The following is a 72,089-nucleotide window of genomic DNA, read 5'->3' on the forward strand; positions in this document are numbered from 1 at the left end:
TGTTGTCACCTTTTTTTTTTTCAAGACCAGCAAACTCAGCATTGTTGGTAGGACAGTAGACACATACCCATGATTTTTTGCATGAAGATTGCCTTACATGTCATTAAACATTCAATTTATTTTGTTTCAGTTAAACACAGTGCGCCAGTTTTGCCTTACTCTGCTTTCATCTTCATCTTTTGTGACGCTTCAGTTCCTTTCCTTTACTCTCAAAAACCTCCCTTAAAGAGACTTGCTGCTTTTCAAGCATCACCCAAGAGCCTGTGTTTTTCTGTCTAAAAGATGTTAGAAATTGTGTAAATCAGGGATTGACTTGCAAATTAAATTGTTTGGTTCTCGCAGCGAAAGCTGAGTTTACAATTACAAGACTCCAAAGTAGCAGAAGCTTTCTTCCTCCCAAAATGGATGTGTTTTCCAGTTGTGAACAGACTGCAGCTCTACTACAAAACTTACCCATTTTTCACAAGCCAGGCAAAGAACCTCAAGTTTTTGCTTTCTCTTCAAACCTACACATTTTAATAATAGCTTTTGCCTTTATAATTAATTACAGCCTTTGATCAATAATGCTTAAACTGAAGTATAGCCACTGATGCATTCTTCAATGCTTCTCTTCCACTTCACAAATCTGTCATGTGGAGGCACTGTGATTGTGTGACTGGTGAAAGCAAGACCTTTCCTTCAACATGTGTTTTTTTTTTTGCTTCCTCTGGTGGGCAACCCAGTGCTGCTATTCCCAGTGTCACGTAACGTGGCTTCAGCCTTCTTTGTTATTCCCCGGGGAAGAAACTGTACTCTTACCCAGATAAGAAACCTTACACAGGTAGAAGTCTTGCAAGTAAGATACCCTCCAGGCTTGTCTATATTATGTGTAACCTGTATCTTTCTGCTTTAAGAAGGGATAAAACTGTGGCTGAAGTTGGGAGAAAGAGAACCAGAACTAGAGAACAGCTAGCTAGGAGCAGCATATGAAGAGAAAGAAGTTCAAGCACAAGCATTTAATTAATGTTTCAGAAAAGGCAAGAAATAAAGGCATCTATAGCTTTATGTTTAAGCCCTGAAACTTCTACAGTGTATCCATCTTGGTGTAAGAGAAAGTTATAAGAAAGGAGAAATAAGGTAAACTGCTGAGTCACAGCAACAGGTTATTTAGTTGGTTACTCTAATCATTGAATGGGACTATTGCAAAACTTGAAAACCAGTGTGGCCCGTTCTCAACAGTTGATCAGCCAATTGTCCTTGGAAGTAACAGCAGCAGCTCATCTAGACTATGGAGTCATTTGTGCCTATGCCTTCATTGTTTTCTTGATACTTGAGTTCTCCCAGTAATATTTTAAGTAATGAGTGACCCTAATGTGGGTATAAACTGCGGGGTATCTATGTGTAAGTTGTGTTTGAAGGTAATATGAACTTGAGGTTTCCTTGAAGCAGATCATTAAAAATAAACTGTGTGTTTGCCGGAAGAAATACTTTCAAGGATGTGGATAGCCTGAGAAATGTTTAATAGATGTAACACCTATGTATCTTGTACCTATTAAGCTTCTGAAACCACCAGAGATGGGATTGAAGAGGGATATTGACAGAAGTTAATTTTAGCCTAGGGAAACCCATCTTTCTTGGGTCCTTTCTCAGCCTGTTAAATAGCACTTACTTTTTAGGGTGTAATTCCCAGTGAAAGCCTGACTTTAGTTGCCCTCATTTGTCATTTGAAGCTCCTCTTAACGCTCTCTGAAAGGAACCTAGGAGAGCTAATCATGTGAGGTTAACTTTGATTTTCTGAATATGCACACATGCACGAATAAAATTTGGTTTTGGCAGGAGGAGGAAGAGTACAAGTCATTTTCTTATAAGCTAAGTCTTGAACCACTGTAATGTATATATCTGATTTGTTTATGAGTGGGAGCACTATGCCTTCTACTGATTGCATCCAGGTTTGATTTCAGTTGTTAACATTAAAGGGTAAGCAGGACATAAAAGAGAAAACTTCCTACCTGCATAAACATGTTAAAGTGTTCTCAAAGTTGTGATGAAACTGGAAAAAGCGGGTCTGCATGTTTCCAGTACAGTGTTTACTTGAGTCAATGTGAATTCTTGTAATTGGAATCATTAGTGAAAGACCTGATTTTTTTCTGGCCAAAAATTCTTGAATTAGCTTTTCTTTCTTCATTTTTTTTTTTGTTCCCTCCCTGTCTTAGTTGTGCCTTAGGCTTTAAGTAGAATTTTTCCATATATAGGACTTTTTTTGGGGGTTGCTACGTGGATAAGGTATAAACATCATTAAAGTTTTCCTATACTAACAAGCTATGTAGACAAACTTGCAGTTGTGCTGATGAAAGTCACAAGTCATAAACAGAACAGGATTTGCAAATGAAAAATTGTTTTTTGCTGGTTGTGTTCTTACACAGGGGCCTGTACTAGAATACCTGCGTGTCCTTGAAGAGCAGAATTCTTTTGTACACTTCTGGCTATCATGGTACAGTTCAGTTTTGTAATAAAAAAACCTTTACGTTATGCATAATAAAAGGAGGAGTGTGTTGTTCAAAATTGGGCAGACCAAGAAGAAAGTTTACCTTTGAAAAAAGGCACAATATATGAACCGTACTTTCTTAAAAAGGCAGTGTCATATACTTCTGCTTTGGACTTTTTTTGTAGGCATCTTCTTGTAAGATAATTACATGTAAAAGCCTTAAGTTCCTTTGGGTTATGATGACTCATTCGCCATGAATGTAATGACTAATATGACATTTCAGTTTATTTTAAAGAAAACAGAACAAATCCTGCACAAAGATATTTACGGCTTTTCTTCTGTGAGGCTCAGATTCAGTATATGCACTGTAAATCTGAAAACCTCTCCTTCTTAGTCTTTTTATACTGATTCTGCTAGGGAAAAAAACATCTTAATTTAGTAAGTAACTTTTCTAATTTTAAACTGTTTTCCTAGCTATATTAATATCCACAAATCTGAGAAGGGAAACTGCTTAGAGTCTCAAGTACTTAGTTAGCTTTTGTACATTTGTAAAAACCTCATCATTAACTTGTAAGCTTGCTGGAACATCTGAGTTGAAATACTTCACATTTGCGTTGTCCAGATTGATAAGTGCAGAATTGTCTTCCGTTTGTATCCCTACTTTTTTGGTCTATATGGACTATTGATGCTGCCTTAGGCCTGTTAAAAAAAACAGAGAAAGAAGGAGGGAAGGAAAAAAGAAAAAAAATAGTGTAAAGCATTAAAACTGTCTTACAGACGGCTGTGTGGTGCTCTTTGTTTTGATCAGGGACTGAGGTGCTGGTAACCTACCTCTTTGGTGGTTACTCCTCTGACATACCTCTTCCTAGAGCCGATAATATGTTAAAGGGTACAATGGAGCAGTATCAGTGATGGAGAATGAGGATGTTCCACTACCATGTACTTAGGAGCAGACTGTGAGAGCTGTCATAATTTTTTTGCGAAGTGAGAAATGGTGAATTCCACTCTACCCTGTGCAGAGCAATAAGCATAGGGGGCTCAAATCTTTTGTGCATGTCACAGCAACTGAGTGTTGGGTTGAGTGACAGGACTGTGTTGTTGTGTAAGTTGTGTGGAAATAAATCTTGGGAAAGGATGTCTTTGAAATTTGGAAAAAAGCTGAGATCAGCCCTCTAAGTAAAAGGAATTAATCTTAATCTATTTATAGGTGCTTAAACTGAAAATAGGAATACTAAAAATTGTGAATTATATCAATAATGGGTCAAAGCCTGCTTTAGGAAAACAGATTTTTAATCTATTATAACATCAATAAAAACATAGAATCACAGAAGAGTTAGGGTTGGAAAGGACCCTAAGATCATCTAATTCCAGACCCCATGCCTTGGGCAGGGACACCTCACACTAAACCATGTCACCCAAGACTCTCTCCAACCTGGCCTGGAACACTGCCAGGAATGGAGCATTCACAGCTTCCTTGGGCAACTACTTCAGTGCCTCACCACCCTTACAGTAAAGAACTTCTTCCTTATATCCAATCTAAACTTCCCCTGTTTAAGTTTTAACCCATTACCCCTTGTCCTATCACTACAGTCCCTAGTTAAGAGTCCATCCCCAGCATCCTTGTAGGCCCCCTTCAGATACTGGAAGGCTGCTATGAGGTCTCCACGCAGCCTTCTCTTCTCCAGGCTGAACAGCCCCAACTTTCTCAGCCTATCTTCATACAGGAGATGCTCCAGTCCCCTGATCATCCTCATGGCCGTCCTCTGGACTTGTTCCAACAGTTCCATGTCCTTTTTATGCTGAGGACACCAGAACTGCACACAATACTCCAAGTGAGGTCTCATGAGAGCAGAGTAGAGGGGCAGGATCACCTACTAACAATTATGTATCCTAAACATTATGTATCAGAGCATTATGTATCAAAAAATACAGAAAAGCATGTATGAAGAGTACTTTAAATAGGAAGATAAGTGCATTAGTAAAATTATGACAGAAATGAATGTTGCAAATAATAAAGGGTAATAACAAGAAAAACACAGCAATGTAAACCAGTAAATCAGTATTTCTTTTTGCATTGCTTTCTCTTTGCACAAAAGAGGATATGACTTAATACTTAATTTTGCTTTTAGAATCCTACCACAGGTAAGTTTTAGGCTTTCTGAAAGGGTATTTCTCAAGATTTTTAGAAAGTATGTTGGAGGCTGCTAGTAATTTTGGCTGAAATTTTATAAAAGATAACCTTTTATAAAGGATAACCCTTCTCTCTGTATTGTAACTACGCAGATATGCTCTTAGAAATGATCTGTCTTAAGCACTTCTTTTACTGTTTAAAATCTGTGTAGTTCATCCTTGAATATCAAGGTTCCCTTAAGTGTTTTGTCTAAGAACTCCACCAGTGTGTTGAGTAATGCCGTATAGATACTTTGAGTGTTAGATAAAGATACTATGAGAAAGATCAAAATATGTGTAATGTCGACCTTCACATTTACTTGCCATCTGGTGAGTGATAAGGCTTCATGACAGGGAATCTCAGGCTTTCTATCCTTCGATGACTTTTTTTTTAGTGTTTGGGGAAAATACCTGTTGATACATTTGTCTAAGTAGTACCTTTCTAATATCTTCTGTAATTATTTTCTTCAGAAGTTCATGTAATCCACATCATTTTAATATTCTAATGATCTCACATTTGACATACATCCAGACGACTGAAATATGGGCTTTAATGGATTCAGCTTTTCTGAATATACATATTCAGGATTATAAGTCAGCACAGCAAGAAGCAAGGGTTGATAACCAAGGGCTTTTAAGGGATAGAAAAATAAGTTTTTTCATAGATATTGAGAATTCAGAGGGGGAGAAAGGGTTTCCTGGTTTTGTAATGAGTTTCTGAGTAAAAAAACAAATGTTCTGGTCGTCTCAGAAGTGACTGAAAGTTTTAACAGAAATTTTAAAAGAAATAAGAAAAATACAGATCAGGTTTTCCACAGAATGACAAAATTTTCTTGTCTGTGGATAAAAAAAAAACTTTGTCAGTACGAGCTTAAACAATATTTTGATGTTTATTTTGGAGCAATAGTTGTAGTCATAATAAAGAATGTGAATCGCTTTACATATATGCTTTTGCAGATACACAGTCCCGTTGATTACTTTTATTTGTGAATACTTTTCCATTTCCGTACTTCTGCTATTAAGATAGCTTTATTATCCTATAGGTGGATTTGGTCCATTTTGGTCTGGCGTTTTGGAGTTACAACCTCTGGAATGTGGTTGCATTTGTCCTTTTGTGATTATTCTTTAAAATAAACAAGAAGATACACAGGAGGCTATCGTTGACAGTTACTGCACTTTTTTATATTGCTGTCATCTATTTCAGTATTTACCTAGAAATGGGAAGAGTAGCTTAGTTTCTAAGCAAAGAGCTTGTCTAGAAAGTTTTGTGAAAACATTTGACAACACAGATAATACTTAAGAATGCTGAGGGTCCAAGTTTTCAGGAACCATACTCTTTCCTAAGTTGTTTACATGTAATTTATGTTTGCAGTAACTTCATTGAGAGGCAGCCTGCAAAGTGGGTGATGTAGAGGATTTACCTGGAGGCTTAACCTACGCTCTTTCCACATTTGCTGCAGATGTGGTAATGCAAACCCTAGCTGCAAAAATATGCTACAAATTAATATTGTGGTATGCCTGGTGCAGGATAAAAATAAAAAACAGTTCCTTCCGTAAGAGCCTTACTGCTGCAACGTAAGACCGAAAGCATGAATATTCTAACTGCTGTTAAGCATGTGGTTTGGACCTTTTTAAGCCATCTTGGCAAAAGAGAGTTTCTTAATGAGGACTTGGCAAGAAGATTAAAAGACAGACTTCTAAGTGTTAATAAGCTCCTGCCAAGCTTGAAAAGCAGCCGAGAAAGAATGAAAATGCTGACATGAAATTGAGTTATTTGAGGCCAGTGTCATAGGCCAACCAGAAATGGCAATTATCCTCTTGACAGCCAGGAAAGGTGTTCAGTGGAGCAGGGATAGGCTGTGAGGTTCTGAAAATGTTGATGAAGCAGCCTGTGCTTGATGTGATGAAGTTGTCAGTGAAGAGACCTGCAGAGAAGAATGATGTCTTCTTGCAGTGTTTTTGGTTTTGGTTGTTTTTTTTTGGGGGGGGGGGGGGGGGGGGGGGGGGATGTTTGATTGGTTGATTTGTTTGTTTTTTTTTTTTTCCCTCCACTAGAAAAGTAAGAATGGGGAAAATCATGTTCCTCAAAAACAGTGAATGGGTTTTCCACTCTGGATTTGTGGAGCCCTTAGGGCATGATTTCAAGAGCAGTATGGCTAACGGTATTGTAGGTAGCTAACAAAAATGAAATCAAAGCACGTTTCTGTAATCTGGCAAATCAGTGCAACAGGAAAGAAAGTATCTTAAACCCTTACAGCTTACTTTGAGTAATGCCTTAGGTGGATTTGAGAGAACATCTCTCCTTTGACCTCTTAAAACCAAAACGTAGTATGGCCTCACATCGACTGAGAAAGGACCTTTACAAAAAAAGGTCCTTTACAAAAAGTCATCTAAGAGATTTGGTCTCCCAAAAAAGACTTAACCAGTTGTCTCTTGACTTTTTCTCTGTTTTATTTTTGTTTCAGGCTACTATATCTGGCATTGTTCCAATGGAGTTTCCAATTACGGAAAGAGTTCTCTAACAAAGAATGTTTCCAGGGCTGCAGATGTTTCACTCATTACATAATATTGAGCATGGCTAACCTTTAAAGCTTGCAACTTTGGCAGAAAGTGCACTTAATAATGTACTTCCCTTGCTCTGAGAACTATTATTGTTAATTTTTTTCTCTTGGACTATTTTCTTTGCGGCCTCTGGAGTAGTTACTGTCTTCTGTTATGTGAAATAATAGTTTGGGTACAACACCGGCAAAACAAGATTAAGTTCGTTTACTATAGGAGTGTGCCTGGACTGCTGGCTGATTATCATTCTTCCCTTTTCACATCTTTTCCATTTCTGGCTCTCCTTGGCAATAGAGCTTAACTTACTGGTACCAAACTTGCCTCCGTTGATTCCAGCTGCTTCTTCTCTGGACTCTGTAGGTCACATCAGAATTTGTTTTTTTGGCCTTGCGTGTCTGTAACCTCTCCAGTTTTTATACCATTGGACAACTTGAAATTGCTGTACAATAGGAAAACTTGAACTGGTGAGTATGGTAGAGGTAGTCTGCATAGTCTGGAGTCAGGGTTTCTAGGGTTTTGTTTCTGAGTTTGTGTTTTGTTTTTTTTTTTCCCCCACTTTTTTCTTTTCTTTATTTTGCTCCATGTAAGATTTTTCTGAGGGGCATTTTCAAACTCCTGAGCATCCTGGATTACAGGGTCCATTAACTTGGTGATGCTTTCAGTCATCTATAATTCGGAAGTAGCTGCTCAAATTTGCTGTTGCAAAACTTTGCTTCTCAAAGCTTTGTTGTGTTTGACACAGGCATTTATATCATGACCTTGTTGTCCCACTGTTTTGCAGCAATGGAAACCGTTTTTGCTGACAACCAAAAAAATCAGAGTAAAAGCACAGTTCTGCTTCCTAAGACAGAATCTTAGTTGTTAGTAGTTTGCTTTTGTGTCTTTTCGGAATAATTCCAGTTTATTAAATAAAAAGCTGAAAATCTGTGACTAATTTCCTCCTTTCTTTGACAATTTTTCCTCCAGCAATCCAAGGAATTGCATACAGGACAGAAAAACATCTAAAATGCAGAGAAAATTCAGGGTAATGGAGAACTGCTATATAATTTATTCTAGGCTTGGTGCCTTTGCTTCCATAGGAAATTCTTTCCTCAGGTGATTTGATGTGGTGTTTCTGCTAGTTTCCTACTGTAGTGTCCTGATCTGTTTGGAATGATTTAGAAAACTTTTGCCCCAAGTTGATTGCATTCAATTTATGCCTGATTTTTGTGTTTGTATACTGTCAGAAAACAGTCTGGTACACAAACAGTACAGAGTCAACACTTTGAATATGTACAAATTTCCAGCAATTTAGCTGTCTGACACAAAAAAAGCAGTTTGCAACTTGTTTTTGGGATGAGGTTCAATTAGCAGATAAAAGCCACCTTATAGGAATACTTCAGTAAATAATTGTCAAGCCTTTTATCTTTCACCTTGTCCTTAAGTTTATTTTCATGATGTTATAGACCTCTATAAGATAACTAGCTTGTAGCTTGGAACCTATTTGAATTATGCAACCATTACATTCTCAAATGTTTATTTGAAAACTGCTATGAAGGAATGGTCCTGTATTTGCATACATGCATGTTCAGACCCAGGCACGAGTGACACCCAACTATTCTTGTTCCGCAGCTGGTTGTGTTCAGAGAGGTAGAAGGCCATTGCAGGTCTTTGAAGTTATTTTTGCAAATCCTGTTTTCCTAATGCTCATGAGATTTAGTCAAGTGACTGTAACTGTTATTTCATTTCATAATTTGTGACACTGATATACATTCCAAAAAAGAAAGTATTTAAATGCATGTTTAGGAATTCTTTTTTCTCTTGTTGTTTGCTGTTTGTGGCTATTAATCTGTGGACTACTTTTTTTTTTTTTTTTTTCTTTTCTTTTGGCTTTAATCCTCTTCAGTGCTAATGGTATGCTTGGAAGTAATGTTGCCTTACCTTGTGTTTTGTTGTGGTATGTATATATATATGTGTGTGTGTATATATTCATGGTATATTCTTATACATAGCATAATAGAAATGTCCATGTAACCTCTCTGTGTGTTGCTAATAACATGTTAAGTGTTTGGTAACCTCCTTGGTTCATCTGAACTCGTATAACTTTGTTGACTAGTCTAGTATATAATTTTCCATTCTGTAGTAATTTTAAATCCTTTGTGATGCATACACAAAGTCTGATTTCTGCTGTCCTACACTGCACCAAACTGACATGCATAGGCTGAGTTGCACACTTATCTGGGTAGAAATGGGCTTGCTTGAAAGTGGCTGGTATGGACAAGCGTACTGATGGAAGCAATAATATGCTGAAATGGACAAGCAGTTGGAGTGCAAGCTCTTTGGGAACCCTGTGGTATATACCAGTGTGTTCTGGTTGTTAAGTCATAGTACTGGTGACTGTCTTTGCATAGATGCTTAGATATAAGCCAGTATTATATATATGTAGAATCATATAGGCAGGTTATATATATGTAGAATCACATCTGTATTTTGTGTTTAAAAAAGTCTAAAGTTTCCATTGCCAAGTATAGTCTGTGACTCATTGATCATTCTTTTTCAGAGTGACTTCAAGTGTTAGCTTCCATGTCTTGAAATCCAGTTAAGCAAAGACAAAATTTTAGGCAATTGGAACAAAAACAATCATTCTGATATAGTGAATAGAAGTAATGCTGAGAACCACCTTCACTGTGTTCTTTTTTGTTGCTATGGACTACAACTAAGAAATAGTTTAAAAAAACAGTAGATTAAGGAAGCATGACTGCTGATGCATTTCCACTAATGTGAAATTTTTAAAAAATAGTATTCATAGTATTAGTACTAACCATGATTTCCAATAGTAGTTTCAGTCCTTTAGCATTTCTATTTAGATTTGATTTTTATAAGCAGTCCTAGAAGCATAACTCTTAAATATTCAAATCCTTACTGTTGGTTAAATTCACCAAGTTCAGGCCTTCAGGTTCTACCTTCTCCTGTCGCGTGTGACTAAACTTTATTGTTCTGATTCAAGATCACCTGTTTCTGGTGGGGAAAAAAAAAAGTATAAAATCAGTGTCATAGGTCTCTTCACACCAGCTTTATCCTGCCTTTATCTTTACCACTGTTGCAAAATACAACATAAAGATTTGTTGTTGGTGTTTTTTTGTTGTTGTTGGTTTTTTGTTGTGTTTTTTTTTTTTTACCAGGGCCAGTAGTGACAGGTCGAGGAGCAACAGTTTCATACTGAAAGAGGCTATGTGTATGCTGGACATCAGGAAAACGTTTATTACAGTGAGGTTGGTGAGGCGGTAGCACAGGTTGCCCAGAGAAGTTGTAGCAGCCCCATCCCTGGCGGTGTTCAAAGCCAGGCTGGAGCTTTTAGCAACCTGGTCTAGTAAAAGGTGGCCCTGCCTGTGGCAGGGAGGTTGGAATCAGACCATTCTGTGATTCTGAAATTTGAAATGAATGCAGAAAGAAGAGGGGCAAGCTGAAGGCTTAATGAGACCTAGCTGTATCTCTTTGCTGTTTGTAACAGTGATTTAGCTTCTCCAAACATACCTTTAAAGGCATTTACAAATCCTGTTTTAGTTTCTTTCTGGTTTCAGTTTCAATGAATAGGTGATACTGCTTTGTCTCAAGAAGTATGCTGTCTTGCTGGCTACTTATTTCATCTAATGGGTATGCATGTTATGTAACACTTTTAATGTGAATAAGGGACATTTCAGAATTCACTCATTAAAACAAATTCTGCACTGTTTGCTGTGGTATAAAACTAAGTTTTAACAAGCATCAATGAAAATTCTTTTAGACAAAGGGGAAACAAATTGTTCTTTCCATCCCTCAATAACATTATTTAATCCCTAATCAGTTTTCTAACATTTAATAGTATCAGGAAATAAATGAAAATTTCTAGGATATTAAGGTTTTAGCGTGCTGTTTTTTGCTGGTGTTTATATCTGCTCCACCTGCGTCTTTACTTTAGATGAGCAGACAGCTTGAAAGATGAAATACTGTTCACCATATGGAGAATTCTAAGCAAACATTACTTACAGCAAACAGCCAGTGTAGTGGTAAAGCAAAAGATGTCATTAGTGAATTTAAATGGAAGAATCCTGGGAAAACAGTAGTCAATCTAGCAATATTAAGATGAATTTTTGTTATTACTCGGGTTATGACAGGAAGCAGACTTCCACAAATTGATATGTCTTAGAGAAATCACTTTTTTCTGTGTTTTATATGTAATGCAGAATAATACTTTTATATATATGTATGTATGTATGTATATGTAAAGAATAGGATTCTTCAGCTGTGGCAGTGTCTGTAAATGAAGACTGAGAACTTTAAATTAGTGATCTCCATTTTGGAACTGAAAACTTATAACTATGTGATAAAAGCGATATAGCTATGAAATAAACTACAAATACAGTGTATACTTATATTGTTATCTCTGCTTCATTGCTTGAAACTTGGTCTCACAGATTTTTCTGTATTTGCAAAACAACTTTATTGTGGTGCAGCTTACTATAAACAGAGGAAATTGCAGCCTAGCTGTATTGAAAGAAAAATCTTGTGTTTTAGACAGCAGTCAATAAACTGAAGCAGTTCCTAATGATGTAGGATTTTTTTCATAATTGTTCAAAATTTAAAAATGATCTTTAGAATGGAAACCTTTTCTCCAAGGCAATTTCACTATGGAATCTCCCCTTAAGGGCTATGGTCTGTATCATAGAATCATAGAATAGTTAGGGTTGGAAAAGACCTTAAGATGAAGTATGAAGCTAATAGTTGAGTTGCTACATTTTTTATAGGACATTATGAAAGAATTGTAAAATTGCATTTTAGTTGTGAGAAAGTCTGTTGTCTTTTTACAGAGGTGAACCTAAAATGAACAGTAGGATGAACATGTCTTGTGTCCCACATGACATCCTTGTCTCTAGATTGGAGCCACATCAATTTGATGGATGGACCACTTGGTGGATAAAGAACTGGCTGGATGGCCACACACAAAGAGTCGTGGTCAATGGCTCAGTGTCCGTCTGGAGACCAGTAACGAGTGGCATCCCTCAGGGATCGGTGTTGGGACCGGTCTTGTTTAACATCTTTTGTCGCTGACATGGACAGTGGGATTGAGTGCGCCCTCAGCAAGTTTGCTGATGATACCAAGCTGTGTGGTTCGGTTGATACCCTGGAGGGAAGGAATGCCATCCAGAGGGACCTTGACATGCTTGTGAAGTGGGCTGATGCCAGCCTCGTGAAGTTTAACCATGCCAAGTGCAAGGTCCTACACCTGGGTTGGAGCAATCCCAGGCACAGCTACAGGTTGGGCAGAGGAGAGATTCAGAGCAGCCCTGCAGAGAAGGACTTGGGGGTGTTGGTTGTTGAGAAAATGAGCATGAGCCAGCTTCAGTGTGTGCTTGCAGCCCAGAAAGCCAACTGTATCCTGGGCTGCATCAAAAGGAGCGTGGCCAGCAGGTCGAAGGAGCTGATCCTGCCCGTCTACTCTGCTCTTGTGAGACCTCACCTGGAGTATTGTGTGCAGTTCTGGTGTCCTCAACATAAAAAGGACATGGAACTGTTGGAACAAGTCCAGAGGAGGGCCATGAGGAGGATCAAGGGACTGGAGCACCTCCTGCATGAAGACAGGATGAGAAATTTGGGGGTTTTCAGCCTGGAGAAGAGAAGGCTGCATGGAGACCTCATAGGGTCAAGAGGGCCTATAGAGATGCTGGAGAGGGACTCTTCATTAGAGACTGTAGTGGTAGGACAAGGGGTAACGGGTTAAAACTTAAACAGGGGAAGTTTAGATTGGATATAAGAAGGAAATTCTTTCCTGTTAGGGTGGTGAGGCACTGGAATAGGTTGCCCAGGGAGGTTGTGAATGCTCCATCCCTGGCAGTGTTCAAGGCCAGGTTGGACGAGGCCTTGGGTGATATGATTTAGCGTAAGGTGTCCCTGCCCACGGCAGGGGGGTTGGAACTAGATGATCTTAAGGTCCTTTCCAACCCTAACTATTCTATGGTTCTATTCTATGATGAGGAAATGTTGCTGTGATAAAACTTACGATAGAAGGTCTCAGAAGACTGTTCCCTTTTCTGTTCAGATGAACAGTATGCATATTTACTCTTGTGTGAGGTATCCCAAAAATAGTGGAAAATGGCAGTGGATTCATCTTGTTCCCCCAAGAATTACATGCTTAATTTTTAACTTTACTTTTTGAAGGAAATACCCTTGGGTTAACTGGATTGTGCTGGTTTTGTTTGGTTTGGTGGCTATGTGCTAATTCAGTTCATTGTCTTATTTATAAAGTTGTTGCATTAAAGAAGATAGCTATGGCTTAATTAAGAGCCCTTACTTTAAGGTCTCTTGTAAGAAATCCTGTTGCTTTAAATCTTTCTGAAATTAAAGAATAAATTCTTGAAGAACTGAGTTGCAGTGCTTATTTGAAACCTTACTTCTCTTATCCTTGTGGAAAAGGAAGAGAGCTGATTTGAGAGACTCGGAACATTTTTAAAAGCTTTTAAATGTTGTGCTGATATTTAAAGCTTGATATACCAGGTTTCTCAGCTGAATTGTCTGGTGCTCTGACTTTTGCTTGCCACATGTCACACAGAGTTTCTGTGGAGTAAAATGTGGCATAGCTAAAAGAAAAATATAAAATCGTGGATCTAAGTGTATGTACCTCTTGCAACCAATTGCAACTGGAACAAAAAATTGCTATAGTTTTTTGGTAAAAAATTGGGGATGGATTCTTTTCATTGGCATTCTAACCTTACAAATTTCTTTCCTTGTTTTTTTTTTTTTTTTTTTTTTACACATCCTTTTAAATCTCTTCCCTCAGTTTATCCAGGAAGGTAAATTTTCACTTAATACACAGTTGAGGACAACATTAATGCAATTCCAGGAACTACAGCTGTGATAAAAATTACAAACTGTTGTAAGATTTTTGATGTATACTGTTATCATTACTGTTTTATTTCCTGCTCTGTGTGCTAAAAGTAATGTGGGCAATGATTTTGTGTTGCATTGAGAGAATATGATACTGAGCTATGTGAACATGTAGCAGGTAATAAAAACCTGGATCAAAGAGGTTTTGTTTAAAAAAGCAAAACAACATTTATATGATGCCAGCCATTCTGCTATTTTTAGCAGCTTGTTCCAGTAACTAGGTTTCACATATATCAAGTGCAAACTACTTTCCAGATAACAAGATATTCTGGCTCAGGACTTTTTCTTTCTTCTAAGAGGAGCAGGGAGAGGTTGGTTTCTTTATTTTTATAGTTCTGTGAACAAGTCCAAGCATCTAAGAGGCAAACTGAAACATTTTAGGCTTCACAGTTCTATGATTAGTCAGGAGCAAGTCAGTGCTGCTGCTGAAAGGGGCATACTGCTGTTGCTTTTGTGCTGACACAGTGAATTGTTGGAAGACTGCTCTGATTGAACACTTAACGGTCTCTGCCAGGTTAGCTTTCAGCCAGAGCAATTTCTTGTTCCAGTTCATCACGCTGCACAAACTATATAGTTCTGGACAAAGCGAAGGTGGGAATGAACAGTGGCCCGGAGAGCAGGTCTTTTAACAGAAGCACCAGTTTCTGTGAGATTAAGTTGAAGCCGTTCTCCCTGCATTTCATGCTGGCTAGCTTATCTGTAAAGGGCTTTATCACTAATTTCATGTTATTTATAACAGTAGGAAGGGGTAAACTACTGTAGGTTCTGTAGCTGCAAGTGATTCAGCAAGCTTCGCAAGCAGCTGTGGCTTTGGAGTCATTTGCTTGTTCTTCAGGAGACATAGGCACATTTTCCTGACGCCTGACAAATTGAATGTAACTTTTATTGTTCCTGGTGATATGACATCCATATATTTTAGGCCTGAAGACTCAGTCATGTGAGTAGCTGTTCCTTGGCTTTCTCCTTTTCAGGGAAGCCAAACACTTCTGTGTCTCTTCCCAGAATCCCTGCTTGTGGATTGACCTACAAAAGCCGTTAGCTGAAGTGTTTAGAGAACACTGATGTTGCAAAAAGCACTGTGGAAAAGTACTGCAGAAATTAAGAGTCTTTAAAGGGTGTAGATACTATCGGGTTTGAGGGTTTTGAAAGGCTGTCGTTTCAGTTTTGGAAAACAAAAAATGGATTTAGTTGGAGTACGGAGGTACTACAAATCAGTGTGAAGTCATTTCTCTGACTTCCCACTTCCATCTCATGCCACAGTACCTTGAAATATAGTGGTTGGCCCCCTGAATTGCATAATCTTATGCTAAGATTTCTTAGTAAGCATGCAGGAAGAATAACTGAGTTTTCCTTCAGCTGAGTACTTGGAACACTTTTAATAACAAGTTTTAGAAGTCTTGTAAAATGTGCAGATGGAAAATACATTTTCAGTATAATTTCAGTAAGAAAGAGCAGGGTAAGAACAGGAGAAAGCAGGTTGCAGGGAACAGGTTTGTACTGTCCTCACCAGACCACCTTTCTGTTAGCAGACGTCAGTGTTTCTTCAGTTACCAGAGTAGGACATTCTGAGTAGAAGAAACTTTTCAATATTGGTGCACTTACTATTTGTTAATTCCTAGGGAGACCCACTCCTTGGTAGGTGGTGACTTTTGCAGCTGTGGCAGTCTTGTTTTCAAAGATGGTAACCAGACTTCCATTCCTGCTTAGCTTTCTAGATGGGATCCCCAGTAATCTGTTGATGGAAACATAGGAATCTAAAAGAAGGTGATCCCTAGCTCCGTGAAGGGAGATAACAGTATTCAGGTTTATTGCTGGCAACTACTGTTTAAATATTTCTCACTCAACTTCTAAAAAGGTAGGTATTCCATAAGATTGGGTACTTAAATTTGTAGTTGTGGGCTTTGAGCATAGTCTGTCAGCTAGTTTTGCTCTTAATGGAAACTTGTGTTTCACCACCTTAAAATCATATGCTTAGTGAACATCGCTGGTGTTAGGAAAAACAACTCTTTCCAAATCTGGAATGTGCAGCTGAGCAGTGATGTGTACTGCCTGATCAGCTGATGACATATGGGTTTGGATGTGTGATTTTTGTAAATGACTTCCAGATGTTACAGTTGCCAGCTGAATGTCTCAGGACTGCACTGTTAGGTCTAGATTGTGAAACAAAATGGATGAAATATGCAGAAGATAAACTAATGAGCCTATAATTGTAACGGACCCTTGCCCTCCTTCTTTGCTATGTCAGATTACTCACTAAGCAATGACAGAATGCTGTAATTAAAGGGTAAATAATACTGTAAATAAAGGGTACCTGCATTAATTCATAGCCTGCAAAGCACTTGAATGGCCTAACAGCTAACATCAATCGTCTGTGTACCTGCTATGTAAGAATCTTTGGATTCTTCTTTATTTCACTTAAACTTCTTTGTGCTAAAACATTACTTTATGGTATTAGAACTGAAATCCAGTTACTGACAATATTGCCTTTTTAAGCAGTAAAAACAAAAGTTTGTTTTGGATTTGTCTTAGAATTTTCATGGAATCTCTAAATGGGAATTTTTTATTTGAAAAAAATTCTTTATAGGTTTCAGATCCTCATACTTGCTGAGGGAATGGGTTCAGCTTGAAAGCAGTGTTTGATTTATCTCTCTTTATTTTCCCCAGGAAGTACTGACATAACCATGACAGAAGACAAAGGTCCACGGGTGGCTGACTATTTTGTGGTGGCAGGACTCACTGATACAGATACTGCAACCCTCCTGGACCAAGAAATAAGCCGTCATGAAACAAAATCTGCTGGTCCAAAAGCTCCAATTACTGATATTGCTGTGATAATTAAATCAGCAGGTGAAACTGTCCCAGAGGGATACACCTGTGTTGAAGCCACCCCTACAGCCCTTCAAGCCAACTTAAACTATGGAAGTCTAAAGAGTCCTGAACTTTTTCTTTGCTACAAGAGAGGACGAGACAAACCACCTCTTACTGACATTGGGTGAGATTCCTATAACAATTCAGTTCCTCCTTCAATAATGATTAAGTCTTATTGTTCACAGATGATGAAAACAGATGTGGGAAGCTTTTAAAAACATGTCTCTGAATCTATATTGCATCTTGTGTGAATCTGTAGTATTTTCTTTATGAAATACGTCGAAAAAAGTGTCATTCTTCTGGAGAACTTGTCATTTTAAAATTAATGATAATATTTTACTTAAAAATATATGATCTATATTTATAGAAAGAAATACAGGGAGCAAATTAAGTTCTCTGCTGCAGTTTGATGAAAGGTGAAAGAATAAAAAATTAATTTATAGAGATGGTAGAGCAAAAATCCAGAAATATAATGTGTTTAATCTGAAAGTGATGACTACAGAAGACAAAAATTATCACTTTCCGGAATTCACTTCAGTGCTCAAGATAAAAGGCATTACTTAAAGATGGTAGGACACTATAACAAAGTTCTCAAAATGGTGCGCCTACCTGGAATCTTGTAGCCTGCCTTACTGTCACATCAGAGTATTTGCAGGGTTGCTTGCAAGTTCTGACATGCTGCAAACACTGGATTATGTAGTCTCTTGGTAACTCTAGTCATGCTTGTATTTCACAAACAGTGTTTTTTGATGCCTGAGGCATAAATTCCTAAAGAGTTACTAGTACTGTGTTTGAAAACTGTAGATATAGTCAAGCTTCAAGTTCAGTGCTTAAAAGCAGGGGGCAACGGGCAGGGAAGATCTGAAGTAATTTCGTTACTTACAGGGTACTGTAATGTAAGTGTTGGGTGAAGATCACAAAATCCCCCAAGATCTTGAGGTAGTGAATATTATAGTCTGTGCTACTAGCATATAGATGTAATGCTCAATCTGTAATAAGGCATGCAGCACTATAGTGTTGTTTAAATTGCTCTATATAGCACTTCTGTCATTTGACTGAAGACATTGTAGAATTACTGGGGATGCTATGAGAAACAGAAAATGGAGCATGGGTGAGGGGAGCTGTTACAATGGTGGCAAAATAATGAATGTGTGTGTTTTCCTTACTTAATTATTAAATAAGTAAAGTTCATCCTGAGGAAGAGAATGCTCCAAGAAGACATTAGAGCAAGCAGCCTTCTAGTACCTAAAGGGAACCTACAACAAAGCTAGAAAAGGGTCCTTTCACAAGGGCACGTAGAGATTGGACAAGGGGGAATGGTTTTAAACTGACAGAGGGGAGATTTAGATTAGACGTTAGGAAGCAATTGTTTGCTGTGAGGATGAGGATTGGAACCAGATTATCTTTAAGGTCCTTTCTGACCCAAACTATTCTGTGGTTCTGTTATTACTAAGTAATGTACCTTATACTTGCATTGTCTAAGTAAAGAAATGCTTTGCTTTTTTTTTCTTTTTTTCTTTTTTTAAGCTACAATGTGGAGCTTTCGCTTGGTTAGTGGTTCTTTGCTAAGGACCCATCTCTTCTCATTTTTGTCCTTTTTACGAAGAAAGGACCTAACATCTGGATGAAACCGCAGGTTGCATTTTGCTTAAAATGAAGCTTCATTGAAGTTGATAGAATAATGTAGCAAATGAGGTGTATGTAGGATCTAGGCCAAAGTATTAGCTTGAGAAGAAGGAAACAATTCTTACCCTGATCAGTATTAATTAATAGTTAGGCAAAGGCAGGCATTGGGAAGTTAAAACCAGTAGGAGTAAACTTACCCTTTCATGGTGAACTTTGTGTATACATGTTATATATATATGTCATGTTAAATATTTCATTAATCACTTCTGAACTTTTTGTCTGAATCATTAAAATAATTGTCTAATTTGAGTTATCCATGGATGTTGGTTTTCATCTGCTTGCTTGCTTCCTTAAATTTAATACTATGCATGAGGTCAGGATATGGTATGGTTTTAATAATACCTCTGGTGGTATATATGTAGGGATGAGAGTTACTTTCATTTTCTTTTTGCTTTTGATGGGAAGTGACCTCACTGGTACCAGTCTTGAACACTGGTCAGCCCTTCACCTCTTAGAAGTACTTGTATGACTGAGAAATTCTTCAGTCTCTTAAGTATCCTCCTGAGAATACTTTTAAACCTATTACATTGAAATGCTGGAATTGTGGGATTAATATGATTTTCTTTCTCAAAAGATGTCAGCTGACAAATGTTTCAGGAATAACTTTAAATTCATGGATTTTATTTAAAATACATGAAATTGGAATAAAGCTGAGCTGAAATGTCCATTGGAGACTGCTTTGTTAATAATCTTTCATGATTAATTTCTTTCTTCAGTTCATTGGCTAGTTTTGTGGGCATTTGTTTGTGATGATTAGACTCTCTACAGCCAAACCCATTACTGAAGACAAGAATGTTGTCCTCCATGAACTAACTGAATAAATTTATGTGGCAGCTTGGTAGCTACATCAGTATACTCTCAAATAATCTATTTTCCTTTATTAGAGTATTCTAGGACTGAAGTTCATGTATATCCTCAATACTATGACAAGATACACATATTCAATACTACAACATACTACTACTACAAGATACACATTCAGCCTGGAGAAGAGAAGGCTCTGGAGAAACCTTATAGCAGCCTTCCAGTACCTAAAGGGAACCTACAATAAATCTGGAGAGAGGCGTTTTGCAAGGGCATGTAGTGACAGGACAAGCAGGAATGGCTTTAAACTGATGGAGGGGAGATTTAGATTAGATATTAGAAAAAAATTCTTCACTGTGAGGATGGTGAGACGCTGGCACAGGTTGCCTAGAGAAATTGTGGGTGCCCCACCCCTGGCAGTGTTCAAGGAGAGGTTGGATAGGGCTTGGAGCAACCTTGTTTGGTGGAAGGTGTCCCTGCCACAGGCAGGGACATCGGAACTGAATGATCTTTAAGGTCTCTTCCAACTCAAACCATGCTGATTCTATGATTTGTTCAGTGGAATCAGAATAAACAGTAATATTTGCATATTCCAGTTTAAATATAGATAGTAAGGAACGTTATTTAACTATAAATGTAAATGATTACTGTTTTCTTTTTTTTTTTGAGGTTTTTGTTTGGTTGTGTATTTTTCTATACAAATTAATCTGGGAAGCAGACGTCTGTCTTCTATTGGTCTTTTCTTATAGTATTCCTTAAAAAAAAGAAAAAGAAAAGCTTGAAATTACTTTCCAGACATTCTAGTGATGGAAATAATTTCTAAGAAATTATCAGTCATCATGTTTACAAACAGTTCAAGGCTTAAATATTTTCATTGATAGTGCAGCATTCTTACTAATTCTATTACAAAATCCTTTTCAGTATGGCTTGATTTTATTTTCCCATAACTGTGATTTGTTCCCACAGAGATTTCTTACAATATTTAAATACATTCTTTGCCTCAAATCATGCGTCATAAAAGGCAAGATACAAAATGCTCATTAGAATGTTGCAGTGATGACGTAGATTGTTAATGGATGGACAATTTGTGTGAATTTCTCCAAGTAACTTCACATGTCTTTGTGCATAATATTCTGTTTCCTTCCTGTCTTCAGAGTTCTGTATGAAGGGAAAGAACGCATCATTGCAGGCTGCGAGGTGATTCAAGCTACTCCTTATGGTCGTTGCGCTAATGTTAACAACAGTTCGGCTTCTTCTCAACGGATCTTTATCACATATCGAAGGGCTCCTCCAGTACGACCTCAGAATTCATTGGCAGTGACAGATATTTGTGTTATTGTTACAAGCAAAGGAGAAACACCTCCTCATACATTCTGCAAAGTTGATAAGAATTTAAATTGTGGTATGGTGAGTATTTAAAAGCTTGAGTCTTATTTTTTTTTTTTTTTCTTTAAACCCAAAGGAGTAGCTCCGTGAACTCTTTTTAACACCTTCATAGTTGTGCTCTATCACTGCCTATATTGTAATTCTTTCATTATATTTAGTATGTGTGAGACTTCAGTTTTGTAGGCTTTGTTGCTCTTATTTCCTTTCATATTAGGAATTACTCCTCCATACTGATTACTCACTACTTCAGTTTGCATATTCATGTCTAGGTGCTATTTAGGAGTAGTGTGATGGATTTATTAATTATTACTCTTATTGTTGTTCCCCCAGTCACCCCTCCTTTAGTGATGCTGACATTCAGGATGAATCACAAATGCTTTTTTCTTAGTTATTAATAATGCTTGTGTTACTAAGATGTGTGATAATCATAATTACTGCCTACAGTTTCTTTTTTTTTTTTGTCAATCAGTTCACTTTATTTAGTCTGTTTAACATTTAGTTTACTCATACTGAATTAAGTGATTTTTTTTGAATGGTAGCGTGTATTCAAACAAACTGCAAATGCCCACCCTGTAAATAACCAGTTTATTAATAAAAGCTTAAAGTGCTGATGTTTAGAATTTCACTTCCACTGATGGTGTTCACAAGAGTCTCTTTTTAAATAATGAGAAAATGAAGCTGCAAATTAAAAAAAGCGTCACTTTTCCCTATTCTGTTGGAATAAGTCAGAGGGTAGTTTAGTGGTGTGATTATTTTATATAAATCTTGTAATCCGTAAAAAATGTAGAAAGAGTGAATGCTTGATTTCATGATTTACATGCACTCAGCAGCTAACCAGTCATTTTATTCTGTAATGCTCTTTATTTAAATGTCTGCTTAGTTTGTAAATGGGAATATATTCAAATGCTTATACTTGATTTCTCTGCCGCCTATGTCATCTTTGCTGGTTTTGAAATGAAATCTGTGTCTTCCAGTGGGGTTCCAGTGTATACCTTTGTTACAAGAAGTCGGTGCCAGCTTCTAATTCTTTAGCATATAAAGCTGGTAAGTAACTTTACAGGCATACTGTCTAAACATGCTAACAGAAGGATTCAAATGCCTTGTTGAAATAAAATAATTTTAAAGGTTTAAATGCTGTCTGTCAGAACTCTGTTCCTAGAGCATGTCAGTTGAAATCAACTCCCATAATTGCCATCCTTGATTACCTCACTTTTCCCCAGGAAAAGATATTAATTAAAAAAAAACCAAAAAACTGACTAGGAATACATTATTTTGTATTAATTTAGTTCTTATCATGAAGCATTTCAGATGTAACAAAAGACTTCATATTTCTTGTGTTTGTGTGATGGAGAAAGAGTAATTAAAAATTCTATTCAACCTTACTCATATTTCTGTTTATGTCTCACAGCTAATGCAACATCTTTCATTTAATTTGAAAGTTAAATATGTTTCTTCCCTTCAGTTCCACAGCTATTCAGTTATTTTTTTATTTGAGAAGAGTAGGAAATATTCTGAACAATATAATACAAAAGGTCTTTTCTTTTAAGTCTGGCTTGTATAATTTTTTAATGCATTGCCACAGATTTTTTTATCTTTTTTTTTTTCTCCAAAAAAGTCCAAAAAATCTTTCAAAAGAGATTTTACTGAGCATTAAATGCTCCAAAATTCTTTGAAAGAAGTAAACTACTAAGTAGAAGTGGAAAGCATAGATAATGAAGTCAATGTGCCATAAAATAAGCTAGATGAACTACAATAGTAAACCAGTGCTTGTGTGCCTATTTTCTACCAGCAAGCATTAGGTCTATTTCTGAAAACTAAATAAACATTTTGTTTAAACTGAACATGTTGACTGGTTGGAACTAGATGATCTTAAGGTCCTTTCCAACCCTAACTGTTCTATGATTCTATGATTAGAAGAAAATGTGGGCAGTCAGCTAGTCATCCTATTTTCAGTGAGGTATTGCTGTTGTTTTTACAGTAGATAAATTTACGGTTTCTTCATAGGAATTTTTTTGGTAATAAAATCCATTCCAATAGCACATATAAATAGCACAGATAATTCCCAACTGGTTTAAAGTAAAAATCTTCACTAGTTAGTTTTTACTATGTATTGTTTTTTAAGCAGTTACCAAAAGGAATTGTTTCAATGTTCATACACAATTTTAAAATTATTACTTGGATGACTTAGTTTTACTGTCAAATGATATATTACATCTGCAGAAAAGAAAGTCTTCAGTTATTAAGTGCAGATAACCAGCAGACTTTGCTGTATATTATGGAAAATACATTGCTTACGTTATTTAGGACTTGCAGAGCAAATATGCTTACTTTTCATTCTCCCATTCTGAAGGCTTAATTTTCAGATATCCGCAAGAGAACTATGAGTCATTCCCACTGTCAGAATCTGTACCTCTCTTCTGCCTTCCTATGGGAGCTACTATTGAGTGCTGGGACTCTCAAACCAAATATCCATTACCAGTATTCTCAACATTTGTACTGACCTGCTCTTCTGCAGAAAAGGTATGGTTCTATGCTGTGACTAGTTTTTGCTTTTAGTTCAAATGGCTGCTAAGGAGATAAATAGATGTCATTTCTGTGATATTTGGGAAATACTACAGAATAAATTGTTAAATACTTACCTTATGAAATTGTATTTCTTAAGCCTTCATAAAAGATGGAAGTAAACCAGAACAGGAAATAGCTAGAAATACCTTAAAAGCCACCTCCGTGTGAATTTGTGTAATTGGACTCTAGGTATCTATGTAGGTATCTATGTGTGTGCATAGGAAAATAGTTACCAGAAAACAGCAGGGTGGAGAAGGGAAAAGTATGTGCTCAGAGGCAGCATGTGAGGGTCTCTGAAGAACTGATGATGTCCTGAGACCAGTGATCCTGTTTAATTGCCGTGTCTGCTGAATCTGTATAAGGTCACCAGCACACACAGGTACCAAAAATGTGTTGCTTGACTCAGCCCACATGTGAGAAGGCAGTGTCTGCTCTACATGGGCAGAGACTACAGGATTATAGGTACACCTGATAAAGCAGGGGAGCCCTTGTTTGGGCTCCCAGCTGCTGCTTCAGCTGGCCAACTGTGTGCATCTCTGTGTGTGAACCACATGAGGGAATAAGTGACTGTAATTCGTGATTTGCTCTCTGTGACTAATAAACAGCAGTTTGGCTCTATTAGTAATAACAGCTCAGCTTCCACTCTGCCTCAGTCCCCTATCAGGGAAATTTATGCACTTTTTTATTTCTGAACAATAAGAAAAGTATTTCTCTGATACAGTAATACGTCTTTTGCAAGGAAGAGTGCAGTAGCTGGCAGTATTTTTCTCAGAGAGAATGCTTACTGTGATATCCATCTTTCCCTGTTTTCCTTTTGCTAAGCTTGTCACAATAATTCAGTTATTTATGAAACTCTGACAAATAGGAAAGGAATATTAGAAAAGGTCGGTTGCTATTTAGCATGATAAAATGAGTGAAGTCAAAACTTAAATAGTGCTTGCTATCATTTGGTGTTGTAATGATAGAGGAGTTCACTGAACTCAAGCATTTCATGAGGGTTGTTTTCTTGGTTTGTTTTACCATAACAGTTAATGGACCGAGTTCTGTCACAGCATGCAGTTTGGTTCCTTCCCTTTCAATTTACTGAGTATGAATACTCTTTCAAGGAAAGCGCAACGTAAAAGAGGAAGAGAGGCACAAGAATCCAAAGTATTTGTTTATAAGCATACTTGGTGGTTTTACATAAATGAAATGTGTGTGTACAAACACCAAAGATTCAGTGATGCTTCAAAAGTTCTAACCCAACCTCCTGTTAAATACTGGGTCTGCTCAGCTGGTTTTCTTCATTTTTTAGGTTTATGGTGCTGCTATTCAGTTTTATGAACCTTATCCCCGAGAGCTGCTAACAGAAAAACAACAATTGCAGCTGGGTCTCCTGACAACTGTAGAGAGGAAAGTGATTACTTCCAAGTCCATCAATTCCAACAAATGCATCTGCCTTCTCTCACACTGGCCTTTCTTTGAAGCATTTCGAAAATTTCTTATGTTCATCTACAAACTGTCTGTCTCTGGACCTCATCCTCTTCCCATTGAAAAGTACGTAAAACATTTTTCAAGTTAAAGTGGGAAGACAGTTATATGAGCTCAAGAAATCAGGTGATTTATGCATGTCACACTTACGTAGTTGGTATATTTGCTCCATCCCCTTACTTGCACTGGGTGGCTTATGTTGTAGTGATAGAAATTTTTGCCACTTCTGTTCAATAGTAGTGGCTTTGTAGTGCCAGGAAGTTGAACTGGGTTTTACTGTAGGTTTTCTGTTAGAATATGTTAAGCCTGTTTACATTTCTCTTAGCTATGTCAAACACAGAAAATGTCTGAGATGTGAGACACATGCCTACATTTGCATTCTTGCATTTTAGATTAATAAACAAAAACTTAGGGACTGTGTGCATTAGCCATGAGTATTTGTTCCTAAGTACTGCAACTAATGCAGACCTTTTTTGTGTGTGTGTGAACTGCTTTTCATAATCCTGAAAGTTTGCTGAAATATGGTGTTACCTTCGAAACTGTACTGCATGTCTGGCAGTGAAGTATATAGTTTCTCTTAGCTAAGCCTCGTTAGAAACTCAGTAGAATTGGGTTAGGCTTCCTGGAATTTTAAATGGGTTGCCTAACTGCTAGTGTGTTCTTATCTTTTGCATACATATCTGAAGCTGCCAGTATTAATTTTCATGTATGAAATGTGAGTGGATGGAGGTTCTTTGTTTCAGTTTGCATAAATAGGCTCTTCAGTTTATCAAAACAGTAAAAAAATCTTAACAGCCTTTCAAAGACGTGATACCACAGTAATTCCAAAATGTGATTAACATTGTTGTCATTCCCTGATTAGTCCCCGGTGCTGGTTTTCTAATATCTTGTCTTCTCTTCAGGCACATATCCCATTTTATGCACAATATACCTTTCCCTTCACCACAAAGACCAAGAATTCTTGTGCAGGTAAGCAAAATATTTGCTTCCATTTTTAGTTACAATAATGGCAAGACCTCTTTCTTGCTTTTGCAAACCTGTATTCTTCCTTTACGATTTTTGTTCAGCTTTGTATACCCATCTGCTGGAAGGGAGAGGGGAGAAGATGGATGGGTTGGCCTTCTCTTTGATGTAAACTTGGGGGAACTAAGCAAAGGAAAATATTTCAAACTTCAGGTGCTGTGGATGGCAGCAGTGTCCTACTCGCACTTGTGAAATTTCTGCCATACATTACCCTCAGTTTATAGGCATTATTTACCTTACCTTTTGAGGTGGGTGTTGTTTTCTGTCTTTTTCTCACTTGTCCACCCACTACCTTGGGTCAGAGGTTAGTCTCCCAGGTCACTGTCTCTTCTGCTTCTCTGTTTAATCACCTAGCAGCAGTTCCATGTTCAACACTGAGTCAGACAATTTCCTGTAACTTCTGAGAATCATTTCAGTGACTAATACAAGCTCTGTTGACCTAGTGAATGCCAGTCCCAAAGATTGTCTCTAGTTTGCAGCTTTTGTATGACATTGCCACTCTGTCTGCCAGGCAGTTTATGAGACTATGGATTTACATTTATATTAGAATATTATACTGTGTGTATGGAGTTGTCCATCTCAATCATATACCACTTTATGTGTTTCAGCTTTCTGCCCATGATGCATTAATACTGTCTCAGCCAGTTTCTACACCATTGCCATTAAGGTATTGTTATTAATGCTTTGTATGTATGCTACTTGAAAAATTCAGAGGCAAACAGGCATAAATCATAGAAGGAAGCCAAACATTACTGGAATATTATTAGATAGTATAAACAGAAAGCTCAATAAACATTTATAATATACGGTGTTATCTTTTTGACATAGACCAGTTCCTTGTGGAAGAATAATATCTCTAATTATCCTGAAATAAAGATGCATTTCCAGATTATTGTAGAAACTCAGAAGAAAGAAGAAAAAGGCTATGAGGAATTTAAATGTCATGTATTTTCAGAACATGTGTAATAAGCAAAAGTATTTTAATAGCATAGATAGAGTGTTACCTTGGTTTTTTGCTTTTTGGATCTGGAGACATTTATGTCAAGCACTTAGGTGAAATCAGTTAATTCAGAAGTGTGCAAAGATTTCATTTCAGAAATTCAAAATTATATCTAAAAACTGGTATTTGTGCTTGAAGGTTGATGCAGTCTGTGGATACTGCTTGCATCTTCTGGGCTGGAGCTCCCATTGTGACATGGGGTTTTGTTTGGATAGTTTTGTTGATTTTTGGTTTGGATTTAAGTTAAAAAGGAAAATACTCTCTTCTTTATTTTTTTTTAAATCCTCCCCCCTTAAACATTATCGTCTAATATTCTGTATGCAGAAGAATCCCATGTTTAATCGCATCTGTTATGCAGCCTTTTAAATGAAAAATTGCAGACAGCCACCAAACTGCAAAGTATCATGTAAGCACTTTTCTAAGGACGGATTTTACACTTCTGTGTTCTTTCAGATGTCATCAAAATTTCTATGTGTACAGTCCAAACAAATGAACTGGAGTCTAAACTGTAGAAACTAAAGGCATGTTGCTGTCAGGATGATGGGTTGATATTACTTGACTCGTATTAGAATTTGATATTGTGATGCTAAGGTCAAATTCTGTAGTTCGTAATTTTTGCCTGAGATAAACCACCATTGTAAATTACTGGTGTTTTGGACTTTGATTAGTTGTTAAACAGTTAGATCTGTTTTACTGTTACTAAGACGATATGCCTGTGTGTGTATGAGAGTGCCATAAACAGCATAAACTCAGCAAGGTCCCAAAGTCCTAAACAGTAGTCAGAAACTTGATAGGAGTGATATTTTTCTTTCTTTCTTTTTCAAAAGCCAAACCTGTAACATTCTTATTCTCTTCCCACCCGCCCCTTAGTGGAGCAAAGTTTAGCACTCTGCTCATTAATCTTGGACCGGAAAACTGTGCCACTCTGTTACTCTTTGTATTACTAGAAGGCAAGATCCTCCTCCATTCTCTTAGACCAGCTGTGTTGACCGGAGTTGCTGAAGCTGTAGTAGCTGTAAGTACAAAGTATTCTGTACAGCAGTAAGAGAAATCAGTTCAAACTCCACAGGCTTTTTTAAGTTGAAATTATCGATGCACTAAATGAGCTTTTTTCCAATCAAAAGCATTTCGTTGAAATGCCCTACCATGTCTAGTTATTATAGCTGTTAGAATGATAAGCATTTTTGCATAGATAACTAAAAGATGTGCTGTAAATAACTGGTCAAATTTAAAGACTCTTTTCTGGCAGGTTTTTAACAATTTCGTTTCAATTTGCTGCATGCAACTTCTTGGGGTTTTTATTGTAGATACCTGCTGTCTTGTTTTAATGCATGGATTCCATTTAATTTTTCCTTCAGATGATATTTCCATTTCAGTGGCAATGTCCATACATCCCACTCTGTCCTTTGTCTCTGGCCACTGTACTCAGTGCACCTGTTCCGTTTATTGTTGGAGTTGATTCACGATACTTTGATCTGTACGATCCACCACAGGATATTGTGTGCATTGACTTAGACACAAACATGGTATACATGTAAGTTCTATGGAATTTTTACATTTATCTGTAGATGTAGAGATTGCTGAAATGCTCAGAAGATAAAACTAATAAACACTATTATACCCAATATGGTTTGTTTTTTTTTTTTCTGCAATCTGCTCTTTTTCTCATTGCTAGTGCTTCACAGCAAATTAAAACTTACTAAGTTAAGGGTTGGTGCTTGGTGCTACCTATAAATATGTGAAGTAGTTGTTGCTATAAGTTTAGTAATAGTGGTAATGTGGTCTAGTTTAGTTTTTCTACTTCTAATACTGCTTATTAGGGAATGGGACAAAAGCTAGAGAAGAGAAAGAAGAGTTGGGTTTTGGTGTTTTCTGTTTTTTTAGGTTTTTGTTTGTTTGCCTGGGGTTGTTTGTTTTTTTGTTTTTTTTTTTCTGCTCCACCACTTGTTGCATTTTCACCTTGACATGCTACTTTTGAATTTGGTTTGCGTGTGTTCAGTGACTGTTGATATGAACATGACAGCTGTTGACGCTGTTGTGTGCTCAGTGCACTTTATGTTAGCGTTAATAAGTTTTTCTCAAGTAACAAGTACCATATTTTTGGTGAGACCAATCAAGCAAAATTTGGTATTTTGACTACATTAAATCTAAAATATCTTCACTTAATTATGATGTTTTTAATGCTTTTGTCAAGTTGAAGGTGTCGCATGAACAGTTTCCTCACAGCTTCTTGAAGGGGGCTGATTCAGAGTAACTTTTCTGTTTTTCTATAATATATAAAATGAGAGTTCAAATAACTGAATTGAAAATTCAGCTGTTTCAGGTGTTTAATTTAGTAATTTTATTAATCACCTTTCCATTTTAAATGTATTAGGTCATAAACAGAGGCATCTAAGCTACTTCAAGATGAGGGTGAACATCAATGAATAAAGTGCGCATCTTTGTGAAAATATGGTTTTACTTCATCTCATGTATCTTTTTAACTTTTTAATTTGTTTTTATTAACTTGAGTTGAATTAGTCATTTGATCTATTGGTCAGTTGATTTTCATTGTGTCAAAAGGACCCTGCCTCTACTGAAACAAATGTTTCCTGTACATTACCGAAATGCTTTGTTTTATTAGTAGCATCAAAGGAAACATGAATCAACAGAGCAGATTGTTTTGTGTTTTTGTTTATTTTCTCCTTCCTCTAGTTCCCCATTAAAAACACTGCAAAAAGCATTTTGATCACTGTATATCAAGGTATTATGCCAACAAAAGTATAATTATAGTAGGTGTTGCATAAGAAGATTGTATTGAGGAAACTCAAGGAAGATAACTTAGTTATATAAAGGTATTTGAAATGAAAAATACCTGAATGTTCATAAGTAGAATGGAAGTTGTAGACTGGGTTCCAGAAAAATGGAGGAGATGTAAATGGGGTATTTAGCAGGGAGATAAATGCCAAGATTCTGCTGGGATGACTGCTAGAAAGATCAAGTACCAACCTCACTTGGGTTGGTTACTGAAATAAATCTACCAATGGCTGACCTATTATGAGGCACTTAACTGTAAATATCATTGCACTTTTTCTTTTATTGTCTTATAAGCCAATTTCTCATCCAGTAATCAACTATCTTTTTCTTTTTTTTTTGATGCATATATCTCATCTGTACCACCTAATTCACTTTCAGAGGAATCTAACATCTGTAACATTTGAATTATGTAAATGTGATATGTTGGTGCCTCCATTATAGAACTTATTTTAACCTGGAAATGAGGATATTTTTCAGTTTTGGAGATGTTTAGGTGAAACTATATCTCCATAAAGCACTTCGTTGAATATCATACAGAATTCTGAAATACTACATTATTAGTGAGAAAAGATTAATGTTCCATTTTATTTCGTCCATTTCTGTTTCTGCACCTCTATTTCTGTGCAATACTGTTTGGGGTTTTGGGGGTATTTTTTCTTGTGTGTTTGTTTTTTTTCTTGGCATAAAAGCATTTGACAGCACTGTTGCCAACTTTGAAAGACTGCATAATAGAATAATAACATCTGAAAAAATCAGTATTTTCTAGTAAATCTGTCTTTTTAAAGCAAGGCTGATGCTATCTTCATTATGATATACTAAAGCTTTTTTACTGCCAAAAAATACCGAAGGGCTTTTATTCATTCAGTATCTTCCTTAATGCCCTTTTGGGGGATATTTTCAGCTATCTCTGTGAAAGTTCCATTGAAAGCTGGTTAAGGAAAGTAGCCTTTTTAGGGCAAAGGTTTTGAGAGTTTGTTTTATTTTTATAGCAGGACTTTTTATCTTGTGTTTTTGGAACAGAACTGCTTATACTTTTTATAGGCATGCCATTATGGTGGGGGAACAGAAATGGACAAAGGCATCCGTAGGCATGCATATTTCCTTCAACTTTGCCTTTCTTCATAAGATGGTTTCTGTGTTGATGCCAACTGACCAAATAATAATTGAACAAACATTTCACTGATGAAAGTACAAAAAAGCAAAACAAGCAGTGTCAGCATCTGCTCAGATAGTAGTAACTAATTAGGTCTTGTGGCCACAGGTTATTTGTGCTCCTTATTATAGCAGTTCTCCTCCACCATCTACCTTCCAGAAAGCGGCATAGGAGTTCTCAGGATTTAGTCCCCGTTCTCTTGCTCTTTCTATTCAACTACTTGAAAAAGGTTTGGCATTGTACCAGTTGTCCTTCTAAGAAAAACTAGCATCCCTTTAGGCCAGTTTTCCCCATTGCTTAATCAATCACATTATTCTCAAATTGAACTGAATTCCCAATCTTCCTAGTCCCTGCTAGCCTGTGATTGAAGCTGGAACTGAATTGCCGTAGACATGTTACAGTGTACTGTATGACCATAAAGCTCCCAGACTGGTCTTCCAGCATTTTGCAGTAACAAGTTCATGTTATATACGAAACTGCCTTTATTTGTATCAGTAGCAGTATAGCAGATTTATGGTAGTATAGACTTTGCTTATTAATCACTTCTTAGTGATTAGCTTAAATTTTATTAGCAGGATAGATAAAAGTTCTGAAAGGGAAACCAGTTAAGTGAAACTTCAACTAAGAAGTCAAAATGAAGTCTTAATGTGGATCCTCCTTACAGACTTGAAAGAACTGTAGTCATAACTCGATTTATGCTCTTCTATATCTGAGGAAATTGAATTCTAAGTAATGTGACCCCTATTTTTTTTTATTTTTGACAAATAGGAACAGTAACAAGATTTCTTTTCAATTTTTTTTTTTTTTTTGTGGAAGCTGCTCTTTTTTATGTGGTCTCTATTTTATATATTCTTTTTTTCCCTATCCCTGTGTTTTAGATCAGATGATAAGAAGAGCACTAACTGGAAGCAGTTTCCTAAGAAGCCATGTAAAAGTCTGCTCAGCACCTTAAAGAAACTGCACCCACAGCTAGCAGCAGGTGAAATACATAAAATAAAATGGGAAGGGGTAAGAACAGAAGTTGCCTAAAGCATGAAAAGTAAATATTCAGACAAAAACTCTTAAATTTTCTGATACACACCTACAGGTCTTAAATTATACTTTTCATATAAATGTAAGAAATTATTTGTGTGTGATGTAAATTATTTTTTAAGACTTTTCTGTGAATTCTTAAAACTTCAGCTATTTTTTAGCTTTTACTCATAACTAAATTATATTTAAATTATATTAAAATATAAAATGTAATGCATAATAACAAATATAATTTAAATATAAAACATTTAATTATAAGTTAAATTATACAGTTTAAATATGATATAATTAAAATTTTATTAACAGATATAATGTATAAATCATGATATTGTAAATTAAATAAAACAACTCAGCTACAACACCTTTGGATGTAAAAGTATTCACAATTCTGATCAAAAATAATAGATGAAATGGGATATGAGTAAAATAATATAGCATGTCTCAGCTGCTGTGCAGATACTGCTGAATATCTCAGATAATTTTCTACAAAAATAATTGAGTAGCTAAATTTTGACAAAGTATTTTATCAAAAGAAAAAGAAAAACTAACCCTCTTCAGCCTAATGACTTGGACACATGAGAGCAAAGTTATATGTGACTTAACAGTTTTCAGATATTTCTTCTTTCTAACTGTAGATAAGCTCTTTAAGGTAAGCTGGTTCAGAGTTGGGTTGCATCATTACAGAGAAAGAGACAATGGTATAGCCTCATAGATATACAAAATTTGTAAATTACAGAAACAGAAAAGTGCATTGATTAAGAGGTAGGTGTACTTGCCTCAATTTTCCGTTTTTTTTTCTTTTTCTTTTTTTTCTTTTTTTTTTTTTTTTCAGAGAGCCTTTACTTCATATGTTAGAAAAGCTCAACTTTTCTTTTGGTTTTATCAGCAGGGTATGTCATGAAATCTACCTAATACAGAATTGCTTCCTAATTTTAACTTGAGCAGAACCAGTGGTCTTTTTTAGATAGTTATTTTTTCTATTTTGGCAATATTATAATATTATAAAAAGTTATAATAAGTTATAATATTTTCTAATGTAGAAATACTTTATGGCAATTGATATTTTTGTTACGATAAAAAGAGTGGAAATAAAATTTTCAGCAGCATCTGCTACTCTTTTTTCAAGAGTGCAAGAGTAAACTCTGAATGTCATCTACTTGTTTCTTCCCTTTGGTGCACTCAAATGTTAGAATTTTGACTAGAGAAATAGTTTTAGGCCATTTTTTTCTGGATGTGCAATCTTCAGAAATGGGAAAATGTGGTCCTTTGTATTTGTGTTGATACATTACTGAAAAGGTACATTCAGTTGTATATGTGGTAGCATTATCTCAACTGAGATCCTGTTCATTGTTTTGTGTCCTAGAGGGCTGGATGAATTAGAAAAACACATAATCACCTCTTGAAGTAACCTGCATTTTATATAGGCCAGATCAATTGGAAAATAATCACAGATTTTCTAGTGTTTGTCACTACTGAATATGGGAAAAAGAGAAATTAGTTGTCAGCATTATGTAAAAGTTACTTGCTTGAATGTATTGAGTTTTAATATAGGATTATATGTGTTGCTTATTGGTAGTTCACAGGAAAACTCAAGAAGGCTCTGCAGTGGAGATGACTCCTATTGAGGCAGATTTCTCCTGGCAGAAGAAAATGACAGAACTCGAGATGGAGATCCAGGAAGCTTTTCTCCGTTTTATGGCATCTATTTTAAAGGGTTACAGAACATTTCTCAAGCCAATCACACAGGCGCCTTCAAATAAAGCAACTGCTGCTGATTCCTTGTTTGACCATCAAGGTGAGGGTGAGGCAAACCAGCTGCTGGTAGCATGGGCAGTGTTACAGTTTTAGGGTTGAGGAGGTGCTGAACTTTAAAAGCTCAAGGTTCGCTTTGGTTGTACAGTTCTTAGCAAAATTTAAAATCACAATTGTATAACTTAAACTATTCAAATTTGGTTAGAATATGGATGTACACACACAGAACTGCAATTTTGCATTATCTGAAGTATTAGAAAAACTGTTGTTCAGTAACGTGATTCACTCTCTGTGTGGTATATTCCATAAGGACATTTGGAATATTTGAATAATTTGGAATGTAAGAATTTCTCAATTTGTACAAAGCAAAAATGCCAGAAGCCCTATAATGAAGAGCAAATTAACACTCTTTATGTAAATGGGAAGATAATAGAGAATGGGGTAGAGATCAGAAATGTAACAAACAAAACAGTGGTCAGCAAAGGTCATCGTATTTTCCTCATCACTTTGACTTTTCAGGTCTGTTTATGATTGAATGCTAGATAAAATGTCACAAGGGTTTTTTTATTTGTGGTGGTTGTGCTTTGGGTTTTTTTGTTTGCCTGTTTGTTTGGGGATTTTGTCCCATTTTGTATTTTAATTAATGGAAGAGAGATTTGAGAAGAAATTTTTAGCCAAAGATTTGGAAAGTTTTAAATGTTTTCAGGCCCACACCTGAAATTTTAGTATTGTTTTAACTGTTAGGTATTTCTGGTTTTATACAAGGTAATCATTTCCTTTTTCTTGCACAAAAAGTCAACAAACACAGCAGAATACATGGAGGTGACTGCCAAATATTGTCAACTATGGTAAAAATAATTACTTAAAAAATGCTGTTATTTTAATCTTCCACGTGCAAGTAGTGCTCAGTAATTGTTTTTGTGGATCAATACTTTATGTATTATCACTTTAAATATTTACTGTTGACACTTTACATGTTAATTTCTTATGGTACTCATAACAGGTATTCAGTTGTGTGTTATTCTTATAACCAGGATTTTTAAAAAGCAGAGACCGTGCCTATACAAAATTCTACACACATCTCACCAAAACACAGATATTCAGCCGCTTCATTGAAGAGTGCAGTTTTGTGAGTGACAAGGATACTGGCTTGGCATTTTTTGATGACTGCATAGAAAAGGTGAAAACTGTGTTGCAACACTGTTAATATATGCTTCAGTTCGTTTTGTGTTATTGTCCTGGTTTTTAGTTGTAAAGATAGATAGCCTCTGTTTAAGGGATTGCAATTCTTCATGGCTATTGCTGAGTCATTTTATTCCTTCATCTTCTTGGATGATCATAATTTTCTTTGTTGATGCACAAAATTTCATTAAAACCCTGTACCATGTCAAACTGTAAGATACTGTGAGAAATACCAGTAGCTGACACTTCAGCACAATGCCATCCATGTCCTCCCTTTAAAAGTTTATCACCCTTCTTCTAATGTGGAATTATCTACCAGTGGTCATCAGCCTTTGTTGCTCAATTTAAACCTAAATCACAAAAACACACCTAGTGCTCCACTTACAGTCTAACCGGATTTATGTAGATAAGATCCGTTTTTGTTGTCTGTATTTTATATGAAAGATATGTAACCCATTCTTGGCTTTTTGAAACAAAGTCTCTTCAGCATCTTTCTGGTCTGGATAGGCTACTGAGTTTATAACTTCATCTGTAAAATGCCAAGTTGACAATATAAAAATTGGGAGCAAGAAAATTATATGTATCTTTTAAAGGTTTATATATATGATTCTTTCTGGACAGAACCTTAATTTTCATACCAAGTTCTTACAGAACGAGTCTTTGATTTAGTATGGATTCCAAACAAATTAACACTTGTAAACAGACCTTAAAATTAGGTTTTTAAAAGTTTCTTTGCCTTATTTTTCTTTCTGCTGAGTATGGGTATAGAGTATGTATCTAGATTATACTATGTTTAATATTGTTAATAGTTTGATATTATTGCAGGTTGTTAATGTGTTGCATTCTTAAATTGTCATATAGAAAATAGCAGATTCTTAAGTTTAACTGAATGAAAGCACTTTCCTTTGATAGATTTAGGATTTTGTACTTAGTAGATAATGTCAACAAATTGAAAGCATGCTGATTCCTGCAATTGCTTAATTTCAGCAAAGGAAGTATTTGAAAAGAGATTGATTGCCTCTGCACCAATGTGAAAATTTATTGTTTCTTATTCAATATTTCAATAAATGACACAACTTTAACAGAATTATTTAGGACCTTTTAAATTTTTTTTTAATTATTTTGGATTTTTAGCTGAGAAGAAAATAAGTTTTTTCTTTCTCTTTCCCCAGCTCTTTCCAGATAAAGGAACAGAAAAAGGAGAGAAGGTACTTTGTCCTTCAAAATGGTTAGGGCTATCTGATTTAGAAATAAAAATGAAAAAGACATCTGAATAATTAGAATAAGTATAATTTTATATATTATGTATATAATCAAGTACAGTATATATTAAACATATTTTTACATGAGCTAACATAATATTAAAAAGGATATTTTATCCTAAAGTTAAACTTTGTACTTAAGAGTTCCAGTTCTGTTTTCAGGTTGATGTAGATTCTGTCGAAGAGGCACGGTTGATTGAGCTTGATGAGTCACAAAAAAGTGAACACACAGTGTTCATAATGCCACCAGAACCTCCTGCTGATGATGGACAGGAACGAGTGCCAAAATACAGGTACAAGTCAAACAGCCACATGTAGTAAAACTAGATTGTTTAACTAGATTTTTAAACAGTGCAGATGTTCCATCTTGGTGTGAGACTTGCCTTACTATAATGCTCAGAAGAATCTTTAAGAAGGTGGGAACTGCCCAGATTCTGGTAAGTTTCCAAAGCTCTGTAAGTCAGCATTTTGTGTGTGGATTTTGATTTTTATTTTTCAGCAGCTTCTTGTTAACTTTACAGTAATACCTTTCCGCTTGTCTTCACTGTCTTTCTTCCTGTTTGAGCCATTTATGTGTATTTTGTAGCAACTGCAGTGAACTTTGTTTCAGTTGGAGTGACAGAGCGGTGGGTAATGGATCTGCCTGGTACTGTTTGTCTCCCGCCGGTGAACCAAAAGAGCAAAACACCCACTCCACTTTTCAGGCTTTCATTCAATGTTTTTCAGCCCTGTGCAGGAAATTTGGAGCTTCAGACACCACATGTGTTTTTTTTCCTTCTGTCTTTCTTGGAGGTCACGAAGGTTCTATTTCCCACTGTTGCCCTGGTTAATCATCATCTGTGCTGCCCTGACCTTTGTGACATGAATGGCATTCTAGTTACTGTTTCCACTGTCTATGGAGATTTAATGTCCGAGGCATTTTCTTGTAATATCTTTGTGAATAAGGCTTAAAGGATCTTGCTGTATTCTTCTTCCCACTCCCCTTCCCCCCCCCCCCCCCCCTTTACCCCTCACCCCCTACTTCTTTATTCTCATGTTTGTCAGTTCTTTGCACACAAATTGTCTTTGTATGACTTTCCTGATATCACCAGGTAGTGAAAAGCTGTTCTTTTCTGTTTTTGTTTGTTTTTTTTTTTTCTCTAATCATCTGTATAGCTATAAAAACTTCCCACGACTAGATTTCAAGCTCTTTGACAGGCCACAGGAGCTCAAGCTCTCCTTCAGCAGACACTCAGCTGGAAGCAGCATTTCAAATAGTCCAGCACTTATGGCAAAGAGGACAAAACAGGTCAGATGAGTCTTACTGTAATTACTGTATGAACACTGAAATATACAAAGTTTTTTGGTAAAATTGGCCCTTCCTATTTATAAGTTAATATTGTTAGAGGTTAGGTCTTTGTAACTATTGAGAATCAACACTTGCAAAAGAAAGAAATAGGGCAGCGAATAAAGAAATTATCATATGAGATTACAGTTTATTATCAAAAGCACTTCTAAGTTTTAGTCTGTAGTAAAAACAAAAGCAAATTAAAATTAGTGCTCAAATGGTGAAGGAAAAAAAAAAAAAAAAGAGGATCCTGATGCTAGTCTTTGCTTGCAGAGAGTTTTAGTAACAGAGTGGTAAGAAGAGTGCTTCAGTTGAATGCTTGTCCATTATTACTAAATGTTTACCTTTAAGGAGCCAGTATCTGGGTAATGGCTTCTACATTCAGGTTGTTATATCTTTTGTGTGCTTTTTTATTTTGTCACCCTTACAGGAGATAAAAACAGCCCATAAATTAGCCAAGAAGTATTACTTAAGCCCCCCACAATGGGCAAAGTGTCTCTTCAGTCATAGTTACAGCCTGTGGTTTATTTGCCTGCCAGCCTATGTCAGAGTTGCACATCTCAAGGTCAAAGCACTGCAGCAGGCATACGATGTTCTAATTAAAATGAGGAAAACTGATGTGGAACCACTAGATGAGGCAAGTGTGAATGGAAAAACTGTTATCATAAAACATGGGATAGAAGACACGGTGCAAATGTAGTGCATTTCACCACCACCAGACTGAGCATACTTAAGTTTGACCTGTTTTAAAGACACTTTGAAATGATCTCAAGGAAGTCTGCTTAACTAGGACAGCTGGAAATGAATTTCCATTTCCATCATGAGTGTAGTGTCAGCTTGGGTCAAGTATTACAACTTAGTATTGCTAATCTTCTCCCAGACTTCTTCAAGAAGGAAGTTCTTGAATATCCTGTTTTTTAAATACACTTTGTATTAATGTTTTACAGCCCTACTGAACTGAAGGGATAATGGGTTTGTGTGCAGCATACCTTCTTTCAGTAGTATGCACAGACACACAGCAGCACTGCTTTTTGTGTGGGTGTTTCCTTCCCTCCTTTATTTCGCAAACAGTAGAACCGAGTGGAAAAAACTTCAGCGTTCTCAACAAAAGGACTGCTGATGTTATTTCAGCTCGTGTGATTTCCTGTTTAACTCTTGCTCCCTCTTCTGGCTGCTGAGTGTTGGGTAGCTGCCATCCCATGGCTTTGCCGTTTACATGCGTAGAAGTTAGAAATCAGGGAAGAGCTTCAGCTGTTTGAAAATCCTTGTCATCAATCCATTTATGCATTTCTGTGTCTTGTTAGGTCTGCTACAGAGTTGTTATGCAGCTCTGTGGACTGTGGGGTCAGCCTGTTCAGGCTGTGAGAGTCCTTTTTGAAATGAAAAATGCTGGAATACAGCCAAACGCAATCACCTATGGTTATTACAATAAGGTAAGAGAAGTCTTAGCAAGGGGTACTGGCCCACTGTCTCTCTTGCTATTGTCTCTCCCCTTGTCCTGTAGCATGCCTTGAAGATTGTTTCTCACAGCTCTTTACTTGGATTTGCTGATCCTGCTGGGCAAGCAGTCATTCTGGAAATGCTTATGGTTCATTGGATCTACACTGTATGATTTTACACTGTTAAGTTTACATCCCTGTGCTGTTTGGCTAACCAAAAATTCTGTTCAAATACACATTTATCATGTTTCCACTTCCACATTTTGGAACTTGTCTAGTGCTTCCAGGTCAAATCCATGTGTTCCTAGGTATATCCTTTGAAGTAGCACGATCTATGCTGGAGAAGGCTGGAATTAAGCTAGCTGAAGTAGCCTCCCCCCTTTTTCTTGCTTCCAAGTTCCTGATAGATCCTGATGAAACTTCTTAGTAAAGTAAACTTTGTAAAGTCATGGGAAAAGAGATGATCTTTTGTTGCTGCCAAAGTATATAAGTAAGAGCAAACCCCGTCTTGTTTACTTAAAGAAATCTTAATCCATTATTTATTGTTACTCAGCTATTGTATCCAGAGCTGTGGGATAAAAGGAACAGCTCATAAGAGGGAACAGGTCATAAAAACACAAATGCTTTTCTTTCTTCACGTGGGTGACAGGAAATGTCTTTTTTTGAATATGGAAAGAAAAGCTTCTCACTGTACTGTGTTTATTAGTATAACTTTCTTACTGGTTTTGTTATTGCTATGTCTTTTTCTGTAGGCAGTCTTAGAGTCATCTTGGCCTAGCAGTAACCGCAGTGGCATATTCCTTTGGACAAAGGTACGAAATGTAGTTCATGGCACAGCACAATTTAGGCAGTGCTTAAAGAAATCAACGCAGAGCCCACGAGTACCTTTGATATCAGGTAATAAATTAGTTAAATGAGTTTATTTCTGCTGGACAAGAGCATGACATGCTTTCTGAGAGATTACAGCTAACTTTGTGACTTTTACAAGTGGACAATCTTTCCTGATGTGTATAGAAATTGATAATTGCCAACTTGATGCTTGAAACCGTCTTGGAGCGTCTTTCACAAACTGAAGAATTAATTGTCTGAATTCTGTTGCTAGAATTTCATAATCTTATTTTATATGTGCAAGCAAAAGTATTTACTGTTGTCTGAAGAGGTTAGATCTGTTTAAAAAACTAAGAAGTTAAATCCTCTCTTACTAACCAGCTCTCGTTCATGTCTTTAGCTCTGCGAAGTGCCACGGGTGGAAGTGTTGGGGACATGGTGAGCCATGGTAGCGTGGATAGTTCTAATGATGCTAACAGTGGGGAGCACGCTGTCTTCGTCAGTGACTTAGTCAGGCTTGATTCCATTGATAATCACTCTAGCACAGGTACTAGATTCTGCTGGGTTTCAATACTAACAGACCTCCAAAAGGCTAAATTTTCTAGTTTCCTTTTGGTTTCTCCTCCACAATCACCACCTTAACCTTTGGGTCTGTAGAGAACAAAACATGGAGTTAAACTGAGTAAAGAAAAAGAAATACACCACTGTTGAATATTACTCCTTTACCACAGATCATGCTGCATTTTTAGTTCATGCTTTTTCTTTAGAGTGAACCATAGCAGAAATACTGTCCTGTTTAAATAAATGTCTTGCTGTGGTCTCATAAACCTTGCTTTTTATGCTAATCTTCAGAAAAGGTATGAAGCACCTGACAAATTTTGCGTATTATTATTTATTAACAGAAGTTATAGTCTGTGTGAGTAAAACCTTTCTCTGCGTTAAAGGAAAGGAGTGAAAGTTGCTGAGATGATTAGAAGCTAACTCTTTAAAATGGTGTTCCTTATGGTAATCTGGAAATTACCATATGGTAATCTGGAAATGCCTAATTAGCATTCCTGGAGTTAGCATGTGATGTTTGGTTATAGTAAACTATGGTTTTAGAGGCCATATTCAAGCTTCTTAGTAGTAGTTGCTAAACTTAGAAATAAATACAGAAATTGTAAGAACCTTGTCGTACAGTCTGTATGAGACACCCTAGGAATGGAAAGAAAGGTGACAAGCTGGGGAAAAACTCTGATTTAAACATAGTATGCACTCTTCTAGACAAACTGGAGTAAAAAGAGTGTACAGGAAATTAATCACTTGAGATGGCAAGACAAAATTCCTAGTTCTTCGTATCTGCTTAAATACTGATTACGTCCTACCTGTGCACAGTCTCAACTAAACTTTCTTTCTGTGTGTACTTCAAAACTTAAAGTACAAATGGTTCTTGCACACTTTTCATGTTTTTAATATCTTGAGCCCTTCTGTAAAGAAAACTTTGTCTGATTCCTGTGCTTCATCTGATATGCCTGCCTAGATTACTGAACTTCCCTTCTCTTTGCTCTTTGTTGCTCTGCTTTTTGCTCTTTGCTGTCTCTTGGGTGCCGCATTTGTCCTTGGCTATCACGGTGTGGGGTGCAGACTTGTATGGTGTGAAGCCTTGGATGCACGTGTGCATTATTTCTACCCTTGAATGTTACTTCTGCAGGTAATTCACCCATTTATTGATAGGGTGGTTTTACTTCTGTGCAAAGCAGACATTATTGAAATGATGGTAGAGGGAAAATAAGGATGGAAAAATGTCAGGACCTACTTTTCTGTGTAAAAGTTTTTTAATATAGTAGCCAAATATAATTATTGGTGGCTGCACAAACTTTTAAATTTAAATAATCTTTACATTTGTGGTTTGTTGGTAAAATAAGCAGCAGCAATAGGTATTGTAGGTAAATCATGTCTGTCACCCAAGTTTTATGGAGGTTCCTAATACCTTTCACACTGTCTAACTTACTTACACTTTGATCTTTTTCAATACTCTCATGTATTCTAATAGGTACACTAGGACATATAAATAATTCTGTTTAACATATTGCTGTGGGGTATGCCCCATATAGTATTTTTATATTTTGCATATGCAGCAACTTTTAGGATAAAAATAACAAAGAAAAGATAAAAATGTCTTTCTATATTGTTTTCTGATCATACAGGCTTTTTGGACTACTGTAAACTCTTGTTGAGTTATAGCTCAATGACTGGTGTCATGGAGGAACAAACTTTTTAAAAAAGTTTAGATTTTTACTTTTTTTTTTTTCTGTCACATTTTATACTTTGCACTATAGCACAAGGATACAGCAGGGTTTATGGTACAGTTATTGTCAGGGTTGTATTCATTATTAGAAGCTTACTCAATTACTGTTGTGCTTGTTGTAATTTCTTTTGTAGATGCATTTGAGAATTAACTTGCCCAGCAACGAAATATTTTATGCTCAAAGAAATGTGAAAGGAGATAAAGTGCATTAAAAGTAGTTAGTCATTATAGTGTTCCTTAGGGAATAACTTGGTTTTAATATGGTAATTAGAAAAGTAAATTTATATTGTATTCCCTCATTATCCCCGCTGTCACCATCACCAAGTAAATCTGTGCACAGATTAATTACTTTGGTGATTTTACTATTAACTTTTCTGGTGAAAAAAAAAAACAACCAAAACCCAGATTAATTTCAGTTTTTATATTTTTCTTACTGAATAAAAAAAAAAAAGGAAATAAAACCGAATCTGAGGCATACATTTGTATTCCTTCAAGCAGGTGGTCAGTCAGACCAGGGCTATGGATCCAAGGATGAATTTCTAAGAGATGATGGGGATAGCCTTCATGCAACTGAAATACAAGTAGAGAAGGATACTTCTTCTAAAGCTGAAGATCTAATAGGAGGTTAAGTATGCATGTTTACACTAATGAAGGCTTTTTGTAATAAATCTGCTTCATGCATTAGACTACTATGAATACCTAATGTATTGAATTCATAATGTTGCCAAGGTCAAAACATGAGTCTCTGAAATCTGGTGGCCTACTTCTGTGCCCTAGATAATAGCAGTAGCATACATAGAGGTAGAAAAGGCCTTTTGTTAGACTAATTTAATGTAGGTGGAAAAAGTGGACAAGTGCTGGGGCACACAGTGTTTTGTATTCTTTTCCTCTCATTTTTGTATTTGAAAACTTGCCTGAATTTTCAGCTGTACCAATTGACCTAATAAAAGACACTATTTTTTCTTGCAAACTCTTCCCAGCTGTAGAAAATAATGGTTGACTGTTGTCTTCCATCCTGGTTTTGCTCTTACGTTTTTCTGTATTTTGTTGTTCTCATTACTGAATCTCTTCCATATCTGTGTTACTAGGTCCTTAATGTTCATTAGGGCCTCTAAAGCTGTTATTAGACAAAGAGCCTGCATGAAAATCTATGAACTGCTGCAGCAGAAAAATTATGTACTCAGTCAGAGATCAATGTAATCAGACAAAAGCCATTTATTATAGACCATCAATCCTTTTTATACTGTTGTCTGCATCTCCTTACAATAGCTTGCTGTATTATAATTGGATACATATTCTTGCAGCACACAGCAACTAGTAACAATTAATCAAATAAGCGTATGAGAACTTAACCTTTAAAATTTGCTATCAGTCCACTATTTTGTATCTTAGCACAGTCCAGTTTCTTCTTATCCTCCTTGCACTGTTGCTTCTTTACCCACGTCCTCCTTCATCCTCGGTTCATGTTGAGCTCCATGTAAGCGCTTGCTGACTTGGGAACGTGGCCATTCTTTGCTGAAAATTCATCCAAAGAATGCTCTTCCTGCTATACTTTGGGTAGTTGAAAAAGTACCGTGGGAAGAAATTGGCATATTTTCTAATCTTGTGAACAGCTAAGCACTCTCTGCATAATACTGTCTAGTGTCATTTGTCTGGGTAGTATGTCCAGGAAGTGTTCAGTGCCTCATGGGACTGATCCTTTAAGTTGTAATTACATAGGGAACAGTGTTTTGAGTTTATGCTTTCTGTAACAGTGTAAATTAAATGATTTAGTTGAATTAACTTAAATTCTCATTCTCTTTCTTGTAGAGCTTTTCAGTGAGAAATTTGATGAAAAGCGACAACTTAATATAGAAACTCATAGTCCAACAGACCCACCTGCTTGGGGTAGCAGTATTGTGAAAGTTCCATCTGGCATTTTTGATAGCAGTGGAAGGAAAAGCAGTGGTGGTGAGTCACTGGGTGAAACAGCTTGCTAAAGCACTGATCTTGTTGTACTATATGTTTTGCAATCTTTTTCATGCTATGAAATGAAACAAAACATCTATTTGAGGTGCAGATATCTTGCGACAGTTGCTTTCTGCCATTGTCCTTTGCAGGTGACTTAAGAGGAACCTGTGGATTCTTAGATTGTAAGTCACTGTTGAGTAGATCGAAATCAAGATTTTTCCCTGTCCTGCACTGAGACTGTTTCAGTAATGTACTAGAAAAACAAAAAAATTACTCTTCATTTTGTCACTTAAACCTCACTAAGCTTGGACAAGCCTCTTTTTTTCCTGGCTTATATTGCCAGTGTGTAACTTGGGAACAGTGCATGCACAGCCATACAAAATTTATTTACCTATCTAGAGCTTTACAATGAAGAAGACTTATGGAAGACTTTGGCTTTTATATAAAAGCCAAATCTTGGGGCTCATTTTTTTTTCTTCCTTTGTGCCTGTTCTTGACTAAGGCAATGTAGTCCAGCTTCAGTATAGCTTAATAGCAAATCATATAATTGAGCCTCAGGCAAAAATTTGTCTTGAGCCTTTCTGGCAGTTATGAGAGCTGATGACTAGTCAAGAAGCAGCATCAATGTGAGACTCAAGCACCCTCCATTAGAGGGGTATGGTACATCAGGGTGCTTGACTTAGGGATGTTTTTGTATAGCTAACACAGCTTTCTAGGCAATAAATATTCCCAATTCCCCAAGGAAATGGGAATATTTATAAATTTAGTTTGTATCTTCCACATGGTAAATTTAATGAGCTTTTTCTAAAAATGGTTGTGTCATAAATGGAGTAATGCTTCTATGTTGTGCAGACACACACAATAGTTTTTTTTTTTTGTTTTTTTTCTAGAACCAGGATGGAGTTTGATGTATAGAACTCTGAATATAGCTCTGGGAAAAAAAAAAAAAAGAACAAACAAAACCCCACAACAAAACAAAACCAACCCCAAACAAACAAAGCTGAACGAAAAAAAAAAAACAAACAAAAAACCCAGAACAATCTTTACTTATAATTGTACTTTCCCTTGGTTAATAATGGACGTAGTACCTAGTCTGTGCCAAGCATTGGCACAGGGAAAGGAGGTAGAAGCCGTAAAAGGCTTTGACTTCAAGGAGTCAAAGCGTAGATGACTTTTGATCTGCAGGATGCCTTTGCAACCAGTAAAATAACTTGTTAATGCTGGTGTAACTCAGTAATGCATAACTTGAGATTGTGGAGCTCCAAGTCTTCTCCCCAGTAAGGAGATACAGAGATTTCACATGACTTCAGGAAATAAACATTTTCTGTGGCTATGGATACCATATTAATGCCTTTTCTCTTTTAGAAACTGGTTCTAGCACACTGGTCATAACTCAGGATTCAGCTGAAGATGCAGTCTTTGGTGATGTTTCTCCTAAGAAAACAAGTGAAAAAAGACAGAAGAGGCAGAAACTGTTTTCAGAGAGAAGCTGCAGTTTCAGCAGTGAAAGCAGAGCAGGAATGCTCATGAAAAAAGGCAGCTTGGACTTGCATTCTAAAGAACTGGCAATAATGATGGGAGCAGATGCCAAGATCCTAACAGCAGCTTTATCTGGGGCCAAAACTTCACCCTCTCACATGAGTAAATCCCACAACTTTGAAAGTATCATTGACCAGGAGGTTTCTGGCGTAAGTGGCACGTGGAATTGTGCGACTGAGAGTGACTGGGAATTGGAGCATAGGTCTTCACCAGTGCTGGAAGAACCTCGGGAAGGGCATGAGTATCTTGAGAATGGAAGAGATGAAAACTTGACCACAGTGCAGGCCCTAAATGTAGAACAGTCAGTTGAGTCCAAAAACGAGAAACCAGAATCCAAAGATGCAAGTACTAAAAGGAATAGCTTATATGGAGTGCTTAAGCCTATTGAAAGGGAAGATGTTGAAGTAGGCTTGGACCCTTTATCTTTGCTGGCTACTTACAGCACAGAACCAAGGCATCTGGAACCTGAGGAAAAGTTGGTGTCACCAGTTGCAGCACGTAATTTAGCAGATGAAATAGAAAGTTATATGAATCTGAAGAGCCCCTTGGGTAATAAGTTTCCCAGCATGGAGCTGCACAAGCTGGATAGGGAAGCAAAAGCCTCTGGTACACTTGGTCACTCCCAAGAAAGGAGGTCAAGCCTGCCTTTGGATCCCGTCCTGCCATTCCCAAAGTCTTATGAAAGTCAGAGAAGTCCTTCTGTCTCCAGATCCAAAACATTCACTGTACGACCAAAGCAGCAAACCCATCTGCAAGTTCAAAAGGAGCGGTCTTCGTCTTTGACAGGACTGGGTCATTCTTCTCCACATGGCTCATTAGGATCTGTTGTAACAACTTTATCCAGTCTGAAGCTGGACAATATACTGTCTGGACCAAAAATGGATGTCCTGAAATCAGGCATGAAGCAGGCTGCCAATGTAGCCAGCAAGATGTGGGGAGTTGTAACTTCAGCATATAGTTACTCAGATGATGAGGCAAGTGTTTTCCAATAGTAGACAAAGCTAGAGTCCTTACTTTTGTGTCCAAAAGATTGCTCCATGAGATGGTGTTTTTATCAAGTATTGACTTTTGTTAGCTAATACAAATAGCATTTAATGTGTGGTGGAGCTTTTCTCTGTCATTTAAAAACACTTTTCAGACAAAATCAAATTAAATAGTCTTGATGCAATAAACTTAAAATATAACCTTTTTTGTCAACATTCCCCCTTCCCTGTTTATTTATTTATGTTTAAAGAAACTGCACCAAGAAACCCTACAAAAAGAAAAATTATGTCATCTTGAATGATACCATACTACCTGTCTTATTTAAAAAATTAAGGAAAGGTTATAAAAAATCAAACCTAAGAAGCCAGGTTGGTGATTTAAAGTTGAAAGTAGAAAAGTACAGCCTGAGATCTAGTAAATTCATGCATCGAAAATTTTAAAAGTAAATGTTATGATTCTTCTCTGAGCACAGTTGATTAACAGTCTTTTTCAGAGTAAAGCAGTTCAGAGTATAATGACACAAATGAAAAATGAGATGGAGGAATGAATATTATAACTTCCTTCTTTACATATATGTCTTGTTATTCTGGCTTCAAACTTAGGTTTGGCCTTTTTTTTTTTTTTTTTTTTGTTTTACCCTAAAGGCTCCTGCTTGATCCATTTAACCCCTTAATCTGATTTGGCTTTAAGGATCTTTTGTCTCTCCTCGTGAGGCTGTCAAGATAGATACTTATTTCCTTTTTCAAATTCTCCCTCCATTCCCCAAACTTTATAAAAGATGTGAAATGGAAAGATTGTTCTCTGGCTTTATTTCTATGTGAAGAAAATTTGACTTATGTTACTCATGGGGTCTTTTCTATTAAATAAAAAAAATATATATTTCTTACTAGTATTTTTTTAACCTTATTTTGACTGTGACAGTGAAAACTCACTCGTTACCTTTCTTTCCAGTTTTTTTTTCTGTGACTTAGGTTTTGCTATGTGCTCTTCTATTATACTTACCTGTTCCGTAGAATTTTGTTTAATGCCACATCATAATCTCTCACCAACATGATTTGATTTCCATCAAAAATCTTTTATCTTATTTCTGCAACTTTTCATTTTTAATATCCTAATTTTCATACTTCATTGCATCTTGTGGCTTAGTGACTGTGTTATTGCTGCATCATTTCAGCTGATACATTTCATTCCTGTTTTTAATTCTGAAAATTTCACTTTCTGAATTTTTTTCTGATAATTCCTTTTTTTCTGATAATTTCTTAATTTTGAGTAATGTTTGCCAAATCAAAATTTTTGCATCTTTTTTTTCTGTTTCTCTTGTAATAAAGACATTTATATTTCAGTGTCTCTGTCACTCAGTTTGATCTTCATCCAAGTATTTTTGTTCATGAAGCCTTTCATTTTTCCAGTATCCTTGTGGTTTGTTCAGTATCTCTTCTTTTTGAGGTTGCATAGATTTATCTTAAATGTAAGAATTTTTTTACATGGGGTTTTCATCTTAATCTGCTACTTTAATTCTTTATTTATTAGGATAAAAATGGAAGTCAAATAATTGATCTGGAATACTATTTTTCTTCTTTTTGTATTAAAGGAAGAAAACAATCGACTGGACTTTAATTTCCCTGCTGGTTTTGAAGATAATATTTTGGGAGATAATCTGACACCAAGAACTGGCGTCCCAGGGCTCATTACAAATGAGCTTGCACAAAGCACTACTAGTCTTGGCAGTAGCAGTAGCAGTGGAGATGCAGGAAGACAGCATTACAGTGCACGTGAGATTGTTTTTTTTTGTTTGGGTTGTTTGTTTGTTTGTTTGTTCAGTTTTCCCATCATAATTTGTTTATAATGTAACAAACAGGGAAAACTGGTATGTGTGAAATGATTCATAACAATGGAAGCTATGGTAATTTGAAATTATTTAAAACCCTGAATTACAAGCAAATTTGTACTTCCGTTCTAAACTTCCGTCTTGCAATAGCAAATAGCTAATGCTTCTCTTCATTGAATGTTTAAAAAGTTGATAAAAAAACGCAGTGATTTAACTGTAAAAATACTTCTGTATGTGTGATAGGAAGATTGCTAGCTAGGAGCATGTGCTCAGTCATGGAAAGTCAAATATCCTGAAGGTTCTTGAAATACTAGTACAGAAAAGCAAAGCAGTGTCCAAGAACTGCAAAACTGCAAATAGTTGCATAACTAACAGAGGCAGATCTTTCAGTGGGGGGAGGTGGAAATAAAAAATAAACAAAACCAACTCCACAGCCCCAAGGGCCAAGAAACCCAAAGCAACACACACAAAAAATTCTTAAGTTTTACTGTTGAATGGGAGGTAATGAATGCATACTTGATTTGAAGTTGTGAAGGTAAATAGATTAATATATATGCCTATTGCTAAATTGCCCTTCCCTACCTCCCCAAAGTTCTAAAACTGCATGAAGTAAATCTAATAATTTCCAGTTCAGATGTGGTTCTTATTTTGAGAAAAAGATGTGTGCTGAACCTACAGATCTGTAGGTTTGGTTTACCTTTCTTTGCAGTACTTTAATGATGTGAATATCATAAAGCCATGTGCATCAAGAGAGGAAGAACTATGTTGTGGAATGGAGATAAGCTGGCCTTACCTAGCAAAATCCTGACATGATTATCTTCTAGTTCCAGTTAGTTAGGAGGGTTATAAGAACTAACTATGAAGAGTGGCAGCTGTCAACAGAATATGTAAAATTTTTTCACAAGCATGAACTTTAGCGGAAGAAGCAGAGGAGCTTTCTTTAGAGAGTGATTTATTTTTTTTTTTTAAATAGGGAAGTTTGGGATTGTCAGAGGAAGTAATACTAATAGTTTTGCTTTCTAAACCTGATTCCAACCATTTCCTTCTGGTAAATATATTCCAGTTCCTTTTTCCCTCCTGGGCAAAGCTCATAACCCTAAAACCCAGCCTTACCAAAGAAAGATTATTTGTTTTACTGCAATGTTAGCCAGCGGTAACTTAAGCACAGTAATGGCATATTTGGTATTATGTGTCTTCCCTGGTACAATTCTTCTCTTTGTTATTTACACATGTATGTATCATTCAAGAAATGTTGAGCAGCTTTTAAAAGGATATGTATTGAGCAGTCTTACTGTTTGCCTTACTCCATTCTTTCTTTCTTCTTTCCTTTTACCAGTGTGTGATATATTGTGTTAGACAAAAATAACTTCTAAATGTTAAACACAAAAATGGTATTTATTGATATTGTAATTATATCAGTGAAGTTACAGAGCTACGCATATTTTGAAGATCTTCTGGTACAATTTTCTGTCTTGGTCGAATGGAAATTATTTTCTTTGGGAACAGGTGAATTCTCTTTCCTTGAATATAAAACCCAAACGGCTCTTTCTGTGCAGGTGAAGTTTCATTGCCAAGAAGTATGAAAATTCAAGATTCTGAGAAGTCAGAGCAAAGCTCTTCACATAATACTAGCCTATCCAGCATTTTCCAGAACTACGCGATGGAGGTAAGGTTAATAAACTTATGCAGCCAAAGTCTACCACATCACTATAAATGTTTCTTTTGTGTTCGATTAGTTTGTTTGTAGGATTTTTTGTTTTCTTTTTTGTAGAAGCAGACATACAATCACTTAGAGAATTGAAACCAATTCATATACACTGGAGGCTTCGTAGGAGTGAACATTTGCAAATACTAAATTTGTAGCATTTCAGGGTAATGTTTCTTCAAGGTCTGAAAATAACAAACAAAAATAAATTATTAGTATTTGCATTTCATAGGTAAAACTTATGCTGGCAGGATAACTCAAGTATGGTCGGTAAGCAGTGATGAACTCATGTCTCCCAGCTGGCATTCTGATACCTGTTAAACTCCTGTGGACACTAAGCCTATAAAGCCAATTATTAAAAAACCCTGAAACAAGATTGATAGTATTAATTCTTTGCTGTTTTAGGTATTGATGTCTAGCTGCTCTCAATGTAGAGCTTGTGGTGCTTTGGTTTATGATGAAGAAATTATGGCTGGATGGACAGCTGATGATTCAAACTTGAACACTACCTGTCCTTTCTGTAAAAGTATCTTCTTACCTTTACTTAATATTGAATTTAAAGACCTACGTGGCTCTGCCAGGTTAGTGGGTTTTATGTGTACTCTTTTTCTGCCTTTTCACTTGGACAAGGTTATATTTTTTTCCAAAAGGATCTTAGTTATCTTTTCCAGTATTTTTGTCTAGATGGTTGCAAGAATGTCTGCCTGTTTGACGGTTGTGAAGGAAGTTGTAAGTCATGTACACTATTGCATTTCATTGTAAAATAGCCAAAAAGCAAAGAATCAGTTGCCTTTTACCACTTTTTGTATTTTCTTTCTAAGCCTAACTGTACGGAAGGTATAGATCTGGTTTTGTTTAGCTTTTAAAATAAAGCTAATGGATCATGAAATTTAAAAGCATATAAAGTAGTTTTTAAATCTGTCAGCAAAGAATTGCACCCAAATTAAATTTATTAGCAGCTTTTAGTTACAGATGCTGCAGCTTATTGTTTCTCCAGTAGTTCTCCAGTTTAAGCTTCTCTGCTTACTATTTTTATCTTTTTTAATTGCACTGTGAAGGCTGCAACTTACTTTAAGGTAATTTAAAATGGATTCTCACTGTAATAGTTATTATTGTGAAACAGAGCTTTCATTAGTGTTCTCTAATGCTGAAACTTAGCAAAGCATGACACATTCCTGCTGTCTTGTACCTATAATGGTGTACAGTCTCCTAGTCAGTAATGTCACTTTACAGTAACAGCAATTTTCAGTGATGTGTCAGCTGTTGATATATTGTTGATGGGGAACCATGATAAATGAAGGTCACTAATGACTTATAGGATTTCTTCTTTTGCATATCAAATCTCTGTGTTTGTTTACTTTGTGTTTGTTTACTCTGCCTATATAAGTTACAGTGGTCAAGCATTTAATGTTGTGTTTCCTTATTTTTACTACTTTTTGAAAGTAAAGGTAGAGATTCATAACTTTTTTAATGACTTTATGCTTAAATCTTGTTCTTGCTATTTCTCTTCCCTCCCATTCCTGTTGTAACTTAGCTTTTTCCTGAAGCAAAGTACTTCGGGAGATAGTTTACAGAGTGGCACCCTTCCATTAACCACGGACCCCCTGGAGAAGAAGCTGTTGTCCAGTCCAGCTGTTGCTGACTTGATCAGTTTTTCAGATCACCCACAGTCCAGCCACACCATAGCTGAAGAAACTAGCTCTGTAGTTGAGCAGAGGTAGGTAAAACAAGGGTTTAGTTCTGTCAGAAATGTATCAACACATTATTTCTCCTCTGCTTTAAAGTGAAGATCGACTTACGGACCAAGTATGGTAAAGCACGTTACAAAGTAACTTGATGATCATCTGTTTTCTCTTATTCTTTTTGCATGCTTTTATCAATTTGAAGTAACTGGTTCCACTAAGTGAGTGAGTATTAGAGATACAACTCTAGAAATAAATCTTCAGGTTCATCTTCTAATAATTAATAGGTAAAATAGGTATTGTTAGAACACACCTTTTAGAGACATAAATATAAGCCTTACTTCTCCTTTCCTTGTGTTTAGAATTTAACAAGAAGGACAGTGCATTATGGGGAAAAATAAGTCCATTTGCTGAAACATTCTATTTTGAGAGAAAAGCCTTGGACCCTTGACACTTGTACAAAGCATACATTCTATGACAAATAATACTGGTGTAAAATTGAAACTCAGAAAATAATGCTACTACTTTTGAAACAGTATGAGGGAGGAAGCATTAAGAAAGTTTAAAGTTGCAAGAGAGAAGAACTGAAATAGGGCTGCTATGAATTGTGACCTTTTGCTGGAATTTGTTAACATTATGTTGCAATAGGTACTAAGTCATATAACAGTTGCTCTACTTATGACACTTAGAGAAAGTAAACAAAGGGAATGAGGAAGTAAAAATGAACATAATCAGAACAAGATTGTCTTTGTGTGTTAACAAAACTGCACTGCTGTTTTTCTAAGCAAGGTAAAGCTGTACCAGAGCAATGGTACCTATACAAAACTGCGATTCAGATTCATGTCTTAGGTTCTACTTAGCTGCTTTTCTGGAAGGATTGTTATACTGTTCTGTATACTGTGGAGCTAACAGGTCAAATATGATTCCCTATTAATAGAGAAACTTGGCTTGTGATACTCACTTGGCAGCCTTTCTCCTCTTCTTTCCTGTTGCCATAGGAATGATGAATAGTTTCATGTTAGCATATTCTCTTTCAAAATCCAGTGATGTGGGAGAAGAACCCAGTAAAGATCCCAGAACCCTGAAAACATCTTCCAATAATCCACCAAAAAGGGGAGTGTCCTTGACTCGGAGCCACAGTGTTGGAGGTCCACTGCAAAATATTGATCTTTCCCAGAGACCATCTCATGGAATTTCAACAGTTAGTCTTCCAAACAGTCTGCAGGAAGTTGTGGTAAGTCTACAAGCTGCACATTGAGTTGACAGCAAAAAACTGAGTGCAGTGAACAATACATAATATTCTATTCCTATCATTCCTGTCCATTTGGGGAATGGAAATGGCCAGGCATATTTTCACATTCTTAACGATCAAAAAAAATAAAAATTAAAATCTTGGTTCAGTTAATCTAAAATTGAGGGGGGGTTAGTACATTGTACAAATGGTGCTGCTTGATTGAAATGTTCTCTCTAGCAGAATGAAGTCTTTGTCTTTCTAAGACTGGAAGTTTTTTTAAAAAATAACCCAACTTCTACAGCAGACTGAACACAATAGTACAAGCAGTACACAGTTGCAAGATTGAAAGTTTGTTCCTTTTCCAAGCATTTACTTACACTCTTCCTATCTGTTCTATTAGGCTTACCCCTTGAGTGGATAGGGTAAGAGGCAGTATTGAGACTGTTACATTGTTATTGCATATGAAACGAAGTATTTCTTCTCTTTCTGGTGTTTTTTATTGGCAGGAAGCTGTCTTTAACATGTGAATACATGATTCAGTTCCACAGCTGATATAATTATATTTCTACATTTCTACAATCTATATTGCCACCAGCTTATACAGCTTGAAACTGCACAATCGTGAACAAACTATAACAAATTAGCATTTTCTCTTTTTCACATAACAGCGAGAGCTTAGGTGATTGTTCTTTAAAGTTAATAAACACCTCAATCGTCACAACTGTTGATGCTATTGAAGTTATTGTGTGTTCGGTGCTTCCAGATGTTTCTTCCAAATACAAAAATAAACTCTGCAATGGGTGATTTCCAGGGCAAGTAATCCTGAAGAGTATTTCTGGAAGAAAATCCTTTGATTCTGTAAAACCCCCCAGTTTCCTTTTGTGTGTGTTGTTCTGTTTTTAGGGTCCTCTAGTAAAAAGACCTAATCCTCTCCCTGTATCTGTGCCCTACTTGAGCCCTTTGGTACTGCATAAGGAGCTTGAATCACTGTTGGAAAATGAGGGAGAGCAAGTAATTCATACATCCAAATTCATCAATCAACACCCCATAATTTTCTGGAACCTAGTTTGGTATTTCCGACGGTTGGATCTGCCTAGCAACTTACCTGGACTCATTTTAACATCTGAACACTGTAATGATGGAGTGCAGGTAAGTGGCTTCTTCCTATTAGAGCTGCAGATATTAGGAGAAGCTACATTTGAGAGTTTGGTTCAAAAAAAATAGTTAAGTAATACCTGAGTAGCTTGGATCTAGTTTCCTGGGGTTTATAATATAAGTAGAAAGGTATGTTTTCCACAAGGAATCTTAAAATAGGATGGGTGAAAACAGCATTCAAATTCTAGTCAAGCCATTCTCTTCTAAAAAGCCAGAGACTGAGATTCATTAAAGAGAAGGTGATGCATGGAAGGAAACAAGATGTATCTGTTGAGAACTCACAAATAGCAATGCATTGAAATCCACATAGTATGGGTTGTGTACTTCAGTATATAAACCTTTTACGTTATTAGTCAATATTTTTTGTTCTTTTCCACTAATAGGTTTTGCTATTCAAAGTCCACTGAGTTTCAGTACTATATGAATGGAACGAAAGAACATAGAATGGATGCTATCTTTTGAGTGTTTTGCTTTTTCCATTTTAAGGGAAACCTATAGGATTTGTGTATGTAATTAGCAGATTTACAAGCATGCATGCAAAAAAAGTAGTGTTTTCCTATCTACTTGTATGCACTGAAATTTTAAAATTATCTCCCTCAATTTTCAAAAAAACCCAGAACCCTGGAATCAAGAACAATTTTCAAGAAAATGTAGTTGAAGACCAATACTAGTGAAATCTAAAGCATACTGGCTAAATAGAATGCATTAGCAGGGTAAAGCAGAAGATGGAGCTTAATATCTGTAACTGCTTCTTTGAATTGACACATTAGTGGTAAATTTTTCTTTCCCACTAAGCCTTACTGTATTAGAGATTCTAAAGGCACTTACTTTTATAAAATAATTATGCATCTAATGTTTTGAGTACCATATAGTTTAATGGCAGCAAATGGTTCATACAAATTCTTCCTGCATGTTGGAAAGATCAACACAAGGACATGCATAGCAGGTCTTAGGTTAGAAAATACTACAGTGTGGCATGATAAACGGTACAAATTAAGTAACATCCTCAGTGCACAAAACCCATTTTTTGATACATGCTCATTCAAATTTTTTTCAGATAGAAAATTTTTCTGTAGAAAACTGAATAGTCTTCGTACATTAGGCTAAACCAGAAAAGGCAATTAAATGTTGCAGTAGTTGTGATTTTGCTCTGATTGAGTGAATTTATCTCTAGAAGACATCAACTGTTCCTGTTTGATGGATTCAAGATGAATAAAGTAAACCTTCATGAAAGAGCAATTTTTTAAATAATGGGAGTATACTGATGTTAGAAAAACTTTTTTCCCTTCGTGTTTTTTTAGCTTCCTTTGACATCTCTTGCTCAAGATAGCAAGCTAGTATACATCCATCTTCTGTGGGACAATATCAACCTCCACCAAGAGCCGGGGGAGCCCCTCTATATATCTTGGAGAAATCTCAGTAAGTAAAACAAATGTTACAGAAAGCAGAGGGAGGAGAAGCTATGGAAAAAAAAACTGTGTTTTGTATCGTCTGAAGTGTACACAGCCCGTCAAGTTGGAAAGCTTTCTTAGTGTGTAAGGCATCTGCAATCCCTGAGGTACTTAACATAGTCTCAGTGTCAAATTATGAAAGTATTTTACTAATCTGTGTAAAAAGGTATGTTATCTATTCTTTATATGTCATATGGCTATAAATAGGGTAGGAAGATTTGCTGTAGATGTGAGGCTAAGTAATCTTCACCTGATTTCAATGTTTAACTGCGTTATGTAGTTATATCTATGCAGACGTGAAAAAGACGAATTATCTTGTGTTTCTATAACTGAATGAAAGGTAACAAGTCCCATTAATATGTACATTTGGCAGGCTACTTGGCTGTCAGAAAGTAACATCAAAAAAAGCCTTTGTCTACCATAACTTGATTTGAAGAAAAAACAGGCAGACTGCTCATGAGAACTTGGGATTTCATTACTTCTGATCAGCAAAAAAAACATTGTTGACATAGACTTCTCAGTCTATGCTCTTTGATGAGAAAAGTTTCTTTGATAAGGAATATGATGGTGTTTTCTTTTGTTCTGCTTCTTTTCCATTGTGTAAAAATAACCTTCATGAACTTAGTATCTGAAACTGAAGTAGAGCCATAAGTCTGAGCTAGCAAACCATCACAGCCAGCCTCTGATGCTGGATACTCTTCAGTCTCTTATATCTCTCTGTCACGTTGAAAGTGCTTGCACATGGGTAGTTGATGCATCCAGTAACTTTTGTGGTGGAATAGAGACCATAAGCAGACAAAACGTTTCCATTGTGACAGATTTCTGTAGATTGAGTAGAGGTTCTGAATATTTATCTTACTTTCTGAAATACCTTCTTCTTATTAAAGTGAAAATATATGAGATTTTTAATGTTTAATAGTCTATATGGTTGTGTTTCCCAGATTCTTCTGAAAAGAGACCCTCCACACTGGCAGAAGATCAGCAGGCAATAAACACTTTGCTGGAGAACATTAAACTAAGTATTCAACACAATAATGTTGTTAAACCAATCAACCTGCTGCTACAGAAAGTTAAGCCAGATGTGAAACGACAGAGGTAAAGGGGTAATCTCTTCTTATTTTCTCCCCACTCTAAGTTAAGTAAGATCAGACCATATGCACTTAATAATGAGAATTCTGTAAGGATGTCTCGCAATATTGTTTTATTTTGTGTTCACCAAACACTGTGTGTATTTGTTTATGCCCATGATTACAAACAAATGCATTCTGTGGTGAGATGCGTAACTCATCCAAATCAAATGAATAAATAAGTTCCTTGATCAAAATGGACATTTTATGAATTAATGAGAAAAACACATATACTGACGATGCCGATTTTTTGGTGCTGCTCCAGATCTAGAAAATTGATAAATGTAAGTGTGCAGTACCCTGTTGCAGTGTCTGGAATATTCTCCAAACTACCTGGTTATAACTATTGGAATTCTAGCAACCTGGAGTACTGGCTTAGAAAGTGTATACACTATGATCCACAAATAAAGGGAGACATGTAAATAACGCTTCTACTGTACAATTTGCCATCTGCACTGCAATTCAGAGAGGGCTTTGTTAAAAAGCAAGCCTCTGAATTAAATTACAGGAAATATAAGATGTATTCGAAGTTTATCATGCTAGGTCATCTCTGCTTCTGTGGTTTGTAGTTACTAAAAAAAAAAAAAAAAAAGTAGTAATCTGCCTACAGAAGAATCTTCATGAGTTCCATGAGGAAAAAAGTTAATATACCATTGTTTAGTGATATTCAGTTCTGAGATATATCGTGACATTCTGAAACAAAAAAAAGAACCAAAATATGGGTGATCTGAAATACTTCTGCTCCCTTTACTTCACCCTCAGGCAGGAATAAGTTAAATAAGTGGTGCTTAATTCTGTATTTCTCATTTTTCTGGAATTTTTATGGCACATTTGACAGAGGGATTTTTCATAGAAAACTTAGATGCTGGGATCTGACAATACTGTATCTTCATGTGTTAAGGAAAAATACTCAGGCACGAGGAAATCTTAAGCTAACAGTCATGTAGATCAGTCACTTTCTGCACAAGAAATAGTAACAGAACAGTTGCAGAAATATACAATAAAAGGTTAGCATCTTCAACATTGACTTTGTAAACTTATGATAGGTGGTGCTTTCATTGACTTGCCCTTCAAAATATTTCCTAGGAGTTTTTACAGAGAAATTCTTTTCCTCTCTCTGGTGTCTCTTGGAAGAGAGAACATTGACATTGGTAAGTTAAAAAATACTGTGAAATGCATGTGTCTGTTTCTAAAATACATGAATACTTTATGTGGAAACTAGTGTATATATTCAACCATGAGTTTCTAAGTAGCTTTTCAATTGCTGTATTTTAGTGCAAAGTACTATGCTGTTACTCTTCAAGAAGGTGTTGCTTTTATAGAAAAGTAATTCAGATGGGGTGTTAATTTGAAACTAGTAATCAGCTGTTTTAAACAAAATTTGTTAGCTTGAAGCTTTAATTCCTTGTGTCTGAAAACATGTTCCCAGTTTTGTCCATCTTTCTCTGACCTACATGTTAGGCATATGTCATCTAGCCATCTGAATGCTCATCTCTTACTGATCTCCTCCACCCTGACTTTTACTTGGTACTATGCAGGCAAAGGGACTTCTTTATGGGATATGACAGGGGAAATACCCTGGGAACAGGCAAACTGAACTGCAATAGAAGTAATGGGCATCCACTGTGATGTGTTGTGATGCTCCAACGTGAAGAAACTTTTCAGGTTCTCTGAGAGAACTTGGAAAAAAAAAAAAAGGGTGGCTAGTCAAGATAATTGATGTTGTTATTAGATAAAAATCATCAAAAGGATTTTATAGGAACATAGTGGGTGCTCTACAGGGTTTCTTCAATAACTTCAACTATGCTTTTCTATTTCAGAGGTTTTTGATAGTGAATACAGAATTGCACATAAAAATCTACCAAAGGAAGTTCTTGAAAAGATGCACAAAATAGATGCTCCACCAAGCATCAGAGTTGAATGTTGTAGGAAGTGCTTTGGAGCACCTTTAATATAAAAATGAGGAAGATGCACTAAACTTCGGTGTCGCAAAAGTAGAGGGGAACAAACCAGGAGCATGGTGATACGTACACTTTCAATCCCAAAAGGTGATAACTGAGCAATTTGTCAAAGCAATTTCCTTGAGATACATCATATATTTTTGTCTTTCATCTCACGAAACAGAGTGTAAAGTATGTTAAAATGTTTTTAAACTATGTTAATGGGGTGAGTTGGTTTCAGTGATTGATCTGCTTTTTTTCGCTGTATATACTTTTTGTCCTTCCTCAGATCCTTCTCCCACAACATGAAGTTGCTCAAAAAGGTGATGATAGAACAGACTCTTAAGTTCCTGACTTAAGAGCCATCAATATTTATGTGTTTTAATGAACTACTTTTCCTGCCACAGAATACTTAGGTTCTTCACTAATACTATAAAATAGCCTTTTCCTAAAGAAGGATTTTTTTATTAGTGTGCAGTATGTATGTATGAATGTAAATACTTGAGTCCTTGCATTGGAAATTGCAATGCAGTTGCTTTTGTCAGATCACAGCACCTAAAATTGCTACCCTTTTCCTGACCCATGTCCCAGTATTCTAAATTATCTTTGGCTGAAGTTTTCATAATGTATGTCTGCAGTTGTAAAAACCACTCAGTTTTTCTGTATTCTCTATCTGACACATTAAAGATCCTATGAGCGTGCTGCTGCTTTCTCCAAGAGAATGATGGGCTTCTACACGAAGCAGCTCAGAAATGGATGGCTTTCTAAAAACTTTTTTTAGGAAGCTTTAAAATGGCATTAGAATACATACAGGGTTTGTTAAACAGATGCTGTCTGAAAAAATATTACGCTCTATACTGTATGCATGTGTGCTTAAAAGGTATCTTTTCCTTGAATTCTTCTATCACCCTTTTTCATGGTTTTATACAAGCCTGTGGGTTAATTATTTTGCACTGGTAGTCCAAATTCAAAATTTCAATTAAAATGTATTTAGAAATGTGGTCTTCAAGGTATATATTAGCACAAATGAAGTGCTTGAGTGTATGATCTGGAAAGATGAATCCGTCTTTTGGATTGCTTCTAGTAGATAAGACGCTTCCTCACCTCACATTCTAACTGACTCTAGTAGTCATAGACTTGGCAAGAGCCTGGATGCTGATTAACAATTTCAATGTTTCTATTACTTGAGGAATAGGATAAGGTTGATTACAGTTTTTTTTTTTTGTTTTTTTTTTTGTGAAATTTAATAGTATGGCTTTTCTGGTGAAATTAAAAGTAAGGTTTGTAGCTTGTTAAAAGAGCATAGCTAAAACTGTAGTCGCGTCTCAGTATGAATGTATTTACTTCATATTACTCTCTTAAAATGATGAGGGATGAAGATATGTCTGCAAGAGCTTTTACATGAAACAAGAAAGCTAACTCTTGTTTTTTCATGAGGCTACGCAAAGGATTTGCACTATTCATAACAAAATACATTTGTGTCATAGACTGATTTCTTTGTAATTTGTCTAAAAGTGCTGATCCAGAGTTTATATGGGGATATTATCTGGACATATTCTTTCCTAATGAAAATATTGTGCTTTCTTAACAATTAAAAGCAAGAAAGCACATGGTGACTTTGTTTTTTTTTGGGGCGGGTTCGGTTTGTTTTTTTTCATCCTGTATTCTTTGGGTTTATGCATGGCTGCTTGCAGGTATCTGATCTGCATCACAATGGAAGTGTAGAGCTTAATTCTTCGTATTTTTCTCTCTTCTTCAATTACATAATTGACACACACAGTTCCATCCTTTCAAGATAAAAGTCTGTGTGAAGCATTCATCCAAACAACTTAATTCTTATACAAATCAAACCAGCAAATTTTCCTGTATTGTTCTATACTTATCTTAAATGTACAGCTATACAAAGACAGTTAAGTGTTAAATGGACAGATCGTGTGATTATTCAAATAATCAGATTTTAGCTATCCTTAACTTCTCCTGGCTCATTAAATTACAAAGAAAAACTGTGCAGTGAGTGCTGTTTGAAGTAATTGGTGACATCCAAATTGTTTTAAACCATTGTAAATAACATTATTATAAACTGGATCCTGTAAGAGATCACTTTGATTTCAAAACAACCTTCCCATCCATAGCTGAAAATACAGATTATTCGGGCAGTAGGGTTGTAGAAACAGCAAAGCAGGTTGTGTCATAGCATCTAGTGCTAAATGTTAGACTTTCCACAGGTATGTACACTAAACAAAACAAAAACCAAAACCCAAACCAACAACTGCCCCTCCTGCCCCAACACAACAACAACAAAAAAACCCCACAAACTAAAGCCTGAAGGGAACAAGACAACTGCAGGATTGAACTTGCTTTGATTCGTTCCTTCATACTGGCATTTCTATACACTACAAATTAATTTCTATTCCTTGTGTATGTACCTGGATTTCAGAGTGGTAGAAGTCCTGCATGTAATTACTTGAACTCTTTAATCTGCCTACTGTAATTAACTCGTTAATATAGAATGACAAAAGTGCTTACTCTTTATAATTTGGATTTTTTTAATGCCTAGTTTTAATAGCTAACTAATCAGCTGGTTCTTGAATAAAATCTGTAGTTCAAATGAAAAGGAAGATCTCTGAATGCAGTTTGTTAAATTTTCAACGGGGGGGGGGGGGGGGTGGAAGTTCACAAAAAAAGGGAATTAAGAACTGACTATTTTTTTCGTAGTTGCTTTCTTTCCTTACAAATACATGATGGCACTCCCTGTTCTTCCTTTGCCTTTTGGGTCTACTACAAACAGAGAGAGACTGCAGGTTTTCCTACACAAACTTTCAGAGATGTAGGCTTCCCTAATCTGAATGCTGAAAGAACCGTGAGTGTGCGTAAGAGAAGGGCAGGGCATAAAATGCATATCATGGCTAAATACTCACATGGTCAAAAATCTGGCCAAAAAATAAACAAACATTTTTTGTGAGTGCGTTGCAAACACTTTTGTCTTTCTGAAAATTGCACTCTGAAGGCATAGGAAGTTCTTCTCTGCTAGTAAATAGCATGAACTTCTTGGGCTACATAGGAATGACTTAGCTACCTATGAATGCTCAAAATTAGTGGACACTCCACTCCTAGTAATCCAAATTTATCTGAATCCATAATGCATGAATGAGGCGTACAAAGTGTTGTGAAAGAGGGATAAGCTTGATCTTGGTTCTGTTTTCCTCTTGGTGTAAGCAGAAACAGGAGCATGTTGCTCACTTGCGAAGCTCTTGCCTCCACATACTCTTTGTAGTAGCATCAAAGCCAGTGCTCAGGTGATGGTTTTCTGTGTGCATTTTGGAATTCTCACGTGAAGAAAAAGGTTGCAGATCAGTAGTAACTTCAAAGCCAGCAGTGTGTGCAGAAAACGAGGGTTTAAACCAAACATTGCATACATGGATGTAAACTTAATGAATTTCAAGTAAGCCCAAAAACTTGGAGAGTTTGTGTTGGAATAATAATTATCACAGAGAAGCTTCCTTGAATTGTTGCGTTAAAGATACTGAACTGCAGTCAGTTACGCTGAGAAGATTACATCTTTCACCCAGCTATAAAAGTTACCAATAGTTTATGTTCTAGTTTATCAAAATATCTGTTTTTTTTTTTTTTGTAGAATTAAAACATCAAATGGAGTCTTACAGGTTTTGGTTTGCTTTAAATCAGGATTCTTAAGTGACAAAGGTTTGTTTATATATTATATTCTGCCACATTACCAAGATATCTTTCAAAACCTCATGGGTAAAGGAGACTGATGCAGCTGTGGTATTGTTAATAGGTACCAGCTTTTATTACATGTTATTAGAAGCATCTCTGTGTTACTCATATTCTGTATTCACATTTTTTATGACTCCAGTTTAGACAATGCAATTTTAATGGAAAATATTTTATTCAGTATATGGTTTCAAACTAAATTAATTTGTTTTGCAAGTAACTTAGCCTTGTTCCTGGTGGAATTTCACATTGGTTATGCTCAAGCTACGTTGCACTTGTGAATGAGTGATTTTTATTCCATTTTAACTGTGAATTAATGGCTTTTTGTATTGCTGCAGCTAGAAGAGTATACTTTTCATTAAGTTTACTGCTTTCCTTGAATAACTGCAACATAGGGGATATTTTCAAAATGTATATTAAATTAGATCATAGAAATTATATTTAAAAAAAAAAGTTAAAATGTAAGTAACTGAGGAATCCACCTAATAGCTTTATCTTTTTAAAACTTTTAATTAAACAATTATTTCAATGCAGATTAACTTGATTAAGTGGTAAGCAGGTCATCTTATTCACATAACTCCACATTTTCAACAAAAGGTTTTTTTTTCTTTTAACTAATAAAGTATTTAAAATGCCTTCTGTATATCAGCTGTTCATTATGGACCTTTTCAAAACACACACACACACCTGCAACTGTTAAAGTCTTGAAACTGAATGGTTGAATTGGACTCTAGATTTGTATTCCACTGTGCTGTGTATATTGTAATGCGTAAGAGGAGAGAAACCGATGGTCTTTCAGTGCCTGCATCAGTGGTGCAAATAAAAGGGATTGTTTGCTGTTTTTTTTGAAACACATTGAACTCCTTTTAGGAGCTTAAAATAAACTGTATTGTAATGAGGATGAAAGGATGTCATGTGAATAAATTATGAATTAAGTGAGCTGGGAGGTTTAATGCAATAAAATTTGCACTATTTTAGCAACTGTTTCGAACTGTTGAAAAATGGCATCCATTTACTGTGCTTTGATTAACAAATGTTTGTACATTTGACAAATATTTCTTGAGTTTAAAAGGGCACTCTGCATATGCTGAATTATGTATAGATATCCTAGACTAAGATGCAATTTTTAATGTATTTCCCAAAATAAAATACATATGCATCCTGTGTAAAAATTGTTCAGCTTTTTTGCCATTGGAACTTACCTGTTTGACAGAATTTAATCTTAAATGCAAATTCAGCCTATAGCTGGGCAAAAGCAAAGCCTTTCAAATACCTTTTTGGGGAATTGTGTCATAGTACCTCAGCAACTTCTGAATAATAGAAAAGAGCAGGAGTCAGTTGAGGAGGGAGAGAGGATGAGAAAAGATGCGATTCACTTGCAGTGCTCGGGGTTGTGAGAGTATGTCTGTGTGGCACCTTAAGCAAGCCCTGACAACCAACAGAGGTAAGAACTGAAAACCAGGGTCAGGGAGGCAGAATCCATGAAGATCTTGTTTGCAGGGAAGCCATGGACCCTGGCTTCCTGACCACAAAGCTGCTGCCCACAAAGAGCGTCGTTGACCAGTGGGTGGGAACAGGTTGGTGGCTGACCTTGATAGATCACTTCCCATGAGTTCTGGTTTCTTGGTGGCTTTATAATGGGGACAGAGAGTGATGCTTTCAGTGACACATCCTGGCTATCAGGAGACACTGGTGGACCTCCTGCCTCAGAACAGACCTGCAGGTTTACACATGGCTTCCAGGCTTTATTTTTTTGTTTTTCAGGGTTGGGGAGTGGGGTGAGCCTGGCATGAACTTTAAGCAGTAGAAACTGACAGTTACTGTCAAATGCTTCAGGCCTTCACAATGGAATATCTTTCACACTCCCTCATGTATGGCAGCCAGTTTATTAATCTGTTAGTAAAAATAAGAATACCAGACCCCAAATACTTGTATCTCTGGGAAACTGATATGCATAGCACAGACTGGTAGTCTGTGGGAAGATTCATAATAAATCATATCTCAGGCCTGTTTTCAAGCAGCGAGTTCATGAACAGTCTTTTGGACTTTCACAGTCTTGCCAGCATCACAATGACTTTGCTTGTCTTCCTCTGGATGCTTTTGTCACTGTGGTCTTTTTAGGAATGCCACCTGCTAAAAATACTACATTGCCTTCCTAATTTGCTGCCTTTAATGTGGCCTATGAGAGGGGAGGCTGGAGGAGGAGGTGTGTAACAGAGAGACAGCCATAAAAACTTGCATTTGAGGAATCCCTAAAGAAGCATGAACACAGGATTGGTTTAAAGCTTTAGCCGGGAAGGAACTGTTGGTTCTTGTGCCAAAATCAGGTGGGAAAACTTACCTGGGGGAATGCGATGGTAGAAGGTGATAGCAGGAGCGAGCTTATGGAAGCCTGGATCCTTCATATGCTCAGAGCTACCCTCACATTACTTGTTAGAGGTAGTTCTGCCCAGCTCTGTAGAGACAAACTTTCTCTGTAAAGGAGAAAAGCTGCAGGCTGGGAAGAGGGAGAATCTCATCCACATGTCTGAATACATGACATGAGAAGACAAACTTGACACCCACTAACAGAATGCACCCAGCAGTGCCGAGGGAGCTGGCTGCTATAATTGCAAAGCCACTCCATCACCTTTTCTTAAATGTCACAGCAAGCTGGAGAGGTGTCTGAGGACTGGCTGAACACCAGTGTCACTCCAGCCTTCAAAAGGGACATGGCGGACGCAGGAAACTATAGGCCAGCGTTGTACCACAGAGGTCTGAACTCAGTCTAGTCTTGATGAGCTTAACTTACTCAGCACTGACCTGGTTGAAGGGACAGTGTACCCTCAGCGTGTTTGCTGCCGATACAGAATGGGAAGGAATTGATGATATACCAGAAAGCTGCACTGCCATTCAGCAAAACCTGGACAGGCTAGAGCTGGGTGGAAAGGAACCTAATGAAGATTCAACAAAGGTCAGGATCCTGCACTAGGGGAGAAATAACATGCACCAGTATGGGTTAGGGGTTGACCTGCTGGAAGGTAGCTCTGTGGGAGAGAACCTGGGGGGCCTGCTGGACAAGTCGTGAATGAGCAAAACATTTGCCCTTGTGGCCAAGGCCAGAGGTATTCTGAGGTCCATTAGGAAAAGCACTACACCAACAGGTTGTGGGATGTGATCCTCCCACACTACTGTGCCTTCTGTGTCCAGGTCTGGACTCCTCAGTACAAGACAAGGAACTACTGGAGTGAAGGGCTACAGTGACAATTAGAGGACTGGGAGGACTGGAACATCTCTCTGATGAGGAAAGGCTGAGGGCTGTGCCTGTTCAGCCTACAGAAGACGACTGAGAGGGGATCTACCAATGCACACAAATATCTTCAGGGCCAGATGTCTAGAGGATGGGGCCAGACACTTTGCAGTGGTGCCCACCAACAGGATGAGCGGCAACGGGCACAAACTGTAACACAGGAGCTTCTATCTGAATATGATAAAGAACTTCTTTACTTTGAGGGTGGCAGAGCACTAGGACAGGCTGCCCAGAAGTTGTGGAGTCTCCTTTTTGGGAAATACTCAAAACCTGCCTGTACACAATCCTGTGCAACCTGCTCTAGGTGAACCTGCTTTAGCAGGGGGGACGATCTCCAGAGGTCTCTCCCAAACCCAACAATTCTATGTGTATGTGCGATTTGATTCATCCATGACATTTTACAAGGGCATGTAGGGATAGGACAAGTAATGGCTTAAACTGAAAGAGGGCAATTTGGATTAGGTATTAGGAATGAATTCTTCACTATGAGGATGGTGAGAGTGGAACAGGTTGCCCAGAGAAGCTGTGGATGCCCACCTCTGGCAGTGATCAGGGCCAGGTTGGGTTGGACTTTGAGCAACCAGGTCTAGTAGAAGGTGTCACTGACTAGCAGGGGTTTGGAACCAGATGAGCTTTAAGGTCCCTTGCAACCCAAGCCTTTCTGTGATTCTATGAAAGTATTTTGAGTTGGAAAGGATCCATATGGATCATGCAATGCTACAGATTGGCCTTGGGGCGGATGGTGAAAGAGTCTCGGGCTCAAGTGATCTTCTCCGCACTCCTTCCATCTTCCACTGATGATGTGGGAAGGAATGGGAAGATTCAGTTCATGAACAATTGGCTATGAGACTGGTGCTACAGGCAGGGCTTTGGATTCTTTGATAATGGCTGGTTTTATAGGGCACCAGTCTGGACAATGACAAGTGAGAAAGGTTTGTCTCATAGAGGCAAAAGGATGCTGGGGCACGAATTAGCAGGGCTCATTTGGAGAGCTTTAAACTAGATTCGAAGGGGGGTGGGGTTGTAGCTGGGCTTGCCCCAGTGGGGCAGCGCTCCAGAATTAATGAAGACTGGGAGGCCTCCTATAATCCTAGGGTGAAATCGGTGTGCTCAGCTCGCTCCCTGGAATGTCTGTACACCAATGCACGCAGCATGGGAAATAGGAGGAGTTGGAAACCTGTGTTAAGTCAGGAGACTATGATCTGGTGGCAGTTACAGAGACGTGGTGGGACAGCTCACATGACTGGAATATAGTCATGGAGGGCTATGTCCTTTTTAGGAAAGACAGGCCAGCCAGGCGGGGTGGTGGGGTTGCTCTTTATGTGCGGGAGGAACTACAATGCACCGAGTTCTGTCCAGGGACAGATGACAAGCGAGTTGAGAGTCTGTGGGTGAGAATTAAGGGGCAGGCTGGCAGGGGCGATACTGTTGTAGGTGTCTGTTACAGACCACCAGGTAAGGGTGAGGAAGTTGACGAGGCCTTCTACAGGCAGCTGAGAGCGGCCTCACAGTCACAGGCCGTGGTCGTCATGGGGGATTTTAACTTCCCTGATGTTTGCTGGAAGGACCACTCAGCAACCCAGCCGCAGTCCAGGAGGTTCCTCCAGTGTATGGATGATAACTTCCTCCTGCAAATGGTGGATGAGCCGACCAGGAGAGGAGCGCTGCTGGATCTCATCCTCACTAACAAGGAGGGTCTGGTTGAAGCAGTAAGGGTTGAGGGCTGCCTTGGTTGCAGCGACCACGAGATGGTGAAGTTCAGGATCTTGTGTGGTAGGACCAGTAGAATAGCAAGTAGAATTGCAACCTTGGACTTTAGCAGGGCAAACTTTGGCCTTTTCAAGCAATTGCTAGGGGAAATCCCATGGGCAAGGCTGCTTGAAGGAAAAGGGGCCCAAGATAGTTGGTTGGCATTCAAGGATTGCTTTTTCCGAGCTCAAGATCGGAGCATCCCGACACGTAGGAAGTCAAGGAAGAGGCCAGGAGACCTGCGTGGCTAAATAGGGAATTGCTGGGTATGCTCAAGTGGAAGAGGAGAGTTTACAGGTCATGGAAGGAGGGGCTGGCCACTTGGGAGGAATATAAGGCTGCTGCTAGGGGATGTAGGAAGGCAGCTAGGAGGACTAAGGCATCCTTAGAATTAAACCTGGCAAGAAGGGTCAAGGACAGCAAAAAGAGCTTTTTCAAGTACATGGCAGACAAAACTAACACCAGAGGCAATGTAGGCCCACTGATGAACGGGATGGGTGCCCTGGTGACAGAAGATACAGAGATGGCAGAGTTACTGAATGCCTTCTTTGTCTCTGTCTACTCTGCTGCAGGCAGTCCTGAAGAGCCCTATACCCCTGAGACCTTAGATGAAGTCAGGTCAACGGAGCGGTTTGCCTTAGTCGATGAGGAATGGGTTAGAGACCAGTTGAGCAATCTGGAAATCCATAAATCCATGGGTCCAGATGGGATGCACCCGCGGGTGCTGAGGGAACTGGTGGAAGTCATTGCTAGACCACTCTCCATCATCTTTACCAAGTCTTGGGAAACGGGAGAGGTGCCTGAGGACTGGAGGAAAGCAAATGTCACTCCAGTCTTCAAAAAGGGCAAGAAGGAGGACCCGGGTAACTATAGACCGGTCAGCCTCACCTCCATCCCTGGGAAAGTGATGGAACACCTTGTCCTTGGTGCCATCTTAAGGCATATCAAGGATGAGAGGGTTATAAGGGGCAGTCAACATGGCTTCACCAGGGGGAAATCATGTTTGACCAATCTCTTAGCCTTTTATGAGGAAATAACACGGTGGATGGATGATGGCAGAGCGGTGGATGTGGTCTACCTTGACTTCAGCAAAGCATTTGACACAGTCTCCCACAGCATCCTCACAGCTAAATTGAGGAAGTGTGGTCTGGATGATCAGGTAGTGAGGTGGACTGCGAACTGGCTGAAGGAGAGAAGCCAGAGTGTTATAGTCTATGGGGCTGAGTCTAGTTGGAGGCCTGTAAGTAGTGGAGTGCCTCAAGGGTCAGTACTGGGACCGGTATTATTTAATATATTCATCAACGATTTAGATGAGGGAATTGAGTGTACTATCAGCAAGTTTGCTGATGACACTAAGCTGGGAGGAGTGGCTGACACGCCAGAAGGCTGTGCTGCCATCCAGCGAGACCTGGACAGGCTGGAGAGTTGGGCAGGGAATAACTGGATGAAATATAACAAGGGAAAGTGTAGAGTCCTGCATCTGGGCAGGAACAACCCCAGGTTCCAGTATAGGTTGGGGAACGACCTGTTAGAGAGCAGTGTAGGGGAGAGGGACCTGGGGGTCCTAGTGGACGACAGGATGACCATGAGCCAACACTGTGCCCTTGTGGCTAAGAAGGCCAATGGCATCCTGGGGTGTATTAGAAGGGGGGTGGTTAGTAGATCGAGAGAGGTCCTCCTTCCCCTCTACTCTGCCCTGGTGAGACCCCATCTGGAATACTGTGTGCAGTTCTGGGCCCCTCAGGTCAAGAAGGACTGGGAGCTGCTGGAGAGAGTCCAGTGCAGGGCAACGAAGATGATTAAGGGAGTGGAGCATCTCCCTTATGAGGAAAGACTGAGGGAGCTGGGTCTCTATAGTTTGGAGGAGACTGAGGGGTGACCTTATTAGTGTCTATAAATATATAAAGGGGGAATGTCATGAGGATGGAGCCAGGCTCTACTCAGTGGCAAACAATGATAGGACAAGGGGTAATGGGTGCAAACTGGAACACAAGAGGTTCCACTTAAACTTGAGAAGAAACTTCTTCTCAGTGAGGGTGACGGAACACTGGAACAGGCTGCCCAGGGAGGTTGTGGAGTCTCCTTCCCTGGAGACATTCAAAACCCGCCTGGACACATTCCTGTGTAACATTATCTAGGTGTTCCTGCTCCGGCAGGGGGATTGGACTAGATGATCTTTTGAGGTCCCTTCCAATCTCTAGCATACTGTGATACTGTGAGATATTGGCAAGAGCAGCTGGAAAGCTACTCTGCAGAAAGAGACCTGGCGGCACTAATTGATGGAGCTGAACATGAGCCACCTTGTGCCCATGCAGCCAAGGTCAACAGCATCCTGGCCTGTATCAGCAGTAGCGTAACCAGCAGGGCCAGAGCAGTGATCATCCCCATGTACTGGGCCCTGGCAAGGCTGCACCTTGAATCCTGTTTTCAGTTCTGGGACCCTCACTACAAGAAAGACATTTAGGTGCTGGAGTGGGTCCAGAGAACGGCAACAAATCTGGTGAAGGGATCTGGAGAGTAAGTCCTATAATAAATGGTACAGGAGCTGTTTAGTCTGGAGGAGTCTCAGGAGGGATCTTATTTCTCTCTGCAACTACCTGTTATGGAAGATGAGCAAGAAGGTGCCTGGTCTCTTTTCCCAAGTAAGAAGTGATAGCACAAGAGGTAACAGCCTCAAACTGCACCAGGGGAGGTTTAGATTGGATATTAGGAAAAATTTCTTCACCTTAGAGGGTGATCAAGCATTCAAACAGGCTGCCCAGGGAAGCGGTGGAATCCCTGGAAGTGCTCAAAAAATCTGTAAATGAGGCCTTCAGTGACATGGTTTAGTGGTGGACTTGGTAGTGATGGGGTAATGGCTGGACTTGATGACCTTAAAAGGTCTTTTCCAACCTAGCTGATTCTATGATTCTATCAAACCCAACTCCCTACTCCTCGCAGAACTACCTAAAACTAAACCGTATGACAAAGCATTATCCAGACACTCCCTGAACTCTGACAGGCTTGGTGCTGTGACCACTTCCTGGGGAATCTGTTCTAGTGACTGACTTAATCCTACCAAAAAATCACCTGCAGCCTTTATGTTTTACCACCCTTAGTCTAAATATTTAAGAGTCAGCCGGTAATAATACGCACTGAAAAGTCTCATACTGAAGCTTAACCACAAAAGGGTTTATTTTCAGTATCATGTACATCTTTACTTCTGACTTGACTCAGACTTAGATGTAGAAGCTCTCAATGAAGAAAGCCGGCGTCTCTTTGCAATCTGTTCCTGGCGTTTCTCCTTGGCTTCCTGAAAAACAAAGCAGCATGAATTAAATTATGTTTAATGTCTTAGTAACCAAGTGCTTCAAAACATCTACAAATGAAGAAAAAATGCAACTTGAAGGAAGCTACCAGAATGGATTCCTTAAGTCAATGAAGCAAAAGAGTTTCCCCTCTTCACAGTTCAGAATTCTACAGGTATACAAATTTGTACAGACCCATGTCTTCAAACAATATGGACCCAAAAGCACAGTAGAAATACTAATGCAGAGTTCACAGCATACTAAAGGTCTATCTACTCTCAGTTTCCATCTAGAAGTTGTGAAAACACAAGTACTGTGCCAAATATTCCAACAACATTGCTTTGCCAGTTGCTATGGTTTTTGGTGCAAGAACAAACTCATCCAAACAAATGGCTTCTTGCCAAATTATCTTCCATCTAGGTCAACTGCTGGATCCTGTTTCTCCAGTCACTCAAACAGCTACTGCAAAACTTGTCTTCACAGGCTCTAACCTCTCGGACTTTTTTCTTCAAAATAAACTCTCAATTAATTAATTGGTGCATTAAATTTCTACTATTCTTGGACTGGCAAAAATGCTCAAAGAACATTTGGTCAGCAATGTTTATACTCATATTCAGGTATTCCTATTCAAAATGCCCTAGGTACAAAGCAGCTCTAAGTGAACAATCAACTTTATCACATCCCTTGATTCTGTGAGGTATCCCATATATCATATTCATTTGTAAGGGCAAACGAACCTTCATTCTCTTGGCTAAGAGCTTCGCATATTCTGCTGCCTCCTCCTTATTCTTCTGGGTGCGCTGCTTCTTCAGGGCAATACGTCTGCGCTTGTGCTGCAGAACTCGAGGAGTCACTAGTCGCTGGATCTTGGGAGCCTTGGTTCTGGGTTTCTTGCCTAAAAAAGCATTGCAGATCAGCAGATTATTTTCCAAAAAGGCCTCATCTAACAAACTTACGAGTAAGTTCCATTTACTGTTATGCAAACAGTATCTGGCATGCTACATATTATATCAGCTTATACAGTTAAATCTTCAGGAAAAATGATCAATTATAAAATATAGTCTTAATGTTCATGATTTGTTATCAGCCATGAAGCATTATTACATCCCCAATTTCCAGCATTTTTTGTGAAAATTCCTAGCTTCTCAGCAAGCCTGTCTTTAATTCCCTCCCCCAGAATCAGAATGGTTAAGAATATGGAAACTCATCATGTAGCTTTCGTATCTAACCATAATGTTTTCAGTTTTAAAAAGCTCTCTGCAGGTCCACATAGGCTTGACATGCGTATCTCTAAAACAGACCTACGTAGCCCATAATGAGCAAACAAAATGCACTATCACACCCATATGTAAAATTTCACTACTCAGTGCTGCCTGACTTCTACTAGTCACAAACAGCTGTATGATGTCCATCCTGGTCACATTCTTTCATGGACAGAACAGTTCCTCTGACACAGAAAACAGCAGCTTTTTACCTAACAAGCTT

At 37.4% G+C, this 72,089-nt stretch overlaps 2 protein-coding genes across 5 annotated transcripts in view; one reads left to right on the forward strand and one right to left on the reverse strand.

Moving 5' to 3' along the window:
- Window positions 1-15,770: 15,770 nt before the first annotated feature.
- DENND4C (DENN domain containing 4C) lies at window positions 15,771-59,249 on the forward strand. Of its 4 annotated transcripts, none has more exons than XM_062635010.1 (33): window positions 15,771-15,947; window positions 16,757-17,084; window positions 20,605-20,857; window positions 21,811-21,880; window positions 23,187-23,356; window positions 24,696-24,937; window positions 25,774-25,840; window positions 26,503-26,561; window positions 27,765-27,909; window positions 28,253-28,428; window positions 31,722-31,822; window positions 33,452-33,670; window positions 34,662-34,807; window positions 35,982-36,017; window positions 36,234-36,364; window positions 37,227-37,359; window positions 37,829-38,035; window positions 38,703-38,831; window positions 39,590-39,734; window positions 40,066-40,212; window positions 42,448-42,576; window positions 43,762-43,902; window positions 45,268-46,419; window positions 48,021-48,197; window positions 49,810-49,919; window positions 50,364-50,539; window positions 51,493-51,675; window positions 52,685-52,874; window positions 53,778-54,023; window positions 55,331-55,448; window positions 56,422-56,575; window positions 57,694-57,758; window positions 58,428-59,249. In XM_062635010.1, exons 2-33 carry the CDS (start codon window positions 16,774-16,776, stop codon window positions 58,562-58,564), a joined length of 5,865 nt encoding a protein of 1,954 aa, XP_062490994.1. In that variant the 5' UTR covers window positions 15,771-15,947; window positions 16,757-16,773; the 3' UTR covers window positions 58,565-59,249. The 4 variants fall into 4 exon arrangements, with proteins under 4 accessions (XP_062490994.1, XP_062490995.1, XP_062490996.1 ...); XM_062635011.1 differs by having other exon boundaries at window positions 42,451-42,576; XM_062635012.1 differs by lacking the exon at window positions 40,066-40,212.
- Window positions 59,250-70,467: 11,218 nt separating this feature from the next.
- The window catches only part of RPS6 (ribosomal protein S6), a 4,840-nt gene continuing 3,218 nt past the window's right edge, over window positions 70,468-72,089 (reverse strand). Inside the window, exons 5-6 of the mRNA XM_062635014.1 lie at window positions 71,342-71,499; window positions 70,468-70,609 (exon numbers count right to left, since the gene is read on the reverse strand). Coding sequence (XP_062490998.1) covers window positions 70,514-70,609; window positions 71,342-71,499 — 254 coding nt within the window. The 3' untranslated portion in view covers window positions 70,468-70,513. The remainder of the gene's footprint in view (window positions 70,610-71,341; window positions 71,500-72,089) is intronic.

This window comes from Pezoporus occidentalis, unplaced genomic scaffold, assembly GCF_034315485.1.
Source record: "Pezoporus occidentalis ecotype Australia unplaced genomic scaffold, CSIRO_AGI_Poc_V1 ctg444, whole genome shotgun sequence".
NCBI lineage: Eukaryota > Metazoa > Chordata > Aves > Psittaciformes > Psittacidae > Pezoporus > Pezoporus occidentalis.

What these genes read in the sequence shown, in the direction of transcription:
- DENND4C (XM_062635010.1), top strand. Translation starts at nt 16,774, where the DNA reads ATGACAGAAGACAAAGGTCCACGGGTGGCTGACTATTTTGTGGTGGCA. An exon ending in CATCCTCTTCCCATTGAAAA is followed by an intron (nt 24,938 to 25,773) that starts GTACGTAAAACA and finishes TCTTCTCTTCAG; the next exon opens with GCACATATCCCATTTTATGC. An exon ending in TTACTCAGATGATGAGGCAA is followed by an intron (nt 46,420 to 48,020) that starts GTGTTTTCCAAT and finishes TATTAAAGGAAG; the next exon opens with AAAACAATCGACTGGACTTT.